The sequence below is a fragment of the Mustela lutreola genome, chromosome X, assembly GCF_030435805.1.
Source record: "Mustela lutreola isolate mMusLut2 chromosome X, mMusLut2.pri, whole genome shotgun sequence".
Lineage (NCBI taxonomy): Eukaryota > Metazoa > Chordata > Mammalia > Carnivora > Mustelidae > Mustela > Mustela lutreola.
The window spans coordinates 102541373-102612187 of NC_081308.1; the positions used below are offsets into that span (position 1 = coordinate 102541373).

The 70815-nt window shown below is 47.8% G+C and overlaps 2 protein-coding genes across 2 annotated transcripts; both read left to right on the forward strand.

Annotated features, from left to right (window-relative positions):
- Positions 1-8088: 8088 nt before the first annotated feature.
- On the forward strand, positions 8089-51268 carry SLC25A43 (solute carrier family 25 member 43). The gene is made up of 5 exons (XM_059156874.1): positions 8089-8708; positions 16475-16716; positions 19416-19588; positions 48161-48295; positions 48968-51268. Exons 1-5 carry the CDS (start codon positions 8434-8436, stop codon positions 49166-49168), a joined length of 1026 nt encoding a protein of 341 aa, XP_059012857.1. The 5' UTR covers positions 8089-8433; the 3' UTR covers positions 49169-51268.
- An 8144-nt stretch (positions 51269-59412) lies between these two features.
- SLC25A5 (solute carrier family 25 member 5) lies at positions 59413-62160 on the forward strand. The gene is made up of 4 exons (XM_059156875.1): positions 59413-59609; positions 60634-61120; positions 61357-61497; positions 61753-62160. The coding sequence occupies exons 1-4, from the start codon at positions 59499-59501 to the stop codon at positions 61908-61910; spliced, it is 897 nt and encodes a 298-aa protein (XP_059012858.1). The 5' UTR covers positions 59413-59498; the 3' UTR covers positions 61911-62160.
- Positions 62161-70815: the final 8655 nt, after the last annotated feature.

Genomic DNA, 70815 nt, shown 5'->3' on the forward strand with positions numbered 1-70815 from the left:
GCTGACACTAGGTCTTCAAATAGGCACTAGAGATGTATTATCACTCTATCACCTGGACCATCTCTTAGAGTTGTAAAAACACCAGCAGCCAGGGAACTAAAAGGATCACGGGACTACCATTAAAAAAAAAAAATGTTGAATTTGGATTACTATGGCCTGGTAATGGGAGCTAATTAAATTCCATTATGTGACAGCATAGTTCCTGAGATAGAGTAAGTATTGGATAAATTTGTGGAACAAATAAATGAGTGATCGAAGGAATGAACAAAAAGACTCACATATTTCAATATGAAACCTTCCTGCTTCAAGCATCATCAAGACTTTTGACGCAGAATGGAAGGATATTTGAGTATCACCTGAAGTTAAATACCATGTGCCAAGGGATAAAAATGTAAAAGCCATGGAAGCCACATTCCATGGCACATTTACTTATTTGTTTTAGATTTATTTATTCATTGGAGAGAGAGCATGAGCAGGAGGGGCACGGGGAGAAGGAGAGAGAATCCCAAGCCAACCCCATGCTGAGCACGGAGCCCGAAGTGGGGCTTGATCTCCCTACCCTGAGACCATGACCTGAGCCAAAACCAAGAGTCAGACACCCAATTAACAGCACCACCCGCGGGGCCCTATTTTTTTTTTAAGTTTATTTATTTAAGTCATCTCTACACCCAACACGGGGCTTGAACCCACAACCCCAAGATCAAGAGTCACATGGTCCACGGACTGAACCAGCCAGGTGCCCCTCTGGTGTTTCTATTTCACTGCAAATGTTAGAGATAGATGCTGACGTCATTCACCCTTGACACACTTGCCCAAACGGCTGCTGAAGACATGGTGGAAATCAAGGCTGGGGAGAAAGCAAGAGGCTCTGTCAGATACCAGTTCACTCGAGAATTACAGACGTGGCTCTCAACGTAAAAGGGCAAATTGCCGATTGTGACAAAGCTGAATATTACTCACTGCAAACTGAGGAATCCACTGATCTTGGGAAGTGAGCTGATCTTCGGCTATTTATTACACCTGACCTAAAACATTTCATGAAGACATTGTGTTAATCTGTGCCAAATTGGACAACCGAGAAAGAGATCCCGCCCCTCTCTTCCGTTTTCCCTTCCTGTGACTAATGCTTGCAGAGAACTACGTGTCAAGCAGCATTCCAGGCACAGGGGAAGAAAAGAAAAGCAGGAGATAGAGATAAATGCTCTACAGAGAATTGAAACAGGGCAATGTGGCAGAGTGAACAGGGCCTCTGTAGGCGGAAACATTTCAGCAGCGCTCCAAGTGACAAGAAGGAACCAGTTCTGCAAACATCTGGGGAAAGAACTGTCCAAGCGCCGAGCAGCAGCTAGCACTGTGGTTCTCAAGAGGAACGGCCTTGCCTTCCAGGGGGCATTCTGAAAATCGGGGGAGGGGATGCCACAATGATTGGGGTACTCTGCTGGCATTTAGTGGGCAGACGCCAGAGATGGTGCACATCTGCAATGCTTTAGAATGTCCTGCGTCCTTTGTGACTTTCACAGACCCAACCAGACCCGTGTGTAGGTGGAAAGCTGTTAATAATTATCGGAGCTGAGAATTTAACTCTGCCTAACTCTTAAGACATTTCTTGCACAGTGTTTCTGTACAAAGAATTTTCCAAGGGGTGCAAGTATCATGTAAAGAGAAAGCAGGTCCGATTTTGTTTCATTCCGAACCTCACCGAGAACTGTTCAACATTTCAAAAACCCACCCTCCCCATGACAAAGCAAATGTTTCAGAAAACACTGTACCTAATGGGAATGCTTCAGAGGAAATTGATGATGGACAAGACGGTTTTTTGTTGTTTTCTTTTTTTAAACTATTATTGATAAAGAAATTTTTTTTAACCTGGAGAAAGAAAAGAGCGGGGAAGCCAACAGTACTGTGGGGAAGGAAAAATTACCTCTGCCCTCTGGCATTCTTCTAGCTGGACTAAGAATCAAATTGACATGAGACAAATTGACGGGAGAAAATCAAATTTAATTTCGTGTGCACAGGGAATCCACACACCCATGAGATTCCCAAGACAGTCAGGCAACATGAGATCATCCTGAACTAAGGGGACGAGGAATGGGGCCTGAGACTTCAAAGGGAGGGGATGCGACTCAGGAAGAACGAAAAAGAGCAAAGGTTTGGTAAACAAATGTTTACCCTCCAGAAACAATGGGACAGAGAGGATTTTGAGCAAACAGGCCTTGCTGAATTCCTTCCTGTCCACCACACCAAGTTCATAGTATAATGTAGGTGTCCAGGGTGATCGCTCCCGTCCAGGGGCAGGCCCCTAATCTAAATTCTTTTAAGCAGTTTTGGGGGAAAGGTCAAAGTGATGAAGTTCCTGAACCTAGGTGGGGTTCGGTGGGGTGAGGTTCGGAGCCGACGGCTAAAGAAAGAATTCTTAAGACGTCTCTGGTGCAAAAAGGTGGTTTATTAGAGCACGGGGACAGGACCCGTGGGCAGGCAGAGATGCGGCTGCCCAGGGCCTATGAGGAGTGGCTGGTTATATACACAGGGGTTGGGTAGGTGAGGACAAAGGGGTGTTCAGAAGGGCTATTGGGGTAAAGAAGACTGTCAGGATATTGAACGCAGGGCAGTCAGGGGTGCCTGTGAAATGTCACACATATTACCAAGGGGAGTGGGTGGAGAGGGGGTGCAAGGCGCCAGCCCCTGCTCCGTTCTCAGCCAGCCTCCTGCTCCCTCATCAAAAGTTTCTTCCAGAATCCTCTGGGCCTTGATTGTTTTTAGCTCAGCATAATCTTCTGGCCAAAGGGACATGTCTTGGGGGCGGTATAACACAAAGGGACACCATCAAAAGGCAATCTCCCTTGGACCTCTGTTCCTAGGTCTCCCTTTTCTAGAGATAACCTGATTAACAGCTTTTCGGAGAGCTCTCCCCAGGCATTATCTCATTTTTGTTTGAAAGAAAGGCAGAAAGTGAGAAAGAAAGAAAGAAAAGGAGAGAAAGAGCGGAAGGGAAGGAGAGAAGCTTCAATAATAAAAGCAGGGAAGATTCAATAATGAAAATTCAGCAGAGTAAATTTAAAGATCAAATTGCTTTATACAACAATTCCTAAACTGGGCAGCATCCCATCTGGCAAATAGTAAGGAGCTCCACTGAGCTGCCGAAACGAAAAGGGTTTTCGGGGCACTTGGGTGGCTCAGTGGGTTAAGCCTCTGCCTTTGGCTCAGGTCATGATCCCAGGGTCCTGGGATCGAGCCCCACATCGGGCTCTCTGCTCTGCGGGGAGCCTGTTTCCTCCTCTCTTTCTCTCTCTGCCTGCTGTGATCTCTGTCTGTCAGATAAATAAATAAATATTTTTTTTAAAAAAAGAAAAAGAAAAGTTTTCAAGGCAGAGGTGAGTAGGGTGGTATTATTAGCAAAGAACGCATTGTTTTAGGCAAGGCAGCCCTCCTAAGGGGAATGGAAGGGTCCATGGGCGGCGGATTACTCCCTAATGCAGCTGACCAGAAAAATTCCAGGCTGTCTGGTTAAAGATCACATTTCTGGAAGAATCGGGGAAGCTGCAGTGAGATTAGGTCCCAGGTTCTGGTGGAGTTTAGCATAAGTGACTCCATTTTTAAGAGAAGGAAGGAACGAAGGGAGGGAGGGAAAGCAGGAGGGAGTGAGGGGAAAACCCCATATAAACGAGAATTTGAGCAGGAAGAAAATGGCCCGCCAAGTCCTACCCACTGATCACTCCACAGCACGTGCAGAGGCACCTAACTCTCTCGAACACACTTCTGTACCATCTGTCTTGGTGTCGACAGCTATTTACTCCTTTTGTAATTTGCAAAATTTCGTAAGGCTTACGAATAAAAGACAAATTATGGGCGCCTGGGTGGCTCAGTAGGTTAAAGCCTCTGCCTTCGGCTCAGGTCATGATCCCAGGGTCCTGGGATCGAGCCCCATGTCGGGCTCTCTGCTCTGCGGGGAGCCTGCTTCCTCCTCTCTCTCTCTCTCTCTCTCTCTCTGCCTGCCTCTCTTGTGATTTCTCTCTCTCTGTCAAATAAATAAAATATTTAAAAAAAGAATAAAAGACAAATTAAAAAAGCAGGAATCCACCAACATTGGTATAATTATAGCAAGATAAACTAAAACCTGAGGAACATCAGCAAGTCGAAGTAAGCCAATGCAATGTTTAAAAAAAATAAAGGAAATGAAAAGAAAAGCAAGCGCAAATTGGAGTGCCCCCCAACTCCAGGACCGCCAGCCAAAATTTAATGAGTTTGCACCTCTCCCAGGAATGTGACTTTTTTAACAATCTGGAAAGTCCTTAACAGCACTAGTAATGTAATCTGCATGATAAACACCCCACCATTCCCTTCCAGCCAAAAGCAGCTGTCCTAGCCTAAATCCTTTCTTTTCTTTTGCTAATAACTTTTTGCCACACACCACCCTCCTGCCCAGAACAACCTTCTCCTTCCATAGAATTCCTCCTATGAGCCTCTCTACTTGCCACAAGGAGTGCAGCCCTATTCCAGAATCGCCTAAAAGAGAGGTGCCTGGTTGGCTCAGTCGGTTAAGCATCGTTGCCTTCAGCTCCGGTCACGATCCCTGATCCCCCCTTTGGGCTCTTGGCTCGGCGGGGAGCCTGTTTCTCCCTCTGCCCCTTCCCCTGCTGGTGCCCTCTCTCTCAAATAAGTCAATGTTTTTTTTTTAAAGAATCACTTAAGAGGGGCACCTGGGTGGCTCAGTGGGTTAAGCGTCTGCCTTCGGCTCAGGTCATGCTCCCAGGGTCCTGAAATCGAGCCCCGCATCGGGCTCTCTGCTCAGCGGGGAGCCTGCTTCCTCCTCCCTTTCTCTCTCTCTCCCACTGCTGGGAGCTGCTTACACTGTCATGTATGTTCTCTCCCCCTCCCCCCCAAAAAAAAAGAAAAGAAAGAAAGCCAATTAGATCTTCAAGATTATTTGGTTGATTTTTTTTTTTAACAGTACAGTGGAGAAAAGATATCACTTAGAAGAGAAAGTGAAGAATGACAGTTGAATTTAAAACTGTTAGCATCGGGGCGCCTGGGTGGCTCAGTGGGTTAAAGCCTCTGCCTTCGGCTCAGGTCATGATCCCAGGGTTCTGGGATCGAGCCCCGCATTGGTCTCTCTGCTTCTCAGGGAGCCTGCTTCCTCCTCTTTCTCTGCCTGCCTCTCTGTCTGCTTGTGATCTCTGTCTGTCGAATAAATAAAATCTTAAAAAAAAAAAAATGTTTAAAACTGTTAGCATCTCCTAAGGCGGGACCAGGGTGACAGGAGGCCTTGTGCCTTCAGTCAGCCAGCCACCTTTCTCCTTCTGTTAAATTACTACTCAGCTTGTTTGTTTTATTAACTGCCTCCTTTTAAAATTTTTATTTTAAAATAATCTCTACACCCAACATGGGGCTCGAACTTACAACCTCCCACCTCCCCGGATCGGGAGTTAGTGCTCTACCAACCAGGAAGTTACCCTCCACATCTTTTTTTAATAAATTAATGTATTTTTTTAAAGATTTTATTTGTTTATTTGACAGAGAGAGAAAGCATGAGAGAAAGAACACGAGCAGGGGGAGTGGGAGAGGGAGAAGCAGGCTTCCTGCTGAGCAGGGAGCCCAATGTGGGGGCTTGATCCCAGGACCCCAAGGTCATGACCTGAGCCCAAGGCAGAGGCTTAACCATCTGAGCCACCCAGGCGCCCCTGCATCCTTTTCTTAAAGTAATCACACATTTATTTTTTTAAGATATTATTTATTTATTTGAGAGAGAGAGCCCGAGTGGGGGGCAGAGGGAGAGGGAGAAGCAGACTCCCCACTGAGCAGGGAGCCTGACATGGAACCTGATGCCAGGACTCTGGGATCACGACCTGAGCAGAAGGCAGACAGTTAACTGACTGAGCCACCCACGAGTCCCTCATACATTTATTTTTAACAGAGTACCCCAGTTTCACATCGTGTGCCTTTTTCAAAGTTGTGGGTCCTTAACCTGCTGTGTTTCTTCACCGACTTTCACCAAGTGTGCAAAAGAAGCAGTTAAACTTAGCCTGAGTCCCTAAGGCATCGTCTAAATACGGGACATGCGCAGGAAGTGATTTATGTTTAAGATCAATATACATGATGTTCTCTATGGTTAGCAAATAAATGAGGCTCTCGCTGAGAATAGGAACACACCTTATTCTGTTGGCACCCTGCTACGAAAAGACAGAAGGCAAGAACTATACACTTCCCTGTTACGCATTTTAACTGTTGAACCTATAGGGAAACAAATATATACATTTTCACGTTAAATCACCAGCTCCTGATTTCTCCTGGCCCACAGCTGTGAAAAGTAAAAATGGTTCTTGCCTCTGGTTCACTGGAACAATCTTATTCATGCGGGACAGAAAAGAATAGCATTGCTAAGGAAAAGCATGTCCAGACCCGGTCCCCAGGATGGGGGCCGTGAACTCCCTCACACAGGCTGCCTTGCAACAAAAGGAAAACATGGGACTTGAGCCAATCTCCATACAAGGGAATGGCTGCATCAACTCTTCCATTCTCAGGGCAAAAGGAGCTTTAGGACCAAGTGCTACCTGAAGGTCCTGTTATTGTCGGCCCCAGGTTCCAGTTCAAGGCCTCTTCAAGTCCACAGTCACAAGCCTCCTTTCTCCAACCTCCCTCAGCTGGGAAGTCCGCTGACAGCAGGACAGAAGTCACCAAGTATGAAAAGTCAGCATTCTCCAATGTTTGAAAGCAGAGCAAGGCATCCGGAGTCAGAACCAGCCCTGTGAATCTGGGCCCTGGGACGCCTTCTAGGGAAGGTTCCTCTGTCGTTCTGTGTGTTAGTCAATTGGAGGAAATAACCAGATAAGCCTCAAAGCAACCACGCGCCTGGGGGGGTCTCGCCCTCACAGACTGCTCACGGTCCCTTTCCCTTGCACTGTTACTATCAAGGTGGTTTTTCAAAAACAGAGACAGGGAGACACTTGGAATTCTGTTTCGCTTAACAAAATTCTTCTTGGACTCTGGCCAAATCTCTCTCAGCCCTTCTTTGCCTCCATTGTCCCCTTAAGCTGAGAGGAGGGCCACTGAGAAGGTCCCTGCTTGAGTTACATTCTGCAGTCACAGGGGATGTGTAGCGCAGCCGCTGGTTGGTGTAAAATCAACCTAGATTTGAATCTGGACTGCCCCTTGCAGCTGTGACCTACGGTCAGCCAAGCTCTCTTGTCTTGCCTTCCTCTTCTGCAAAACAGTATCTAATCATGATCTACGGACAGAGTGCTGGAGGGGCCACGGGCCGGTTTGCCCCTCCCTTAACTGCACAGAAGAATCTACACTGGGGGTCTTTTCCAGAATAAGGGTTATGACCAGTGATCAATTTTATCTGAGTGACACATCTGTCTGGCAGGGCGCACATCTCAGCGCCAGACATCTGCTATGCTTTTCATTGTTCCGGGAAGTGCATTCCTCTGTGAAGTCCCAAACCCCTCCCCACCTGTCCTTTAGTTCGGGATGACCCGGATACCTTGTTCTGCCTGCCTGTCTTTGAAATGTCCACTGTCTGTGTGGATTCCCCGTGTGTATAAAATTCCATTTGATTTTCTCCTGTTCATCTGCCTCCTGTCAATCTGATTCTTCATCAGTCTAGAAGGCCCTGCAAGGGGGCCGGAAATTCTTGCTGGGGCTGACCTGTGTCACTGTTCATTTAATCCTCCCAACAACCCCTAGAAGAAGAAACTATAGATGAAGCAACTGAGGCACAGAGAGGGGTTGGAGTGACCTCCCCCAAGGTCACACAGCTGGTGAGCTGCCAAGATGCCAAGGCACGTTCCAGGGTCCAGACCACCTCTAGAGACTCTCCAACCGAGGGCAGTAGCTGAGGTCATGCCCATTAAGGGCTCTCTTGAGGATTCAGTGAGCTCACGCACGGGAAGCCCAATGCTGGACAAGGGTGATAGGTGCCGCGGCGTGAGAGGTTTCTTTTCCCCTCCTGCCCTGCGCACTTGGCGCGGCTGGGCCGCTTCTTGGGGCAGAACATAAGAGATCCGAGGGAGGAGAGCCCAGGCCAGGGGTGGAATGTGGAAGGAGAGAGGGTGGTAAACAAGAGAGGGGAGGGGGCGGGGGGGGAGCGCGGAAGACGCGGGAAGCCAGAAGCAGAGCCTGCGAGGCTTGGAATTCTCCAGGGCACACAGAACGCCGCCCGCCGCAGAGCCCAGGGGAAGGGCGCGGCCTCGGCCCCGGGGCGGCCTCCCCAGCCCCAGCCCCAACCCCGAGGCCCGCGCGCGGGCGAGCAGCCGGCTTCCCGATCCGGCCGCGGCCCGCCCCACGCCGGGCGGGGCCCCGAGCCGCGCGCCGCGCCGGGCCGGGCCGGGCCGGGCCGTCCGCCGGGAGCCCGCCGGGAGCCGCAGTCCCGAGCCACGCGGTCCCCCGGGGTCGGGGTGGGGAGGGGGGGTGCCGGGCCCTGGCGGCCGGGCCGCGATGGCGACGTGGCGGCGGGACGGCCGGCTGACGGGCGGCCAGCGGCTGCTGTGCGCGGGCGTGGCGGGGGCGCTCAGCCTCAGCCTCACCGCGCCGCTCGAGCTCGCCACCGTGCTGGCCCAGGTCGGCGCCGCGCGGGGCCAGGCCCGGGGGCCGTGGGCCGCGGGGCTCCGGGTGTGGCGCGCCGAGGGGCCCCGGGCCCTGTGGAAGGGGAACGCGGTGGCGTGCCTGCGCCTCTTCCCCTGCAGCGCCGTGCAGCTCGCCGCCTACCGCAAGTAAGAGCCGGGCGCGGCGCGGCGGGGCGGGCCCGGGAGGGGAGGGGGCGCCGCGGGGAGGGGGCGACACCGCCCTGCTTCCCGGGCTCCGCCTCGGGGTGGGGGGCGCCTCGCGGCGAGCCGCGGCCTCCTTCCGGGTCGCGCGGGAGCCCCTCGGGGCAGTCGGGCCAGGACGCGGCACCTGCGCAGGCCCTGGGGTGCACTGCGGGGCCTCCCCGGGCCGCCAGGTGCCGTTTTGCGGAGCGCAGCCCCCGGCGCAGAGAGGCTCCCGGAGTTGGACCGGCGAGGAGGGGGAATGGGGCAAAAACAGATTGGGGGAGGGAAGGAATGAAGACGTGCCAGGAGGGACGGCTTCCTGCCCATTCCCACCCTCCACTAACTTGGAAATGTTGCCTTGGCTGGCTCAGGAGAGAGACCGTTCGGAAGGTGTGTGTGTGCAATTGTGCCTTCGAGAGGAAAGTGCTTGGCGGGAGGGGGCCGGGGGGGGGCAACCCATGGCCACGAAAGGCCACAGATTTCAGCTCCCCTCCCACCAATGAAGCTTGGCCTTTAGGGCCCAACAGAGGTCCCCCAACTTACTGCCTCACCCCACCCTCTGCCCACTGGCCTCATTCTTTGCCCATTTTTCACCTTCCCCCAACAGCAGCTGCTTCTTCCGAAGCTATCTAAACATGCAAATGCAGGTGAGTCTTCAAAGGTCCCTCAGAGCTCAGAGATATTTGCATTTTCACTAAAACAAGCCTAGAAGAATGAAATGGTACTGATGGAGCTTCAGGAAGAGAGGATGTTTCTGACTTGAGGGGAGGGTCCCCGTGTGCCTCGTTCCGTGGGCACAGTGCCAACTCTGAGGACTGGCCTTGGCTTTGAATTAGACAGACAGCTCATGGTCTTCACCACCTAGTTGAACCCTTGGAGGCTCAGTCAGGATTCTCACCATTGGTGCTGGAAGGCTCACCAGGCAGCTGACAAGCTGGATGGAATTTTCCTTCTCACTTGAGTCCTCTTGGCCAGCCCACATTTCACCTAGGCTGGGGAGGAGTTCCCTTCTCTGCCCCTGAGGAGGAAAGGGAGATCCTGAGGCATTTGTCTCCAGACTCTCTTTCCTCCTCAGCAACAGCTGGCTTGATGTCTGTAAACAGTTCTCTCCACAAGATGGTATGGAAATCTGCCTTTGGAATGTAGGCCGAGGATTAGGAGACCCAACTTTACAGGCTGGTTTCAGTATTGTGGCTGGTTGGGTAATCCCCCGCCTGAGAGAAAGATCTTTTCCTCTGTCCGAGATTCTTCTTCTAGTCGGACGAAGAATTCAATGGACGTTGAGACAGGCTCCTGGGAGAAAATCAAACTTCATTTCCTCAGCGTGGGCAATACACACACACACACATACACACACACACACACACACCACACGAGTTTCCCAAGACAGGCAAAAGGAAGTATAGGTGTCCTTCTGAGCAAAGGAGGAGGAGGTAGGGGTCTGGGACTTCAAAGGGAAGGAATGCAAATCACAGCAGGATGAAAGAGAGCAAATGTTTGGTAAGTGTTGGCTGGGCCACTGGGAAACAGGGAACAGAGAGGAATTTGAACCTTCTTTGCTAAACTCCTCCCTACCACCCCTAATTCTTGTCTTATTGATGGCCATCATTGTGTTCCTGGAGCAGGTCTTCTAAAGGCTTTTCAAGCTGTTGCAGGGAAGGTCAGAGTTTCTGCCGGAGTCTTGGGCCTTGATTGTTTTCTGCTCAGGATAATCTCCACCACACTATTGTTGCCCATCATGGGGAGGCCTGCCCTTGGCCCTGACACCGCCTAGTATATATACATCATTCGATTTTGTTAACAGCCTAATTGAGATACCCTTGACCTATAAAAAGTATATATATATTTAAGGGGTAAAATTTGATGTTTGATGTGCATACACATGGTGAAATGATCACAGCAATCAAGCTGATCAGCATAGCCATGACCGCTTAGTTACCCTTGGCTAGGTGTGTGCACATCATTGGATTTTGGTAAGGCCCATCGGGTGGGAAGTATCGTGCCCATTTTCCAGATACAGAATTGGGCTCAGACTGGCCCCACCATTCCTCCCTATAGGGCTGAGAGCCCCATAAGCCGACCTTCTGCCTCCAAATCCATAACTACTACACCCTGCTGCGTTTCTTTCTGTGTTCATTTGGAACTAATACAGCCAGGCCTCCTTAAGTACCTGCTGGGACAAAAGAGGCATGTTCCCGGGGCCCCAGTGCTTACAGAGGAACAGAAGAACGGAAGATTATTGTGTCCATAGCATGTGGCTGAGTGCTACAGAAATCCACGTTTCTGGGATGCCTGGCCGGCTCAATCAGTACAGCATGCAGCTCTTTTTTTTTTTTTTTAAGATTTTATTTATTTATTTGACAGAGAGAGATCACAAGTAGGCAGAGAGGCAGGCGGGGGAGGGGAAGCAGGCTCCCTGCTGAGCAGAGAGCCCGATGCGGGACTCGATCCCAGGACCCTGAGATCACGACCTGAGCCGAAGGCAGCGGCTTAACCCACTGAGCCACCCAGGTGCCCCGCAGCTCTTGATCTTGCAGTTGTGAGTTCGAGCCCCATATTAGGTGTAGAGATTACTTAAAAATGAATTTTTTTTTTTAAAAAAGATTTGATTCATTTATTTGAGAGAGGGAGAGAGAGATCACAAGTGGGGTGAGAGGCAGAGGAGAAGCAGACTCCCCGCTGAGCAGGGAGCCCAATGCCATGCTCAATCCTGGGACTCCGGGATCATGACCAGAACTGAAAGGCAGACGCCCAACCAACTTGAGCCACCAAGGTGCCCCAGAAATGAAATCTTTTAAAGAAAACAGATTCACGCTTCTGATGAGGAGGAGAAGATGTGAGGACCTCACAGAGGAGAAAAACCACCTGGATTTGGTCTGGGGAGAATGCATAGGAGTTTGCTGGGCACAGATGGAGAGAAAGATAGAAAGATTATAGGTAACGTCATGAGCCAAGGCACAGAGGTGGGCAGGCATGCGGCAGGACTAGAACACAGGGTGTGTCTACAGCAGCATTGGGAAGTCCAGCCAGAAAAGCAGGTTGGAATGCGACCTCAGAGGGCCGGGTTAAGGACTTTGGACTTGGTTCAGTGTGGCCAATGTTAGCTGTGGGAGATTTTTGAGGAGGTGGTGGTGGTGGGGAGGTGATGTTTAGAGCAACTCAACAGGAATTACCGTCACTTGGTTGCAGGGTATGATGACTAGAGAGGAGGAAGACCAGGGGTGGCTGGGCCAGTTAGGAACCTGTTGCACTGGTCCATGTGGCAGCTGCGGGCACCTGACACAGACTGGTGGCTGGTGACCGGGAGAGGAAAAAAGAGAGAGTTCCCAGGTCTAAGTTTGCTAATAATGTTTCCTGTGAGATTGTTTTCCTCCTGGAAACTAAAAGGGAGTATTTCAGTGAATGGCAAGGCATAGAAAGCAAAGTGGTTGGCTAATCATGGTGCTAGCCTTCCTACACAGAGAAGATACCGTTAGTCCATCCTTATACTAACTCATCTCTACTCTTTCCTGGCTATAAGTTTGCAGAAACAGGTGGCTGAGGGTAATGGTATACAGCCTAGGATCGGGGGTTTGAACGAAGCGTAAACATGGAGAATGTTCAGGAAATGGAGGGATTAACTGACTTGTCCCCAAAGAGAATTAATGGCAGAGCTGGAACTGGAAACAGGTCTCCTAGCTTTTTAGTCCAGGGCTCTGCCCACCATTGTGATGCTGATACGTCTGCTCCCTTGGATTTATGATCAAAAGTCCACTGGGTAGAGTCTATTAGGAGCTGGGCCCTGGCAATAAATAGTGCGGAACACAGCGGCTGGCTGTCAGATCCATCCACCAGTGGATCTTCCTCCAGCTTTACTGGACAACTGCTTGTCGAGCTGTATAAACGTTGGTTGGTGTCCCTGCAGCTCTGGAATAGTTCGGAACCTGCCCCACTTTCTTACTGTATAACCAGTCCAGGAGCTCATGTTCAGCTGGATGGCAGTTCTAACTCCAGATACCTGGGGTGGGGGTGGGGCGGGGTGTGTGTGATAGCCTGTGGCTGAAAGAAGGGGTTACTGCTGTTCACCAGCTGAGCCAGTGTTTCTGGGAAAAGCTTCTGTGCATGGGGGGGGGGTGGCGGGGAAGAGCAGAAAGGGGAACACTTCTGCCCCAGCCAATCAGACAAGAGCTGAAAGGGCGGGGGCGGGGCAGGATGACATCACTGATGGCCTATTAGGGTCACCTGCCTTGACTCTGCAGTTCCCAGGGGAAGGGTTGATGGTCCTTGTCTCTACCGGATGATAAGAGTCTGAGTAGAAAGGACTTGCTTTGGTTCTTTGGAATTTTGTCTATTTGATAGTAAGACCTGACTTTATAAACCAACCTGCTGTGAGACAGGGTTCCTATTCCTCGTCCATCAGGTTGTTCCGAGAACCCAGGGCTTAGTTCCTCTCCCATTGCCCCTCTCCACCAACTGCTTTCGCAGGACTGTAGAGCTCCATTAGGACCTTTGCTGAGTGCGAGCACAGTTGTCTGGTGCATAGTGCATAGTAGAAGTTCGATAAATGAGTCTGGAAGTGGCCAAGTGGGATAGGGAAGCGGATGAGGCGATGAGAAGGAACGGTGTTTCTTTGGCATTTCAGGCTCCCACCGTCATCTGGATTGTTCCAACTGGCTGCAGACCATCCGGCCGGTCAAGCATGTCCATTTCCTCTGTCTCCCCTGCCCCTCCTCAGGCTCCCCTCCAACTCGACTGGCCCTGGGGGAGAGAAAAGGCAGGAACAAGGAAGTGAGCAGGCAGTGAGACAGGCCAATGGCCCATTGGCGAGGGCCAGCTTGAGTGACCTGCATCTTTCAGAAGTAGCTGCTTAACTCATGACTGGTTTTTTTTTTTTTTTTTAATGACTGTTTCAATTAGTGCAGTTAACAGTAGTCAACAATAGTTTGACAAAATGAAGACTTTCCTAGAGCTTGAAAGAGATGCTTTTATCTTTTTTTTTTTTTTTTAAGATTTTAGTTATTGGAGAGAGGGAGCGTGAACGGGCAGGGGCAGTGGCAGAGGGAGAGGGAGAAGCAGACTCCCTGCTGAGTGGGGAACCTGACGCAGGACTTGATCCAAGGACCCTGGGATCATGACCTGAGCTGAAGGCAGACGCTTAACTGAGCCGCCCAGGTACCCCCTGAAAGGGATGCTTGTGATCATTGAGTGTTTACTCGGGAGCAAAGGGTTGGTCCTAGGACTCCTCAAATGATTTCACCTGAATACCCACGTGTCTTAGTTATCACACAGAGGGCCCCGGCTTGCTGCCAGGTTGAAGGAACAGGACATGCGCCTCTTTATGGGAGACTTGAGAACCAGAGAACCGGGGATGGTCTGAAAAGATACAGCGTGCCTGGGTGGCTCAGTCTTTAAGTTTCTGTCTTTGGCTCAGATCATGAGCCCAGGGTCCTGGGATGGAGCCCCACATCCGGCTCCCTGCTCGGCGGGGAGTCTGCTTCTCCCTCTCCCTCTACCCTTCCCCCCCCAACTTGTGTGTGCTCTCCCACTCTCTCAAATAAATAAAATCTTGAAAAAGATATAATACTTTTTTTAGCCTAGCCCTGTTCATTTTCCTTTTACTCAAACCCCCACTATTCCTCTCCCTCTCCCCTATCCCATTCTCTAGTAGAAAATACTATTTTTCCTGGTTTCCAAGCCCTTCTTGGTTTTGTCCTCATCAGCAAGGAGTAAAATTCCTTTGCCTCCTGGGCAGGGAATGTGTACCATGTAAAAGTGCCCTTTGAACAATTTCTGCCGAGATTGGTCCTGACTGCTTCCAGAAAGAGGGACCGCAACAGTCTTCCTGGCTTGCGTTTGGAAAAGTCCACCCAAAGCCATTTTTGGCCACATTATAACGCTGTAAAGAAGCACAAGGAAGAGTGCCCATGTACCCACCATCCTGAAGTGACAGCATGAAAGACAGCATAAAAGATACTTCAAGTATCTTTTTTTAAAAAAAAACAATTTTTTAAAAGATTTTATTTATTTGACAGATAAGGATCATTAAGTAGGCAGAGAGGCAGGCAGAGAGAGAAGAGGAAGCAGGCTCCCTGCTAAGCAGAGAGCCCGATGCAGGGCTCGATCCCATGACCCTGGGATCATGACCCGAGCCAAAGGCAAAGGCTTTAACCCATTGAGCCACACAGGCGCCCCTCAAGTATCTTTTTTTAATACAAAGAAATAAAAGGTTCCAGAGAAAGAAGTCCCGTTCATTCCGATTCCCTTACCCCCTCCACCTTCCCGGGGGCCTATTTAATACTTCTCTATTTTTTTTAAGATTTTATTTATTTATTTGAGAAAGCACAAGAGCAGAGTGAGAGACCGAAGGAGAAGCAGACTCCCCACTGAGCAGGGAACCCGCTGAGGGGCTCGATCCCAGGACCCTGGGACCATGATCTGAGCCAAAGGTAGACACTTCACCAACTGAGCCACCCAGGCGTCCCTGTTGACACTTTTTAAAATATGTAGCTATGGGGCACCTGGGTGGCTCAGTGGGTTGAGCCTCTGCCTTCGGCATCTTCCCTTATCCATATTTTTTTTTTAAGATTTTATTTATTTGACAGAAATTACAAGTAGACAGAGAGGCAGTCAGAGAGAGGAGGAAGCAGGCTCCCTGCTGAGCAGAGAGCCCAATGTGGGGCTCTATCCCAAGACCCTGAGATCAGGACCTGAGCTGAAGGCAGAGGCTTTAACCCACTGAGCCACCCAGGCGCCCCAACCAGTCCATATTTTTAAAGATGTTATTTATTTATTTGAGAGAGAGAAAGAGCACAAGCAGGGGGAGGGGCAGAGCAAGGAGGAGAGGGAGAAGCAGAGTCTCTGCTGAGCAGGGACTCCTACACAGGCTCAGTGGGACCCTGGGATCATGACCTGAACCGAAATCCAATGCTTAACTGACTGAGCCACCCAGGCATCCAAACCAAGATAATTTTTTTTTAACTCAATTATTGGGGCGGGGTGGGGGGGGCGATGGGTGGCGCTCAGTTGGTTGAGCGTCTGCCTTCAGCTCGGGTCATGTTCCTAGAGTCCTGGGATCGAGCCCCACATTGGGCTCCCTACTCCATGGGGAGTCTCCTCCCTCTGACCTCTCCCATCTCGTGCTCTCTCTCATACTCTCTCTCTATCAAATAAATAAATAAAATCTTAAAAAATAAAAATAAATAAACTCAATTACTGGGAGGGAAGGGAGGGACATGACCCCTGGCTGGCTCAGTCGGTAGAGCATGAGACTCTTGGTCTCGGGTCGTGAGTTCAAGCCCCACGTTGGACATAGAGGTTTTAAAACAAACAAAAAGAAACCTTAGTTACTGAGGATGCTTAAAGTCATCATTTCATGCACTTTCATTTCTTTTAAATTCAAGAGAACCAAAGGAGCACATTCTAGTTCAGTATTTACCAAGTACTCCTATTCATTTATACCCCACCGGCAAGCCAGGATTGACAGTTACACAGATAAAGGGGAAAATGCTCAAAATGAAGTGGGAAGAACTTAAGGTAGACATAAAGAACAAAGTCATCTCGTTATAGCTCACAAAATTCTATTAAGATAGTAGAATTGAATGTGCTATTCGTGAATCCTAATACATTGATATAGTAACTTTCACTTTGTAAAACATTTCCAAATGCTGGGAGATATTGTAAGAAGTGGTATAGAACACTCAGGCACAATCCAGAGCTGATTCTCTTGGGTTTTTCCTCCTTTTTTCTCCTAGGTTTGTCATACTCTTCACGGATGACCTGGGCCATATTTCCCAGTGGAGCTCCATCATGGCTGGGAGTCTTGCAGGCATGGTTTCCACCATTGTGACGTACCCTACAGACCTCATCAAAACCCGGTTGATTGTGCAGAACTTGCTGGAACCATCTTACAGAGGGATCCTCCATGCTTTTTCTACTGTTTATCAACAGGAAGGGTTCCTAGCCCTGTATCGAGGGGTTTCCCTTACTGTTCTAGGTAAGATGGAACTTTTCACCTTGTCCAAGGAAAGGTTGTGTTCTTTGGTATAGATGAATATTGTATATCTTTGTTTGTAACCAGTTAAATGCAGTTTTTCAAGGGCAAGGTCCTATGGATTCAAGCCATGTGGAGCCAGTTAGCTTCATTCTATTCCTTAGCCACACACCCTCTACCCCGCTCCTAACTTTGGCCAGTCACATCCCAGGGAGGAGAGGAAGGGAGTGTGAAGGTGGCTCAGCCCAAACTGATAGGAAGATAATCCCACACACCCCATCTGACTGCGGGAAAGAGACTCGGCCTGCATACAGACATATGTGAGCACAACCAGGTAGCAAGCATACCTTCCGTGGTCTCTGGAACCTTTGCCAAGACCACATGTGCACGAGTCGCCGGAGTTCCCCAATTGCCAAACCCGGCAGACTCTCACCTGATATCGGACCTTTGTTGCAGCATCTAATGCGACTGACCACCCCTTCTCCTGGAAGCCTGACTTCCAGCTAGCTCCCCACGTGTCACTGTCATCTCGGGGCTCCTTCCTTGGCTTTCTTTTCACCCTCCATCCCCACCCCAGGTGGCCTCAGCTAAGCTCGTGGCTTAACCAAGCATCAGGATACTCTAAGGACTCCCGGCCTCTGTAACAACAGTGACTACCATTTACTGGTGCTCTCTTTGTGCCCCACACCGTGCTGAACGCCTGGCGTACAGTTTCTCACTGAAGCCTCAGCTTACAGACAAGGAAGTAGATGCTCAGGGACTGAGGACTGAGAGACTTCCCCGAGATCCCATAGGTAGGAAGCGGAAGAACCTAGCGATGTAACCCCAGAGCCCTCTGTCTTAACCACTGACTGCTACCAATTCCCAGTGGCAGGACGAGTACCTGCTATTGGACACCTTCACCTGCTGCTCCCGGGGCACATCCAGCTCGAGACTAAACCCGGCGTCCTCGTTAGACTCACACCTGCTCCTCCTGGGTTCCCTAAAGAATGCGACCACCTGCCTTTCACCCAGTGGGCCAAGCCGGAAGAAACCTAGAACTGCTTCAGCTCCTCTCCTCTCTCCGCTGTGGCTTCCGGCTTCCGGCACCAAGTACTGTCAGTTTGACCTCTGCACTCTTCATCTGTCGCCCTCCTCCTTCCCCACCTCCCTCTGCCCTCGTCCTCATGCTTCCCACAGACACTTACAAGAGGTTTCTACAGGATCCCAGTCCCAGGCACTGCTGCCAGGGCCTGGTGACCTTCTGAAACCAAAGGCGGTCATTTCACCACCCTCATTCCTCCGTCCTCTGTTCCAGCCCTCCCTGATTCCTGAGATACAGGGAAAGGCCCAGATTCCTTATGACACACCATTTGATCCTTCATACCTGGCCCCGGTTGGCCCGGTCCCACTCACCTCCTGCCGACCCTCCACCAGCACTCGTGCCCCAGCCATCCAGAAACACTTGCAATTTCCTGGAAACACCACTCCCTTTGCACCTGCTGTTCCCTCTGCCTGGACTGCCTGTCCACTCTCCCAATGTCTGGTGAACTCCTGCTCAATCCTCAAGACCCAGTGGGCAATTTTTCTCTTCTGTGAAGTCCTTCCTGATGCTCTAGGTAAAATTAATCCCTCTGGTCCTTGTGTGCTTAAAGCACTTGGTACCGCCACCCCACCCTGGCCAGTTAGCACACACATCAGCTGTCTGTCTCCTCCAGGAATCAGCCTATGCCTCTTTGTATTCCCAGCATCCAGCATAGGGCCGAGCACATCACATAAACTCCACAAATGTTTTCTGAATGAAGGAAAACAGGGGGGTGGGTACTTCATTTGCAAAGTGTTTATTAAATAGATAACTGCCTTTTCCTCAAGATAAAATTAGCTGATGCTAGCCTCTCTTTTAAATCTTATTTCGACAGACAAATGAAGCTCCTCTGTAAACTTAAGATAGCTCCCAAAGTTTCTGGAAGTTTCTTGAAAACTGCACTACCTACTTGACATCTTTTCCTGGACCCTGATATGGCCACATCATACCCCAAAGCAAGGTCAAGTGCCTTCGCTCCCCAGGCAGGCTGTCTCCTCCTCAGCCAGAGGCCAGTCCCTCCTAGCCTTGGAAACCTGGTGAAGTGCCACTCCCTGTTTCCTCTATGAGAGTGATCTCCCCCTGCCCAAGATTTTATTTTTTTAAAAAAATTTCTGACACTACACTCAGAAATGTTACAGGAATCTTGTAACTCAGAAAAGTTACAAGAATCAAAAACACCCGTACGCCCACCATCCGGATGCTCCAATCAACACATGGCTTTATCATGTACATGTTCATCCCTCTGGCCATTCATTGGTCCATCTTACGTATTTCTGGATGACTTCCACGTAATTTGCCGACATCAGTGCCCTCCACCCCTCCACCGTTCAACACGTGTCTCCCGAACTAGAGTTCAATACTTGTTTGCAGTTCTTTGTAAAGTAAAATTTGCATACAGCAAAGTGTGCCAACCTTGAATGAACTGTTTGATGCATTTTGACAGATAACACACCCCCTATTGAAAGGGAGCACATTATTGTCACCGAAGAAAAATTGCTTCGGGCAGTTCTGGCTGGAGTGCTTTTAATGAGCTGGAGCCAGTCCTGTTTACTTGCCTGGGATTCCCCACAGGCATTTGTGCTCTCTAGCCAGCGGCACTGGAGACAGCAGCAGCCTCTTCCTGGCCTTCTTTTTGCAGGTGCTCTGCCCTTCTCTGCTGGCTCCCTTCTGGTTTACATGAACCTGGAGAAACTCTGGAATGGACCCCGAGATCGGTTCTCACCCCTCCAGAACTTCGTCAATGTCTGCCTGGCCGCTGCCGTAACCCAGACGCTCTCCTTTCCTTTCGACACAGTGAAGAGAAAGATGCAGGTAGGGAGTTATTTGGGGGAGCAGGGGACATCAGGTAGGAGGGATGCCTTGCTGTGCTTGGGGGCGGTAGCAGCTGCAAAGTACAGTGACCCTGGATGATGCCAGGTTTCCAGGGAGCTCGTGAAAGCTCACACAAATGCGATGCAAACCACCCCCAACACACACACACACACACACACACACTCACACTCCATTGGCATTTCTGCTTCTAAACCCGAGGCTGCTGGCTCGAGCCCAGGCGGCCTCCCTGTTCCCATACTCTGCTTTTTTTAGGTCTTTGATGAAGCCTCCAGATGAAGCCCACTTTTCTTTCCTCTCTTCCTTAAAGCTGCCTCAGTGAAAGAGACTCTAACTCTCTAACTTGTCTCTCTGCTGGCTCGGTTACCCCCGGCTTCTCCTTGCAGCTTTCTTGGCTAGATTTGGGCCTCCCCTTCCTCAGCACTGAACAGTCTGAAAGGGCTGATCCCAACCTATAAAGAAAAACTGCTTTCAGAACAATGAACACATCACAAGGACCCCCCAACTCTTCTGCCCTCTCCCCATCCATCTCACTTCATCTCTCCAGGTTGTATTTGGTCCAAACAAACGATGGTCACATTATTGTAATTATAATGTAGATGTAAGTTTAGCGCCTGCTTAGTGCACATCTATTCACAAAAACCATTATTCCCAATTTTTTAAGATTTTATTTACTTGAGAGAGAGAGATACCGTGAGACAGCATGATGGGCGGGAAGGGGCAGAGGGAGAGGGAGAAGCAGGCTCCCCACTGAGCAGAGTCCTATGTGGGGCTCCATCCCAGGACCCTGGGATCATGACCTGAGCACCACAAAGGCAGGAGCTTAATGCACTGAGCAACCCAGGCGCCCCCATTATTCCTAATGTTAAAAGTAATGTGCTTACCCTTAAAATGGTCAGTTTTATGTTACGAATGTTTTACCACAATCACTTCTGGGCCTTTTGGCTAATATCAAGTGCAGTATGAATGTTTTACCACAATAAAAAGAAGTAATGCACATAGATTATAGAAAATTTGGGACACACAGAAAGGTATAAAAAAGAAAATAATTGGGGCGTCTGGGTGGCTCAGTGAGTTAAGCCTCGGCCTTTGGCTTAGGTCATGATCTCAGGGTCCTGGGATCGAGCCCCACATCGGGCTCTCTGCTCAGCGGGGAGCCTGCTTCCTACTCTCTGCCTGCCTCTCTGCCTACTTGTGATCTCTGTCTGTCAAGTAAATAAATAAAAAATCTTTTAAAAAATTACTTATAAACCCAACACCTACGCACAATGATTAATAGTTTCTCTGCATGTTTGTATGTGTGAACAGGTACACATGTTTGTGCATGAATGTGAGATACATGTCTATGGAAGGGTTTGTTGTTTTCAAAATTGTGTTCCCACCGTATATAAATTAGTATCCTATTTATTTCCATTATTGCCCCCAGGCTATCAAATATTGAGAATACCTTTTTAGATTTTCACGTAATAGTCCGCAGTATGGATCTCCCATGGGTATTTAAAAAAAAAAAAAAAAACAATGATTTCTTCTCACAAACTGCTGCTGCCTTGAATTTTAACACGGGTTAGGGTTAGCAGGGCCGTGCCCCATTTGAATGTCTGTAGGGGAGGTTGCTTCATTGTCTCTGCCAGCTTCTAGTTGCCCTAAGCATTCCTCGGTTTGTGGCTGCGTAACATCCATCTCTGCCTCCACTGTGCCGTAAATAACAATTTTTCAGTTTTTAAATATTTAGGCTATTTCTAATTCATCAGTATGATAACATAGCAGTGAAAACCCTTGTATATTTTTTTTCACATCTGTGATGGCACCCTTCAGCTCTATTCCTACAAATGGACTTAGAGGTCACAAGATAAAGAGAGTTCTGGGACACCTGGATGACTCAGTCACTTAAGCATCTTTTTTTTTTTTTAAGATTTTATTTATTTATTTGAGAGAGAGTGTGTGTGAGAGAGCACAAGAGCGGGGAAGGTCACAGGGAGAAGCAGCCCATTGCAGCCCAGTCTCAATCTGGGACTACAGGATCATGACCTGAGCCAAAGGCAGCCCCTTAACCGACTAAGCCATCCAGGCTCCCCGAAGCATCTGACTCTTGATCCCAGCTCAGGTCTTCATCTCAGGGTATGAGTTCGCCCTGCATGGAACCCACTTAAAATAAATTTTAAAAAAGATAAATATAATTCTGAGGCTCTCAATGAACTGTGCACCCCAGAAAGGCTGTAAGTTTACACTTGCACCATCTGTGAGGGAGTGATTCATCTCCTCAGCAATCATCAGCAATTGATTAATATCACTTTTCAATTTTTTTTAACCACAACATTCTACTATAAACTGGAGTAAGATACCCTAGAAGTGAGTATTTGGGAGTAAACTTGATCATCTCTTCCCTGGTATGGAAAACTTCTTGAAATAGATACTCATAGCTTCAACAACAAGCTTTAAAATAAATGCAAAGTCATGATGGTTATAAAAAAAATCCTGGGGCATCTGGGTGGCTCAGTCATTAAGCGTCTGCCTTCAGCTCAGGTCATAATCCCAGGGTCCTGGGATCGAGCCCCGAATTGGGCTCCCTGCTTGGCAGGGAGCCTGCTTCTCCTTCTCCCACTCCCCCTACTTCTGTTCCCTCTCTCACTGTGTCCCTCTCTGTCAAATAAATAAATAAAATCTTTTTTTTTTAAATCCCAAAGAGCTAATTACATGGTTTTCATAAAATATGATCAGCATCCAATTATGAATAACATCATAAATATCATCCAAAGGGTGATAGGAAGTGAATTCTTAGGGTGGTGGCCAAGTGTGATTTTACAGGCATTAATAAATATAATAATACCTTGTCCACCCTACTTTAAAAAAAAAAAAAGTAACTCAGGTGCCTGGGTGGCTCAGTCAGTTAAGTGGCTGCCTTCAGCTCAGGTCATGATCCCAGGGTCCTGGGATCAAGTCCCAAATCAGGTTCCCTGCTCAACAGAGAGCCTGCTTTTCCCTCTCCCTCTGCCTGCCGCTCTGCCTACTTGTGATCTCTCTCTGTCAAATAAATAAATAAGATCTTTTAAAAAATAAAAAATAAAAGGAACTCATTAGATAGAACCACAGGCTGCATTTTCAATGAGAACATGCAGTGCTTCCTTTGGCCATTAGATGTCGCTGCAGTAAATGGAGCGTTTTAGAGCGCTCCGGGTATTAGCCCTGCCGCCAGTGATATCCCTGCCGCTAGTGATCTCTGTCCAGCTAACAAGCTCCTAATCCCTTCTCCAAATACACCTTCAGTTTGGAGGACGAGTAGCCTGGAAACAACAAAATAACCCAAATTCTGCTGTGGGGTTTTTTCCCTGCAAAGCCACGATGCAGCTTCTCCTAGAGAGCTTCAGTAGAATCTCCCCATATAACGCAAGGTTTAACAGCAGAATTTATAACGAGGGAACTGTGTAGGGCAGCCAAGCTGCTCCGAACTGAGCACACTTTATGGTAATATTTGCATTCCCCTGGCTTTCCTCCTTGCACTGCCCTTCAGGAAGCAAACCAGCGTCGGATGTCTGTTAGATAACCAGCTGGACAGGGAATTTTTCCCAGCTCTCGCACCAACTGGCCACTTTGTCTGAATGTCTCATTCTCCTCATATGCTTTTGTCCACACACACACACACACACACACACAATCAATCTGCCCGTTTAGTGCTGCATCGGGTTGGAACTCTCTTGAACATTAATGACAATAATCAGAAGTCTTCCTGAACCAGCTGAGCCCTTCCTTCACCATGCTTCCACTCATTTTATTCCTTTCTCTTTTTCTTGCACTGGCTCCTGACTGGCATGCTAGAGAATGGGGAGGTAAATAAATTATGTATGTGCGTGTTTTGAGGCAACAGTTTTGGGTGGGAAATGGGGGATAGGTCAGCCCTGCACAAACGGAATGAGGTGCCCCTCCCCCAACCCGGTGTGCTTTTCATCCTGCCTGAAAATCGCCTTCACTGCACTTCGGGGCCTCGTGGCTCAAGCTCTTTTGGGTATGACCTGACCTGTTCATACTCATTATCTCCCACGCCTGGCCGGGAGCGTGGGCCTGAAATGGCTGGCAGCACTTACTGTATTCAGAGAAAAGTGGGAAAGGTAAAACGTTGATGGAGCTTAATTGGTCTGATTAATCTGCGGGCCCTGACTAAGGACCAGGGCGTCCTGAGCAAAGGGTTCTCTAGACAGGCATACGTGGAAGAGCGAGGGAGAAAAGCGGCCCTGAAACTCCAGGGAGCAGCCGAGAACATGGGAGCCTTGGAGCCCCCGGTGGGCCCTCAGACGATCGATCGTGTGGGAGGCACGAGGCACAAGCCTGGTCCCCTCTCCCCACCCCCCGCAACTCTGTCCCTCTCCCCTACAGCCCATGTTAGGTGCCTCCGTTTCATCAAATATAAAACCAAGTGTCCTCCTGTTGCTCGCTACCCCAGAGGACTTTGACCCCATCAAGGCTCACAAGGCGAGCAGGATTAGGCCAGGTCAGCATTGCAACTGAAAGTACATAAACTGAAGGACAAAGGTAGTATCCAAGTGGCACAGCTGACCGAGCAGAACACACACGGTCCCCGAGCGAAGAGAGGCCCCAGCCCTGTTCAAACAGAGATGCTGAACCTGCCCGAGATGCTTAACACCTCGGGCTGCCCGCACCAAACTGGGCGCCCTCGTGGTTTCTCACGGTCAAGTCCCTGTCCTCAGCCCCAACCCACGCTTCTCAAGACCGGCTGCACAGTGCCGTTTTGGCGAGCGCCTCCACGCTGTCAACTCTGACTTAATGTGTGTCAAACTGAACTCTTCTTCCCCCAAAACTTGCTGCCCAGCGTTTTCCTTTTCAGTGCCATCACCCCAGCACCAAGTCACACAGGCTGGAAGTCCAGAAGTTGTCTTTGACTCTTTGTCTTGCCCCTCCCGCAGGTATCATCGAGCCCAGTTGGTTCCTGGTGCCTAGTCCTCCCACACTGGTCTTTCTATTTGGCTTTGTCCCTGCCCTAATCTAGGACCTTGTCAACTCCTCTCATTGTTCTCCAGGTTTAATTCTAAAAATGACCATAAGCATGGAGCGCTAAAGAAATACGTCCATTATCTTATTATCATCTTACTGACACCTTAAAACAGCCCTATAAGGCAGGTACCATTTCTTTTTTTTTTTAAGATTTTATTTATTTATTTGACAGAGAGAGATCACAAGCAGGCAGAGAGGCAGGCAGAGAGAGAGAGAGAGAAGGAAACAGGCTCCCTGCTGAGCAGAGAGCCCGATGTGGGGCTTGATCCCAGGACCCTGGGATCATGACCCAAGCCAAAGGCAGGGGCTTAACCCACTGAGCCACCCAGGCGCCCCGGCAGGAACCATTTCTATCAGGCCCATTTTGCAGATGAGAAAACAGAGGCACTGAAAAGGTGTGTAGCCTGCCCAAGTCCACCCGCCCCGTAACTGAGCCGAGATTTAAGACCAGGTAGCTTGTCTCCAAGGCCGGCACTCACTTCAGTCCCTCCAGCCCCGGCCCGTGGCTCCTGCCAGACCAGGTCTCTTAAGATCTTCCTGTGTTCTGTCCTTCCTTATTGCCCCAAGAGAGTAAAAGCTGAGGCCGAGCCCCTTGGCCTCTCATGTGGCCCTTTACCCACTTTGCCACTTTCATTGCACAGGGGTCCTGTATTAGGAGTTGCAAAGTCAAATGCCAACAAGAACTTGGCAGTAACATGAAGAAAAAATGAAAAAAAAAAAAAAAGCGGGGAAATCCACATGACATGCACTCACCCACCAAAGACAGATTTCAAAGGCGTTCTCAGTCATCACAGGCTTTCAGCTTGCAAAGCATTCTGGAGAGCTAACTTGTTCTGTGCTGGCAAAATGTGATTAGCATCTAAATACCGGTAGCCGGTGGTGGGGGGGGGGTAAAGCCGGCCAGTGGAGGCCAAGACCAGCGCCTCTTCTTCAAGGGTTTTATGCCGTTTTGAAACGTGGACCCAGTTTTTCTAGGGAGATGAAAATCCCAATTTTTCTGTAAAATCTCCCAATTTCTCAAGTGTTGGCAAATACAAATTGTCGAATCGCACGTGGGCTAACTAAAACACACCTTTTTATAAACTCTTCTCTATTCAAGCCTCCAGTTCTGCCAAAGGGATCTTGGTCCCCTCCCCCCAGCGCCCTAAAGAATAAACGAGTGTATTTCACATTCCTGTCACCTCCGCCTGGAGCATCTGTCTTCATCTTAAAGGCTCCCCTGAGATTTGCTTCAGTGGTGCCTGGCTCTTCTGGCAGAGGGTAGTGCATATCTGTTGGTTTTGTTTTGTAAATGAATCGGCTTTTTCCCCACCTCCAAACAACTTTCCTGTCTTGATGGATGAAGGCAGGTGTCTTGCCCTTGCAGAACCACAGTGGGGGTATTCCAGGAGGAGCATTCCAGGGCATTCCACTGGGGGGCTGGAGAAGCCCAGTTAACTCACAGTGTGCTCTAACAACTGTGGATGCTTGGTTTTCACAGCCCCCCCCACCCCGCCCAGGGTATAGTTATTTTGTTCCAAGAGTTTTGTGGGTGAGTAATCCCTCTTACATTATGCCCGTTGGTCTACAAGCCTTTCCCCAAGTGCCCCACCTTCTCCCTTGTCCACACCATTGTCTCACCCCGTCAGCGCCGCCCGCTTCTGAACACCTGTAGCTCACTCACACTGTGGTTCTCTCCTGGCTCATGTCCCATGCTTCCTTCTGTCACAGTCCTCGGTGCCATGATTCCCTCGACGCTGCAAGCTCTTCGCCTTTGGGAAGCGTGGCTTACCCCTTTGTATATCCCCACAGCACGCTGGCTCGTGGAGCAGGCACTTGATACTCGTTAAAAAATGAATGAAGTTCAAGGCTGCTTAGGAGAGCTCACTGTCTCTGAGCACAGAAATGAACCTTAGCTGCCTCGGGTTGAGCTCCAAGTCAGGAGCTCGTTCCTAGCCATGCTGGAGGTGAGAAGAGCTTTCCCCTTTCGCCAGCCCGCTGCCCTAGGTAAACCTCTCTCATCCTCGCTCTGACACCACGCGATCTTCAGTCGCCTACCTTAGCAGTAAGGCTTTGCGTCCCGCAGCCCAAACAGCTGTGCGCATTTCAACATGGGCAGATAGGCGCAAAGGACAAAGGAAAACCATTCTGACACCGTTCTGATGTCCAGCCCCTCTTCACGGCAACTTCCCGCTGCCTTGTACGGTGCCTGGAAGTGCGCGACACATCACAGCCTCGTACGAGGAATTTGTATTTGTTTGTTTGTTGATTTCAGCAAAGGGGACCCGAGGTAAATGAATGGGGTCTAAATCTGTGCTCTCTTGCAATGGGGATGCTTTCGTCACGAGTAAGGGTGGGGACAAAATATGTCTGGCGGAGGGAATGAAAGGAAAGCCTTCCTTTGGATTGAGAAATTATAAGGACCTCAGAGTAACTACCATTTACTGGTCATTTAATATGCACAAGGCAGTTTATGATCCCATTTCATCCTCTGTTGACCCTGTGGAATAAGTGCCGGTATGATTCCTATCTTCTAGATGAGGAAATGAGGCACAGAGAGTGTTAGTTACCTGCCCAGCAGCCCCACAGCCAGCAAGCAGTAGAGCTGGGATTGAACACCTGTCTCTCCTTCCTCCAGCCCATGCTTTACCCTCCGGGAAGGAAGACCAGAGGCTTGCTCCTAGATGCTAGGTAATCTGTTCATTCCTTGCCCTGGGCACAGGAGTAGAGGAATAGAGAGAAGGAGACCTGACTTTGGCAATTGGGAGCTCACAGGCTCAGTGCAAGAGTGGTTGGGAAAAAAAAACAAAACCAACAGTGATGTGCAAGCTCAGAAATAGACAGGCAAGAGCCTGGCTTTGGTCAGGAAATGGTTAACTCAAGTTGAGGGGGGGCAGTCTTCAGAAAACCAGAGCTGCCCAGGGCCCACTTTTAGTCCCTGGCAACCTGACAATGGAAGGCTTGAAGCCAGCAGATGGGAATTTGGAGCGTGGATCATTCCGCAGCGTGGCCTTCTGGCTGGCCACAAAGTGACCATGGCCGTTGGGAGGCAGTGGCTCTCTGAGCCCCTGAGGGTGCAGGCACAAAGTCCTGGGAGGGGGAAGTAAATTGCCATCACACCTCCTAGGAAGTGCTAACAGGTTTCAGGTTTTCTGCCTAGCTCAACATTTCTTGGTTGACATAGCATCTATTCTCAGGAGGGACAGAGCTCCATTTCCCCAGCCAAGCTGCCTCACCTGGCCCCAAGTACAAACACTGGCGTTCTAACCCCTCGGGGGCGCGGGAGAGGATGGGGATGTTACCTCTGCCTCGTTGCCTTGTCAACTCCTTGCTGTCTCCTTGCTTAATTTGGGGTCTGGCCCCTCTGGGCACTACCCTCTGTCTCAATCAGGTAGTTGGCGGGTGGGACATCCCTTAGGCGAGGCGGCTCTGTCTGAGCATTTTTGTTCGGCTGTGGGGAAAGGAGACCTCTCCCCCTTGTTTTTCCCAAAAGGTGGAGAGCGCCCTAAATACTTGAGAGACCGCAGTTGTTGATCATGGAAACAAGACTGTCCCCAGAGCACTGGCAAGGAGGGAGGCGTCTGCCTAACAACACTCTTGTAAAATTACTCTGCCCTTCTCTCCTGACCTGAGCTGGCTTACTCCTTTCACAAGATCTAGTCTGGGAAGCAGAGTGGCCTCCCCGGGCTAAGCAGACTTCTCCGAGCTCCAGCGAAACAGTAAGAGCAGCCGTAATGGGAGATGACCCCCCACACACACACCCATCCCCTCTCCGCAGTGGTTGGGAGGGAGGAGGTAGGGGAAAGGGAAAGGAGGGTCCCACAAAAGGCCTCCTGTCAGCCAGGAGAGATGGCAGCTCCTGCTGAGGGGACCCCCCCATCCCCACCCCCGCCAAGCTGGCCTCAAGCCAACTCAGAAACATAGGCAGCCGCAGTCTTCCCCCTCCTTTCCCCCATGGAGCTGTTGCCTCTTTGGTTCTGACAGCTGGGCTCCTCTGAAAGCTCCAGCGGGCAGACCGGCTCAGCGGTCAAGGGCGTGGGCTACAGATGTTGGCCCTGGCCCTCCTCCTCCCCCCCCCCCCGCCACGACCCCAGGTGAGCTGCCTGGCCTCTCAGGGCCTCATCCTCCTAGTCTGAAAACCATGGGGACAAGCGTCGCACCTGATTCATACACGGGAGAGAGCGCCAGAGTGGGTTCACGCGGATACAGAGCTGAGCACATGACCCACACTTGATAAGGCCGAGGTGCTAGCTTTATTGTTGCCGAAGCATCTCTTCAGAATCTGATGAGCACCATAAAAGCCAGCCCAGGTGTGCTTCTGTCTCTCTGATTGCTGGAAACACACAAAGGGGCTAGCCAGCCTCACAAAACCTCAAAGGACCCTCGAACTCTCTAGATGGAGCTGAGGATAGCGGGAGAGTTCATTACTCATCCGTGCGGCATGCTGGGCAGGCAGGCATTTACCTGGAGGCCCCATGTGCAAGCGCCGCGCAGAGCTCTGTGTTCCCAGCCTCCCGAAAACGCTCTTGCAGTCTCTTCCCTCAGCCATCAACTGCTTCCCCCTCCACCAGGGTGACACTAGTGGGCTCTTCGGGGCCACTACTGCTGCCATGACCTCAGCCTGGGTAGCTCCACTCGCCTCCCAGCCCTTCCTCCAGTCTGGCCCAGCTGCGCCCCACCCCCCACCCCCCACCCGGCACACGCACACCCCACCTGGCTCTCTCTCCCCACTCACCCCAAGCATAGCTCTAACCTGCTTACCTCCCCACGTTACTGCTACCAGGGTCTTTCTGGGCAGTGAGTTGGTCCTCTGGTCTGCTGAGAGGGGAGGCACATGCGGCCGCGGGAGTGGAGTAGCCGGCTGACAGGTGGCCCATGCTGGGGACTGTCACCCACACCCGCCTGTGCAGACACCCCCACCACGGAGCCAGGGGCGCTTCCCAGCTATGCGAGGACAACTCCTGGGGGTCTGGCTCTGCCAAGAGAAACTTGGGCCACGTTGGTTCCCAGGACAGAAACGTCCTTTTACGGGGCGCCTGGGGGGCTCAGTTGGTTACCAGTCTGCCTTTGGCTCAGGTCATGATCTCAGGGTCTTGAGATCGAGTCCCACGACAAGCTCTCTGCTCAGCAGGGAGTCTGCTTCTCCCTCTGCCTGCTGTTCCCCCAACTTGTGCTCTCTCTCTGACAAAATCAAAGGAAGGAAGGTCCTTTTACTGCAATATGATTGGCCTGTTGTTGTTTGATTATTGGGGATGGGCCAAAAGACTAAAGCTTCCCGCACAACTGCCTTCAGCATATACACCCTCAGACAGTGTGGGACGTGGACAGCTTGGTCCTCAGGCTGTGTCTGACACGTCCATGGAGGATAAAAGTTGTTTCCAATAACAAACAAGAGGTTCTGGGAGCGCCTGTTTGCTCCAGCTGGAAGACACCCCCCCTTTTCTTTCTTCTTGCCTCGCCTTTTAAACGCTCTTTTTTAAACCAAGACTTGATTTTTTTACCAGTTTTAGGTTCAGAGCAAAAGTGAGAGAAAGGTATGGAGATTTCCCACACACCCCCTGCCCCACCACATACACAGTCTCCCCATTATCAACACCCCGCCCAAGCATAGGGTTACATCTGTCACAACTGATGAGTGCACACCAACACATCGTCATCCCCCCAAGCCCACGCTTTACCTGGGGGCTCACTCACGGGGTCAGACACTCTGCGTTTAGACAAATGTATAATGATGTATACCCACCATTCTAGTGTACAGAGAATTTCTCTGCCTACTCATTGACCGCCCCCAAGCCCCTTAAAGCACTGATCTTTTTGTTGTCTCCATAGTTTTGCCTTTTCCAGAATATTATATAGTTGGAATCATATGGTATTATATAGACTTTTTTCTGTTTGTTTAAGTAGACTCTACCCCAGTGTGGGACTCGAACTCCCTGTGTGGGACTCAAACTCAAGATCCTGAGATCAAGAGTCGCATCCACTCCCAACCAAGGTAGCCAGGCGCCCCCTAAGTATCCAGACTTTCCAGATGTGCTTCTTCTACATAGGAAGATGCATTTAAGGTTCCTCCATGTCTTCTCATGGCTCAATGCCTTATTTCTTTTTCATGCTAAATAATATTTCATTGTCAGGATGTGGCTTATGTCTGCATTCCCATACTGACAAAGGACCTCTTGTTGCTTCCAAGCATTAGCAATTATGAACGAAGCTTCTTTAAAAGTCCATGCGCAGGCTTTTGTGTGGACTTAAGTTTTCAACTCCTTTAGGCAAATCCCAAGATCGGACTTAGTCAGTGCGGCCACTAAGCAATGTGTAAGGATATGTTCAGTTTTATACGAAACCACCAAACTGTCTTCCAAAGTGGCTGTAGCATTTGGCATTGCCACCAGGGGTGAATGAAAGTTCTGATTGATCCACATGTCAGCAGTGCTCGGCGGCGTCAGCGTCCTGGATTTTGGCCATTCTAATAGGTGTGTAGTAGTATCTCATCGCCCCTTTAACTTGTGTCTCTGTGATGACAGAGTATAAGGAGCATCTTTTCCTATGCTCATTTACCACCCGTAGATCTTCTCTGGTGAGGTGTCCAGACCTTAGGCCCATTTTTTAATCGGGTTGTTTGTTTTCTTATTGTTGAGTTTTAAGAGGTCCTTGTATATTTCAGATAATGGTCCTTTATCAGATGCGTCTTCTGCAGATATGTTCTCCCAGTTTGTGGCTCGTCTTCACATTCTCTTTTAAAATTAAATTATTCTACCTTCTGCATAGGTCACATGGGCATATGGTAAAAAATCCATAAGGTGCAAAGAGTGTACGTTGGAAAGGAAGGTTTCCCGGACCTTTGTCCCCTGGCCTCTCAGTTCTCTGCAGACAGCACTTCCCAGTATCTTGGCTGAATCTTTCAAAAGATGGCCTATGCAAAGACAGACATACACACGCATGCACATTCGTGTTCTGTTTTTAGATCATCAGTGACATAGATTCTTCCAGGCCATTTTTTTTCACCTCCCAATGTATCTTGGAGATGGCACTGTATCAGTCAGCTGGCGATGCCACATATTTTTAAATGGTGACACAGTGTTCCATGGTACCATGAGCTCTTTCTTTAACCAGCCCCCTCCCCTGTTGGTGGACATTCAGATTAATTCCAGTTTTCTGCCATTACTAACAGTGCCACAACATAAATACTTATAACACACACATTGTTTCCCACATGAACAAATGTTTCTGTAGAATAAATTCCTAGAATATGATTGCTTTGGTCAAAGGGCATATGAGTTTTACGTCTTGAGAAACACCGTCACCTTATGTCAGGGCTCATGGGAAGAACAAAAAACCTAAAATCCGGGGCACCTGGGTGGCTCAGTGGGTTAAAGCCTCTGCCTTCGGCTCGGGTCATGATCCCAGGGTCCTGGGATCGAGTCCCACATCGGGCTCTCTGCTCTGCAGGGAGCCTGCTTCCCTTCCTTTCTCTCTGCCTTCCTCTCTGCCTACTTGTGATCTCTGTCTGTCAAATAAATAAATAAAATATTTAAAAAAAAATCTTTCCATCTGAAATACAGTGTTTAAAAAAAAAACAAAACAAAACCTAAAATCCTTCCTCTTTCAGAATGCCTCTTTGGACTTTCTCAGAAAAATAATCAAGTTCTTTGTTTTGAAATATTTACCTTTCATTTTCATGCACTGCAGATCTGTTTCCTCTTCCCTTCAATATCTATTAAGCACATGCTGAGTACCAGGCGTGTTGGTGGGCTTTCGGATAAAGCCACAAACATGACAGACCCGATCATCGCCCTCCTGGGATTTCTGGTCCTGGAGGCAGGGTTGGGGGAATACACGTGGCAGAAACAGTTATGCACTAAATCATGATAAACTGTGTCACGTGCCATGATGGGGAAGCACAGGGGGGCCAAAAGTGCTTATCGGACTCCTGACTTAGTCTCGGGGGGACTCTGAGAAGCTGTCCCTGAGGAAGGGGTATGTATTCTCTTTTTTTAAATACTTTATTTATCTGAGAGAGAGAGCACAAGAGGAGCAAGGAGGGGCAGAAGGAGAGGGAGAAGCAGACTTTCCGCTGAGCAGGGAGCCTGATGTGGGACTCGATCCCAGGACCCCAGGATCATGACCTGAGCCAAAGGCAGATGCTTAACCAACTGAGCCAGCCAGGCATCCAGCAGTGTGCATTCTGATCACTAAGAGAGACTTAGGCAGGCAGAGGAAGGGCCAGGCTGGAAGTCCTAGAGGCAGGAAGGACCTTGGAGGACCAGCAACATGGATCAGAGGTGCAAGAAAGGCCTTCAGGGCATCTGGTTCCACTCTTCTCACTTGACATGTGAGAAAACCAAGGTTCAAAGAACTTCGGGAGCTGAGCAAGGTCATCCAGAGAGGGGCAGAGCCAGACCGAAGAGCTGGCTTCTCTGGATCTTTCCAGACGGTGCCATGGCTGCATGCTCATCCTGGACTAGATCGGCGAGGAGGTCAGTTGCTCGGGCTTGTGTGGAGGGAAGATGTAAGCTCAGGTCCTTGTGACCAGCAGCCTGACATGTTTTGTTTCTCTTTACTAGTAAGATACAGTTTGGGCAAGTCTCATGTGCCCGTCTAGTGGGTTGGTTTGGTCTTCGACACCCTCATCTCTTCTCCAAGTTCAGATAGTCAATAACAGTGACATTCATCATGATGGTCGCTTTTGTAGCACTTGCTGTACGTCGAATGCTGTTCCAGGCACTTTACATGTATTTCATTTAATCTGGACAACAATAAGGTCAATATTCTGATTATCCCCATTTCACAGATGAGGAAACTGGGGCTCAGAATGGTCAAGGTGTGGGCTCCAGGTCACAGCGCTGGCGAGCACCCCGTGTGCTGTCCGTGTTAGCAGTGGGCTGATGGAGCCAGGTCTGCACACCAGAAAGCACAGGCTCTGGGGCTGGGTCCCCATCATTGATGGTTTCGAAAAGCTTCCCGTTTGAAAAGCCTCATAGGCAGCTGAGGGTTGAGAAGCTCCGATCATTAGCATTCCTTCTTCCTGTGGGGGTAGCTTCATCTGGGCAGCAATCCCAGAATACCATACACCAGTGGCTTGAACAACACACTGCTCACGGTTCTGGAGGCTGGGAAAGTCCAAGATAAAGGTGCCAGCGGACTGCATGTCTGGTGAAAACCCCTTTCCTGGCCTGCGGACAGCCACCTTCTTGTCGTGGCTTCACACGGTGGGGGTGAGAGGGATCATTTCTCTGGTGTCCCCCCTCATAAGGGCACCAACCCCATTCATGAAGCCTCCATCCTCACGACCAGTAATAATACCCCATAATGAATGCTGGGGGCCCGTAAACATTGTCCATAGCGGGGGAAAGCCAGGAATCCGTGCTTGCCTTTATAGTCATTTAGTCTGACACCAACAGAGGCATTTATTCAAAAAACACCATGAGTTCCAGAGCACCTGGCTGGCTCAGTCGGTGAAGTGCGTGACTCTTGATCTCAGGGTTGTGGGTTCAAGCCCCACATTGGGTGTAGGGACTGCTTAGAACATTTTTTTTTCTATCTTTTAAAAAAGTACCAGGAGTTCTGATCTTAGCCTAGAGAATTCATTCAGGGTCCATGCTGTGGTAGCCACATTCAGTGCTGATTGTCGTTGGCAAGTGTGTCCCGGGCAACAGAAGACAGTGGAGCTCAGTGGAATAGAGCTTGATTCTGAGTCTGAGAGACCCAAGTTCAAGTTGATGCTTTGCTCATGTTCTGTGATTTTGGGAGAGTCATCCTTTCACAGACTCCATTTTGTCATCTATAAAATAGGGCTGCGAGGATCCTACTACCTATTTCACGAGGCTTTTGTGAGGATATGAGATGGTAGGTGTCACGTGCTCAGTATAATGCCTGACCCTGAGCTCTCGGGAAACATTACTCATTTTTTTGCTTCATTACCATCTATGTGGCTTATTTGAGACTGATTACAAGTAAACAGCTGTATTTGGGAAAAGCTACTGGTGACACTGAGGGGAATTTGATTTGACGTTTGACAAGTGCCTAATATGTGAGATGAAGGGTGTTAGACCCTGAAGAGGTAGGACAGAAGGAAGGCCTAGTGCCTGATCCCACAGGCCAGTGGGCCACCAGCCCAGATTTGTACTCATATAACTCACACTAGGTCGACTGTACCAGAGCAGAGGTCCAAACAAATAGCAAAGAGAGCACAAGACAGGGAAAGAACCTCGACTCAAACAAAGAAGCTACAAAATAATTAACAAGGCAATGAAGGAAATGGGAACACTGATCAGATACATGATATTGAGGCATTGTAATTTTTTAGGTGCAGTAATGGTGTGATTATATATATTTATATATTAGAGGAGAAGCCATTATATTTTAGAGAAACACAATTAAATATCTACAGATGAACTGAAATGATGTCTCATGGGGTAGAGATGAAAAGAGATTGGCCATGAGTTGCTGATTGTTGAAGCTGGGTGAGGGAACTTGGTGTTCATTTCACCCTTTCTGTATACGTTTGAAATGTTCTACAATAAAAAGCTGTTTGTTTGTTTTTTAAGTAAACTCTAGGCCCAGTGTGGGGCTTAAACTACGATCTCTGAAATCAACAGTCACATCCTCCACTGACAGAGCCAGTCAAGCACCCCTACAATGAAGTTTTGTTTTTTTTTTTTTTAAATGAGAGGTAAGGGGGCCATGGGGGTGGATCAGTTGGCTGAGTGTCTGACTCTTGATTTCGGCTCAGGCCATAATCTCGGGGTCGTGAGATTGAGCCCCTTGTCTGGCTCCACACTGGGCATGGAGCCTGCTTGGGATTCTTTCTCTCCCTCTCTCTCTGCCCCCTGACCCTGCTTGTGCATGCACAAGCATTCTCTCTCTCTCTCTGTCTCTGTCTGTCTGTCTCTCTCTCTCTCTCTCTCTCTCTCTCTATATATATATATATAAAACTATTAAACATTTTAAAAATTAAAGATTTTCTCTCTTCTCCCTCTATCCCTCCCCACCTCTCAAAAAGAGAGTCAGGGGGCACCTGGCTGGCTCAGTCAGGGGAGCGTGCAACTCTTGATCTCGGGGTTGTGAGTTCAAGCCCCATGCTGGGTGTAGAGTTTACTTAAATAAATAAATAAGTAAACAAACAAATATTAAAAAATCATTTTTTTTAAAGATTTTATTTATTTATTTGACAGAGAGAGATTACATGTAGGCAGAGAGGCAGGCAGAGAGAGAGAGGAGGAAGCAGGCTCCCTGCTGAGCAGAGAGCCCGATGTGGGACTTGATCCCAGAACTCTGGGATCATGACCTGAGCTGAAGGCAGCGGCTTAACCCACTGAGCCACCCAGGCGCCCCTAAAAAATCATTTTTAAAAAAGAGAGAGAGAAGGAGGGCAAAAGAGAGGAAGAAACAGCAGGGAAACAGGTAGTTCCCATCAAAATCCAAAAAAGTTTCAAGATGAGGTGGCAACTGACCCGACCCTGGGTAACTAGGATTTTGCACAGCTGAAAAAGTCGTTCAGGAAATAACAAGTGTGATTGGATGTAGGTCTCCTGGGGTGAGGGGAGCTGTTAGTCATGGTTCTCTAGAAAACCAGAGCCCATAGCATATGTATATATGTAGAAAGAGAAAGAGATTTCTCTTAAGGAATTGCCACACACAACTGTGCACAGTTCAAGTCCAGAAGCTGACTACTGGCAGAATTCCCTCTTCCTGGGGGGACCCAGTCTTTTTTCTCTTTAGGCCCTCAACGAATTAGGTGAGGCCCACCCATGTTATGAAAGGTAATTTGCTTAAACTCTAGTGACTTTTTTTTTTAAGGTTTTATGTACTTATTTGACACAGAGAGAGAGACACAGCGAGAGAGGGAACACAAGCAGGGGAAGTGGGAGAGCGAGAAGCAGGCTTCCCACCAGGCAAGGAGCCCTACGTGGTGCTCAATCCCAGGACCCCAGGATCATGACCTGAGCCGAAGGCAGATGCTTAATGACTGAGCCAGCCAGGCGCCCCTAAACTCTAGTGACTTAAATGTTAACTCATCTGACCAACAGACACATGAAAAGATGCTCCTTTTCACTTATCATCAGGGAAATGCAAATCAAAACTATAATGAGGGGTGCCTGGCTGGCTCAGTGGGTAGAGCATGCAACTCTTAATCTGACGGTTGTAAGTTTGAGCCCCACATTGGGGATAAAGATAACTTAAAAATAGAATCTTAAAAAAAAAAAAAAAACTACAATGTGGGACGCCTGGGTGGCTCAGTCGTTTAAGCCTCTGCCTTCGGTTCAGGTCATGATCCTGGGGTCCTGGGATCGAGCCCCACATCGGGCTCTCTGCTCAGCAGGGAGCCTGCTTCCCCACTCCCTCTGCCTGCTGCTCCAACTGCTTGTGCTCTCTCTCCATCTCTCTAATAAATAAAATCTTTTTAAAAATTAAAAAAAAGGGGTGCCTGGGTGGCTCAGTGGGTTAAGTCGCTGCCTTCGGCTCGGGTCATGATCTCAGGGTCCTGGGATCGAGCCCCGCATCAGGCTTTCTGCTCAGCAGGGAGCCTGCTTCCCTCTCTCTCTCTGCCTGCCTCTCTGTCTACTTGTGATCTCTCTGTGTCAAATAAACAAGTAAAATCTTTTAAAAATAAATAAATAAATAAAAATTTTTTGATTAAAAAAATTTTTAAAAACTACAATGAGATATCACCTCGCGACTTTCAGAATGGCTAAAATCAACAACACAGGAAACAACAGGTGTTGGCAAGGACGTGGAGAAAGGGAAGCCTCCTGCACTGTGGGTGGGAATGCAAACTGAGGCAGCCACTGTGGAAGACAGTATGGAGGTGCCTCAAAAAGCTAAAAATAGAATTACTCTACAATCCAGCAATTGCATTACTGAGTATTTACCCTAAAAATACAAAACACTAATTCAAAGGACTACATGCACACCTGTGTTTATTGCAGCATAATTTACAGTAGCCAAACTACAGAAGCTGCCCAAGTGTCCGTTGATGAATGAGTGGATAAAGAAGAGGTGGTATAGATTTACAGTGGAATATTATTCCACCATCAAAAAGAATGAACTCGGGGGGCACCTGGGTGGCTCAGTGGGTTAAAGCCTCTGCCTTCAGCTCAGGTCATGATCCCAGGGTCCTGAGATCAAGCCCCGCATCGGGCTCTCTGCTCAGCGGGGAGCCTGCTTCTCCCTCTCTCTCTCTGCCTGCCTCTCTGCCTACTTGTGATCTCTGTCTGTCAAATAAATAAATAAATAAAATCTTTAAAAAAATGAACTCTTGCCATTTGCAATAACGTGGATGGAGCTAGAGAGTATGATGCTAAGCAAAATAACTCAAAGAAAGACAAATACCATATGATTTCACTCATACATGGAACTTAAGTAAGAAAACAAACAAGCAAAGAGAAAAAAGAGAGTCAAAGCAAGAAACAGCATCTTAATTCTAGGGAACAATCTGATGGTTGCCAGAGGGGAGGAGGGGGGAGGAGGAGGAGGAGGGGGGTGGGAGGGGGCACAGGTGATGGGGATGAAGGAGGGAACTTGGATGAGCACTGAGTAATGCAGAGAAGTGTTGAATCACTATATTGTACACCTGAGACTAATATTACACTGTATGTTAACTATACTGGAATTAAAATAAGAACTTAAAGTAAAAAAAATATTAAAAATGTTAATCTCATCTTTAAAATGCCTTTACAGCAACAGCTAGACTGGTGCTTGACCAAATATCTGGGTACCACAGTCTAGCCAACTTGACACATGAAACAAACCATCACTGGCCGATAGTGGAAAATAATACTGGGAAGACCGATGGGCACCAAACTAGAGAGAGTTTTGAATTTTCTTAGGTTTTCTCTTTGGAAAACTTCTCTTAGAAAACTGGGAGTTGGTAAAGGTTTCTTAGCAAAGCCGTGACAGCAACTGGTGAGTTTGGAACAGCAGCCGGCTGCTGTTTGGAGGGTGGGCTGGAGAGGGCAGAGACTGGAGGTGTGCGGATGGGTAAGGCAATCGTGTCGATTTCTTTGAAGAGGTTTGCAGGGACAGGTTGTGTAGGGCTTATAACCTTCCAGTGGTGTGCTCGAGCCAGCTCCTGTGGGCTTAGGAGAGCTGATTGTTAAGTTGCAGGCAATCCAGGAGCTGGCAGGCCTCACAGATGGTAGCTTGAAATCAACCATGTGGCAGTACTGACATCACTGAAATTGGCAAATGTGACCACTCCGGGCTTTTTCCTCCCCAGAGAATCAGTTGTTAAATATTTACCACTACATTACCATCACAGCTTACAGGTAACAGTAAGAAAGGCAGATTTTATTCTAAGTGTTCTATAAAGCCATTAAAGTATTTTAAGCAGATGAGTAAAAAGATCTGATTTTTTTTTTTTTTAACTTCTCCGGCAACTTCTTTAAAAAAGAGAATGGACTATAAAGCGGCCAGGTGAGGAGTCTCAAACCCTCTCTGTCCCAAGGAGACCAAAAGGTAGCTGAATAATGGTCCATGTTGACAATGATGGTGGCTTGGCAGTGAAGGTAGAGTGAAGCAAAAACATCTGGAAGATGGCTGAGGTCCTAAGGTTGAACATAACTGGCCCTTGATTCATCACAAGTTGATTATAATTGCTCTGTTAACTCATGTCATTTGCTTAGTGTCTTTTTGTTCTAGTTGTGGGGCGTAGGCACAGCATTACAAAATGATTACCTTGACCCATAACTCAAGGTTTTTTGTAGTTTTACTGGAAACTAGCAGAAGGTAAATCAATCATATGATCTCATAACAGAATAAGAAAGTTTATTTCCTGCATGAATATAATCTCTTTTCAATATGTCAGTCTTACAGTAGCAGGAAGAACTTCAAGTCTTATGATTAGACAGATTCTTTCTAAGGGGAAAGGAAGCTTTTAACATCTGTTTGGCAATGGTTCTTCATTGGCGAGGTAAGAAGGAAAAGAAGCCAGGTTTCAACAGTGTCCGGGTAAACATTTTAAAGTAAGACATTCACCAAAGACCCCTGGCCATTTTGTCTCCTGAAACCCCAGGTTGGGAGACTCAGCTTGTCCATTTCATGTTTTATTTTTCATACTCTGATCTGTACTTGATTGTTACTATACCCCAAAGGGAAGGGCTAACCCAGAGGTTCACCCTTCACCTTGACATAGGACTGTATATGATTGAAGCATAGAATGTTGATCCTTCAACAGGGCGCCTGGCTGCCTCAGTTGGTAGAGCCGTGTGATCTTGATCTCAAGGTTGGAAGTTCAAGCCCCACATTGTGTGTAGAGATGACTTAAAAATAAAATCTTTAGGGGTGACTGGGATGCCTTTAGGGGTGCCAGGATGCCTTCCTTTCGGCTCAGGTCATCATCTCAGCGTCCTGGGACGGGGGCTCCCTGCTCAGCGGGGAGTCTGCTGCTCCCTCTGCCCCTTCCCGCTTGTACGCTTTCTCTCTCCCTCTCTCAAATAAAATCTAAAAAATAAATAAATAAAATCTTTCAAAAAGAAGAATGTTGATCCTTCGAGCTGGATTAAATGATGAAAGATACAACGATCTTTCATATAAAATGAAGAACTGTGGAACTTTATTAATTTGCCTGGCACTAAAATTATTATAACAACCCAAGGTTCGGTAAGAAAAGGAATGATATAAACAGCAGAAGGCATTATCCTCCCCATTTTTGAAATGAGGACATGGAAGTTCAGAGAAGTTAAGGAACTTGCTTTCTATCACAGAGCTAGTGAGTGGAAGAGATGAGGTTGGTTCAAATCCAGGTGTGTGTTATGGTAAAACCCATGCACATGACCTTGTGCTCCACACAGGCTTTCACAAATTGCTCAGCTAGATGAGAACATAGGACCAGGAAAGTCTCTCTACTCCGCTGCCCGTCATTAATCCGGTTTCAGTCACATATAATAAAATGGAATATCCTCCCAAGACTTCATAAGCTAGGCTTCACTAATTTAAATTAGACACATACATACATGTTGGAATTACTGACATTTTTCTGTATTGTTTATCAGATGCCCTTATGGTGAGGGTTCACAGGAGAGGCTAGAGTCTGACAAGGAAGAGGACGACTGTCCTTTTGTCAGCAACAGGTGGCAGGATGGGGTGTCCTGCGAGGACACAAGCTAGGTAGGTATCAGGTGCAGCATATATTGTCATTTTATGTCTTTGAACCTAGAGGCCAAGGTCAGGGAGTCACTGGGATGCAGGGTCCCGGAGGGCAGAGCACCTGGCTTTTGTCCCTCTTGGTCACTCTTCCTCTCAAGATCTTGGGTTTCTATCTGTAAATAAAGTCACTGGATTGGAATATCTTTTTTAAAGGATTTTTTAATAAAGATTTTATTTTTTTGACAGAGAGAGAGATCACAAGTAGGCAGAGAGGCAGGCAGAGAGCGGGGGCGGTGGGGGAAGCAGGCTCTCTGCCGAGCAGAGAGCCCAATGTGGAGCTCGATCCCAGGACCCTGAGATCATGACCTGAGCTGAAGGCAGAGGCTTAACCCACTGAGCCACCCAGGTGCCCCAAGGATTTTATTTTTAAGTAACCTCTACCCCCAGCACGGGACTCGAGAACACAGAAAGGGGATGGATAGGAGAAGTACAGTATTTAGAAGATCAAATTGGTTGCTGTACTTGACGACTGATTGGCTAGGGCAGTAAGAGTGAGCGAATGAAGGAATCGTGGGTTCCTGGCTTGGGGCAGCAGGTTGAACGATGTTGCCATTTACCGAGCTAAATTCAGAAGAGGGGCGCGTGGGTGGCTCGGTCCATTAAGTGTCTGACTCTTGATCTCAGCTCAGGGATTGATCTCACAAACTTGAGTTCAAGTCCCACATTGTGCTCCAGGCTGGGTGTGGAGCAAGCTGTATTGCTAGCTAGAAATACAGAAGAAAAAATCAAGAGTCTTGTGCTCCACCAACTGAGCCAGTCGGCTGCACCCATTGGACCGGAATATCTTAAGGTCCCTCTCAGATCTGAGTCTGTGGTTGGGGATTCAGGGTTGTCGGGGCCTGGAGTCATGAGACCCAGGACCAGAATGAGAGCAAGAAAGGGCCAGGCTTCATAGAGACAACAAAAATCTATAGTCCACAAGGCCTGACCTTCCCGGTAGTGCATTTCAGTGATTAACATTGAGTTTTCGTGCTACTTCTCTGGTTGCGATGTGTTCATACATTCTACAGAGTTTTATGGATGCTGGAAAGAAGAAAAGCTGAGTAAGACATGGTCCCAGCTACCAGGGATCACAGTCTCCTGAGGGAAAGAACATGAAACAACTAATCAGATGAAACAGAATAAAATGTGTTATTGCCGAGCCAGATGACTTTGATCGAATCACGTAGCCGGTCCCCCAGCCTCAGTCTCCTCACCTGGACCAGGCATACAAGCAGTCAATAAACATCTAAGTATACGAGAAGCAGTAGCAACATTATTGTGGCTATCCTGTACTCAGATGCCATCACTTCTTGGTCAGATAGAACTATATACACACTGTTGTTGCAAAGAGAGAAGAAATCATGCAAAGTTTGATCCTCATTTTCTGAAAAGAGTCTATACCATATCATTTAGGTTTTGACCCAGTTTTTATAATTCATGCACAGCATTATGTCAGAATGCTTTTAAAATTCCAGACCACTCCTGTACTGAGCATTTCAGGCATTTATTCAGCAAACCATTTGCTGAGCAGATCCGGAAGTGAACAAGACCAGTCCTTACAGAGCGCACAGCCCCTTGGGAGAAATAGACATGTGAGTCAGGTCTGGTTACATTACGGTGCGAAAGGGGCCTCCTGCAAAGGGATGTCCATATTCACTGTCTCCAGTCTTTCTCTTCTCATCTCCCTTGAATCATTTCAGTCAGACTTTCGCCCCCACCATTCAACAGAAACTTCTCTTCCTAAGAGAAGCTGTGAACTCCCTGTCTCTAAATGTAATGGTCGGGACTCAGTTCTCATCTTCCTTGGCCATCAGGAGCTCACCACTTCCTGTGACACACTCACTGCCCAGCACTTGGCTTCGTGGCCAGTGCTCCTCTTTGCCTTGACTTCTAAATGTTGGGGTATCCTTGGGCTCGAGCCCTAAGTGATCTCATCTAGTCTCCTGGGTTTCAATACCATCTCAGTGTTGAGGATTGTCAAATTAGATCCCCAGCCCTAACCCTCTCTCCTGGGCTACAGACTTGCATAGCCAACTTCCCATTGCCATTGAGATGTCAAAGGGGTGTCACACACTTGAACTCCGGATGTCTCCTCCACCCACCCTCCAAAAAACCCCCTACTTCTCCTGTGGTTTTTCCCATTTGGTTAGCAGCACTTCCGTCTACCAGTTGCTCAGGCCAGAAACGTTAGAGTCATTGACCCCCACGACTAGCGTCCCAGTCCAAGCTACCATGCTTTCTTGCCTCACTTCCTCCTCATAATCTCCTAACCAGTCTCCCTCAGTCCTTCTACCCTTTCCTCCAGCCTTCAGTCTTCACACAGCAGCCAGAGTGGTCCTATTAAAACATAAACTAGGCTCCTTCACTCTTCTATTGAGAACCCAGCAGCATCTCCCATTCTCACTCAGTAATTCAAGTCAAAATACAGCGGCCTACCAGCCTTACAGGGTCCAGTCATGCGTGGTCTACTTTCCTGATGCCTTGTCCGGTCACTCTCTCTTTTGCTCATCCCATTCCCACCATACTGGCCTCCTTATTGTCTAACAGCCCAGGCCTGCTTCTGCCCCAGGGCCCTTACAGGTAACAGCACCATTCACTTCCTTCAGATCTTCACTCAAAGGCCATCTTCTTGGTGAGTCTTCAGGGACCACCCTACTAAAAACTTCAGCACCCTCCAGGGACTCCCTGTATCTTGGCCCTGCCTTGATTTTCTTCAGACCAGTCACTGCCTTTTAGTATTTGGTATAAGTATTTATTTCTTTTGCCTGTCCCTTCCCCACAACTAGAATTTCAGCTCTGTGGGAACAAGGGCTTTTTGTCTGTTTGGTTCACTGCTGTATCCTCAGGGCCTGGCATATACTAGGTACTCAGTAAACATTTGCATGAATGAAAAGTCTTCAGAGGGGATAATGGGAGGTAACAGAAGTAGAGAAATATTGCTATGGAGTGCAGGGGGTGAACAGTGCTTTCAATGCTAGGAAAATTGTCATTTAGGGCCTTGTGTATCATTCTAAGGATCTTGGATTTCATCCTATAGGTGGTAGAAAGTCTGTGAAGGAGTCAGTGGTCCATGCTGAAATGTTGGAGATGCATTCTAAATGCACTGGGAAGGACAGGAGTGGGTCACGGAGACCAGTAAGAGACTGTTGCAGTGATCCGTGCTTGAGGTGGTGGTAGCCTGAACCAAGAGAGAAGCAGTTGAGAACACAGAAAGGGGATGGATCAGAGAAGTGCAGTATTTAGAAGATCAAATTGGTTGCTGTACTTGATGACTGATTGGCTAGGGCAGTAAGAGTGAGCGAATGAAGGAATCCCGGGTTCCTGGCTTAGGGCAGCAGGTTGAATGATGTTGCCATTTACCGAGCTAAATTCAGAAGAGGGGCGCGTGGGTGGCTCGGTCCATTAAGTGTCTGACTCTTGATCTCGGCTTAGGGATTGATCTCACAGACGTGAGTTCAAGTCCCACATTGTGCTCCAGGCTGGGTGTGGAGCAAGCTGTATTGCTAGCTAGAAATACAGAAGAAAGAATAAATTTGATATGGTCAAGGTGAAAGGGAACACTCAGTTCTAGGTGTGTCAAGTTTTGAGAACCTGTGTGCTCTCTGGGTGGAGATACTTGGTAGCACGTGGATGCTTGATTCTGGGGGGTCAGGGCCAAAGAGAAAGATTTAGAAGTCATCTACCTGTAGATGGTGTTTAAAGCCATGCAATGGTAGAATTTCCTAGAGAAGTTGTATAAATTGAGGAGGGCAAAAAGTCGCTGGTTATCAGTGCCAAACACTGCCCCCAAAAATCCAATAAGAAAAATATCCCCCCCCAAAAAAGCCCATCTACTGGATTTGCCAGGTAGGAGGCCCTGAGTGGATATATTTCATTTATTCAAATATTTCTTAAATATCCACTACCTATTGAGGATACTGAAGATAACAGTTGTGAGCCAAACAGACAAAAAAAAAAAAAAAAAAAAATGCCCTCTCCCACAGAGCTACAGTTCTAGTTGGGAGGAGTAGACAAATAAGAAAAGAGATAAGTGAATTATACCAAGTCATAAAAGGCTGTGAGTGCTCTGAAAATAAAAGAAATTTTTAAAAATTTTAAAAAAGAAAGTTGGGAATCCAAGGCAGGCCTGGCCAGAGTCAGCAAGCAAAGTAACAGACACAGATCCAGACTGTGATGGGGAGAGCAGTGATGGGGAGAGAGGAAGTGGAGTCAGCCCGAGTCCAGTCAGGTTCCAGCCTCTTTCAGTAAGTGCAAGCAAAAAGGGAAGCGGGTGTCCACTAACAGATAAGTGGATAAGCACACAGTGGTACATCCACACAATGGAATAGTACTCGGCAATAAACAGGAAGAAACTATTGACGAACACAATAACATGATGAATCTTGGAAGCATCACACCAAGTGAAAGAAGCCAGTCTTGGGGGCACCTGGGTGGCTCAGTTGTTAAGCCTCTGCCTTCGGCTCAGGTCATGGTCCCAGCGTCCTGGGATAGAGCCCCACATTGGGCTCCCTGCTCAATGAGGAGCTTGCTTCTCCCTCTCCCTCTGCCCCTGCTTGTGTTCCCTCTCTCACTATCTCTCTCTCTCTCTCTCTCTCTCTCTGTCAAATAAATAAATAAGTCTTAGAAAGAAAAAAAGAAAGAAGCTAGTCTCAGGTTCCCGGCTGGCTCAGTTGGGAGAGTGTGCAACTCTTGATCTCAGGGTCATGAGTTCAAGCCCCCCATGGGGTGTAGAAATTACTTGAATAAATAAAACTTGTAAAAAATATTTTCAGAAGCCAGTCTCAAAAGGTTTTGTGCTGTTGGCTTCCATCTGTATGACATTTTCAAAAGGCAAAACTGTAGGGACAGAGAGAAGACCAGTGGCTGCCCAGGGCTGGGAATGGAGAACACCTGGGCTGCAAAGGGGCAGCTCATGAGAATGGTGGTGGCAGAAGGAGCAGATCTGTGTCCTGATTGTGGTGGTGGTCAGACAAATGAATACATCTGTCAAAACTCCTAGTTCTTGACCCCGAAACCTGTTAATTTTACTGTATATTAATGTGGGAATAAGAGGCTGGACTATATCTGAAGGGCAAAGTCAAGATCAACACAAGAAGTTGTTTTGAAGACGCAAGAGGGACTTGAGTTTATTCATTTGCTAAAGAGGAAAGTCAGGTCTCTTGGGAAGGGTGCCCAGGAGGAGTTCAAAGGTATGAGATTCAGAGCACTGGTTGGAAGAAAAGATGTTTATGTGAAGAAGCAAAAGTGGAGGCCCTGTACAGTCTGTTTTCTCTATGAACCAGGAGAACAGGTGATGTACCTAGAATTGAGGACCAGATGCAGGGTGCCAGGCGTCAAGGGCTGTGGGAAGGTTTGGCACCGCCGCCTTGAGGAACAGCAAGGATGCTTTGAAGACTCGGTTCACAGTACAAAGGCCCAGCAGAGGCTGGCAACCTCGAAGCTTTGGTGGTACCGATCTGCCCCTTTGCAGATTCATCTTCAGTGGCTTGGGGCAGAGAAGGGATGTGTGGGTGTGAAGAGCTGAAGGACAAGGAGCACAAAAACCTGGGCAGGGATTAGAAAAGGAAGCCACTGAAGCCAGCAGGGAACTGTGGCCTGGGGGAGACAGGAGGGGGCAAGTGCCCAGGGCCTTAATGATCTAACAGCGATAGGAACCAGCGTGGGGGGGTGCCGGTGGGTAAGGACACTGTGGTGCCAGGGGTTCAGAAGTTTAGCATTTCAGAGGTGGGCATGGAGGACTAGTAACATTAGGTAAGGGGCTATGTTGCTATTTAGCATACTTTATTTTTTTTTAAGATTTTATTTATTTGAGAGAGGGAACGTGCACAAGGAGGGGGAAGGGCAGAGGGAGAGGAAGAAGCAGGCTCCCTGCTGAGCCGGGAGCCTGATGCAGGGCTCGATTTCAGGACCCGGGGGATCATGACCTGAGCCGAAGGCAGATGCTTAATGACTGAGCCACCCAGGTGCCCCTATTTAGCATACTTTCTATGTAATAGTAATAGCAATGCTAGCTCATACCTACTGACCCCTACCATGTGCCTGCCACGGCTGATTGCTTTACATGCATATCTCATTAATTCTCACAGCAGCCCCAGGACGCAAGTACTGTGAGTAAGGAAACTGAGGCTCAGGAGGGTTAGGTAAGGGCCCAGGGTCCCATGGTGCATACATGAAGCAGCCAGAGCTAAACTCTGACTTATCTGACTCTAGAGGTTTTGCTTTCCGGACTGTTAGACTACACTGCCTCTCCCACATGCAAGAAGGTGTTGCTGTTGTTGCTGTTTCTTTAAGTAATTGCTACACCCAACCTGGGGCTCGAACTCACGACCCTGAGATTAAGATTCTGACTGAGCCAGCCAGGCGCCCCTCCCACGTGGAAAGTTCTGATTCCACTTCCCTAGAATGCTGTGCTAGTCTCAAGCAGACGTTTCAGAAACAAACCAAAGTATATGGGAGGCTTTGTGTGACCCTGACGCCATTCCTCAAAGCCAGCTCTGAGGGGCTGTCCCCCTCCCCCTGGACAACAGATGTCAGCTTTATATAGAGATGGGCTACTGAAAAGTGCTTTCATCTGATCCCAAAACTGGTTTCTACCAAAGGACAAAAATGTTCCTTTCAGAGCTGGAGCGTGTTGATGATTGGTCAGGATAGTTATGTGAGTCATGATGAAGTCCGTGAAATGGCCGAAGTTGTGGGTGGCCAAAGAGGCGTAAAAGTAAGGGTCACTGAGGTTGAGGTCCAGAAACTGGGTGTGGGATGGGTTGTCTTATAGATGCCCGTTCCCTAAGTCGTCGGTGGCTCTGGAAGAGGGAGAGCCACCAGGCGGCGAGGTCTCAGATGAACAGAGAAGACTTTCAGGAGGTCAAGAGATGAGAGCGGCGACAAGGAGTGTGGTCAGGGATGGGAGCCCCAGCCGGGACCTTGGGGCATGACAGGGAAGTAATTGGGGTCTGGGGACAGTAAGAGGGAGCTAGAAGAAGGCTGCCATCACTCTGCTCATCACCCTGTGACATCCAGGATGTGGGAAAATGAGCAGCCCGTGCGTGACAGCTTCATGGAAGGGCCATCAGCTAAGACAAGGAGACCAGGGGAGGGACTTAACCTTAACCTTAAAAAAGGTTAAGGGCACAGGAGAACGTTTATCATGTCCAGAGGGCATAGGTGGGGAAGCGACATTCCTAAATGGGTGCTTCCTTCCGAGCAAAATAAGCCCCCAATTGGGTGATCCCCAAATAGGGTGACACCCCCATTGTCCTGACTTGGCTGTGCATTACTCTTCATTGTGAGCCCATTGAGCAAGGGCCCTGTGGCAGCCATTCTTGGTGGGCATCTCTGCTGGATGCATAGCAACCAGTGCCCAGGCTTGAGACCTGGGCTTCCCCGACTAGAACATTTCTTTCCTGGTGATGCAATCACCACATCCCCGTCTTCTGTATTTCCTGCCAGGCTCAGAGTCCACACCTTCCCCACCATGGAGGAGTAGATGTGCGTTTCTCAGGAGCGGCGGACTGCTTCCGGCAGATAGTCAAAGCCCAGGGGGTCCTGGCGCTCTGGAATGGACTGACGGCCAACTTGCTGAAGGTGAGAGGGACCATCAGTCCCTCGCTTCCCTGCCTCTTCCACTTCTAGCCCTTTCCCCTGCCGCTCCCCTGCAGGCTGCCTGGGGACACTCCCCGCCCCCCTCGCCATCTAGCACTGACAGTCGCACAAGACCCGTGAGCGCAGGCTGGTGGCCACCCCTAAGAGAGAGGGACCCCTGTGCAGTGGTGGGGCACCAGACACCCGATCCCAGAGGAGCTGAGTATCTAGTGTAGCGGCTCCTGACATGGGGGTTCGTGGACCTCTAAGGGGAACATAATCTCCCAGCCTAACATTGTACGCAAAAAACATGTAGGTATAGGCATGTATGCATCTCTCTGGGGGAGGATGCATAGTTTTCATCATATTCCCAAGGAATTTCATGCCCCTCCCCAAAAAAGGTTAAGAACCCTGGGCTAATCTTGCACAAATGTCAGCTTGTCCTCGGCATATTAATCCGGGCCATGCTTCTGCAGTGTATTCCCTTTAACCGCTACTGTTCCTCTTCCCTGACCCAAACCGTGCCAGCCTTCATTCTGCCATCTTCCCCGATTCCAAAAAGAATGATGTTGTGTTGTTCCCAGCCTTTACCTCAGTTTACCCCAGTCCAGGTTGACTGCAGATATACTGACCTTATTTAAGATTTTAACATGATCTTCATTTCTTTTTAAACAGATAGTTCCGTATTTTGGAGTTATGTTTGGCACCTTTGAGTTCTGCAAGAGGATCTGTCTTTACCAAAATGGTTACATTGTGTCTCCTCTGAGTTATAAATTAACCCCTGGGGTGGATCAGAGTTTGAAGCCCCAGGAATTGCGGGAATTTAAAAAGTTCTTCAAAACCGGACAGCTTAAGTCTAAAAAACCAACTCTCTAAAACTGACCGGAACAAGAAGTGTACTGACCGAAGGCGTGTTACAATCATAAAAACCTCATAACTGTGCGTGCGCAGAGTGACCAGAGGAAACTCCCGTCTACCACTCTTGGAAATGGGAAAATTTCACCACATACCAGCTCCAAGCTCCAAACGCACGTCCTGGTGCCATGGGAAAGCTTCCCAGCACAACCACTGCATGGTGGCACTCCACCAGATAGCTCCACAAAACCCAGCATTAGCAAAACGTGCGATTTACACTCTGTAAACAGGCAACTTACACAACACCAAAGAAAGGCAATGGCCATGATCTCCAAGTGAAACGTCGTTGAAGCGACTGAGCAAATAGCACATCAGGAGCTCAGCCACACAGTCGCAGCTTGCACTGACCCACACTGGCCTCGCGCTGCTCCATTCCACCCAAGTCTTCCCAGCACACTTGTTCTGAAACTCCTAATGTTTGCTGACTTCTGAGTGTGCACACTATAGTGTAAATTATGCCTTATTGGAAACTAAATTAAAGGGGCACCTGGGTGGTGCAGTCAGTTAAGTGACAGCCCTCAGCTCAGGTCATGATCTCAGGGTCCTGGGATGGAGCCCCGCGTAGGAGCAGGGAGCCTGCTTCTCCCTCTCCCTCTGTGTGTGCTCTCCCTCTCTCAAATAAATAAATAAATCTTTTTTTTAAAAAGAAACTAAATTAAAACCTTTAACATTTACAAGTCCTCACTCTCTCACAGTGGAACCATCCTTCTTTAAATCTGAAGATGCTGTAAATTTGAGATGCTTTAAACCTGAAGCATCTCAAGCTTACAAATTTCAGGAATCTTTTTTCAAGGCAGTTGTTACTGTGACCACTTAATTAATGACCCCAAAAGACCTCCTTCCAATTGAAGTCATGTACAGTTGACGTGGCCTGAATTCTCTGCCTTTCTAACTTGCTTTGCAAGCCTACCCTGAAAATAAATTATTTAGTCAACTTAAGTTATTCTCACAAGATGTCCCAGTTGCCTAGAAAAGGATCAAATAGAACATCTGACATGCATATCCAAAAGAGAAATGGAACTGAACAAAAACACTTCAGGCTGATCATCTCTACTCTTTTAAAAAATCGAATTTTGGATTGTTCCACCTTGAGAACTCCTGTCAAATTTACACAACCTCTTTTCAAATAGTGCCTACCTATGCATTAAAACACAGTAATAGTAAATCATTAATTTACACACACACACACACACACACACACACACACACACACACAGGTTTTCAGGATGCTCCACGTATTTTTCCCTGTTAAATTTGTTTTCCAAAGAAAAAGGTTGTTTGGTCATTTGTTACTAAGGTGAGTTCTAGCAAAGGAATAGCAGTTAATACACACAGGAAGGTCTCATCTGCAGCCCAAGCTGTTACAGTGGGGAGGGTGGCAAATTCTTTACCCACCGCTAATAGTCCTGTTTATGAACTCTTCATTTTCCTTGAGGTGAACAATGTTTTTTAAAGTTCTGAAATCTGTATATATATATATATATTTTTTTTTAAACTAGATCTAAACTCCTAGCCTCAGGTTACTTACATCATGTTAATATCTCTGTGTATTCTTCCACCCATGTTATGAGATGGCTAGCCACACTCTTGCTACTGTAACACACAGGAATGTTTTCTGAGCTATAGTTTTGGCTTTTTCAATAAAGTTAAGTGAGGAAAAGGAATGCCTCATTTTTCTTTTTTTGTCCTTTTTTTTTTAAAGGTTTTATTTATTTATTTGATAGACAGAGATCACGGATAGGCAGAGGCAGGCAGAGAGAGAGAGAAAGGGAAGCAGGCTCCCTGCTGAGCAGAGCGCCCAATGCAGGCTCGATTCCAAGACCCTGGGATCATTACCTGAGCCAAAGGCAGAGGCTTAACCCACTGAGCCACCCAGGCACCCCTCATTTTTCTAATTTTAGGACAGCTCTTAAAACTCTGGGGTTTTGGGGGGTGAAGGGGGCTCCTGGCTGGCTCAGTTGGAAGAGTGTGCAACTCTTAATCTTAGGGTCATGAGTTTGAGGCCCATGTTGGGTGTAGAGATGACATAAATAAATAAATAAATAAATTGCTTTTAAAAAACCTCTAGTCTTGTTCCAAAAATAAACTTCCAGCTTATTTTCATTTTCTCAGGGGGTGTGAAGGGAGCCTTCTTCTTTTCTGCTTTTGCGGCTGACAGTGTACACCAAGCTGGACTAAGTACTTGAGGAGGAGGATTAAGAAGTGTGATGCAGGGACACCTGGGTGGCTCAGTGGGTTAAAGCCTCTGCCTTCAGCTCAGGTCTTGATCCCAGGGTCCTGGGATCGAGCCCCACATCAGGCTCTCTCTCTGCTCGGGAGGGAGCCTGCTTCCCTTCCTCTCTCTCTGCCTACTTCTCTGCCTACTTGTGATCTCTGTCTGTCAAATAAATAAATAAAATCTTAAAAAAAAAAAAAAGAAGTGTGATGCAACATTACCCAGGAGAAGCGCAGTCTTAATGACAGAACATCCCTACATATAAGAAATGAGTCTGATTACAAAGCAAATACAAGCAAAGACACGATAATGCAGTAGCAACTGTCTATAACACTAACAAGGGGCTCCCTACCGAATCAGTGATTACAGGGATCATCAAAGGGGCGCCTGGGTGGCTCAGTCGGTTGAGCGTCCAACTCTTGATCTCAGGTCAGGTCTTGATCTCAGGGTCGTGGGTTCAAGCCCCACGCTGGGATCCACAATGGGTGTGGAGCCTACTTAAAATATAAAGAAAAAAAAAGAAAGGAATCATCATAAGCGAAAAGAGCTAGTGATGAGTCTTGAGCTAAGTTTTAAATGAAAAGAAGGGATATGAGTTCCTTGCCCTCGTAGAGCTTATATTCTAGAAGGATGACAGTTAATAAGGTAACCTGTGAGTCAGGTAATTATAAATTGTAATGTTATGAGAGAAACAAACAGGGCAGTTTATCAGAGGATTATGTGGGAGTGAGGGAAATATTTTAAGTCAGGGAGTCAGGGAAAGCTGCTCTGAGAGGTGACATCAGAGATGACACCTGAAAGATGACAATGAGCCAACTGTGCAAAGAGCTGGGGAGAAGAGCATTCCAGCAGAGGGAACAGACCGTGCAAAAGGGCTAAGAGTAGTGGGAAAAGACTGGTAGTGTGGCGCGCGAGGGAGAGTGTGTGTGAGATGAGGCTGCACAGAGGGCCAGATCATATGTGGCTGTCGAGACCATAATAATTAGTTAGATTTGGGGGCACCTGGGTGACTCAGTGGGTTAAGCATCTGCCTTTGGCTCAGGTCATGATCCCGTGGTCCTGGGATAGAGCTCTGCCTTGGACTCTCTGCTCAGTGGGGAGCCTGCTTCTCCCTCTCCCGCTGCCCCTCTCCCCACCACTCATGCTCCCTCTCATTATCTCTTATGCGCACGCTCTCTCTTTCTCTCTCTCAAATAAATAAATAAATAAAATCATTTTTGTTTTCCAAAAAAGTTAGACCTTATTCTAAATGCAGTCAGGAGGCATTGAAGGTTTTTTATGTACAAAAGCAATATAATCTGATTTTCACTTTAAAAATATCCCTCTGGTTGCTGTGTGGATAATAGATCAGAAGGAAGAAAGGCTGTGAATGGGAAGACCAGGTAGAAGAGACTTACAAAGTCCAAGTAAGAAATGATGCCTTCAGGGTCCGTGGGTGGCTCAATCGGTTAAGCATCTGCCTTTGGCTCAGGTCACAATCTCAGGGTCCTGAGATCAATTCCTGCACCAGGCTCCCTGCTCAGGGAGGAGCCTGCTTCTCTCTCTGCCTCTGCCCCTCCCCACAATTTGTATTCTCACTTGCTCTGCTCTCTCTCTCTCTCAAATAAATAATCTTAAGGGGAAAAAAAAAACCTGGATGTGAGCAAGACTGTTCCAGAAGCTGAAGTAATAACAAGAGACTAGATATAAGAAGATTGGCCAACAGATGATAAGCACTGTTTTCTCCTCAGTGACCTCACAGCAAACACCAGCCTTCCATACCACAAATGCAAGCCAGGTCAAAAAACCAACAGTGCTTTTTCTGGGTACCTCTTAGACACTCAAATCCTGCTTAAATGGTCTCTGGTCTAGTTACCAGATTACAGGTAGGGTCCTCGCCTGGGACTGAGAACTGGCTTACTGCCCTACTTAAGCAAGGTTGGAGTGATTTGCCCATTAAAACTCAGAATAGGTCAGGCACCTCGGTGGCTCAGTGGGTTAAAGCCTCTGCCTTCAGCTCAGGTCATGATCCCAGGGTCCTGGGATCGGGGCCACATCAGGCTCTCTGCTCAATGGGGAGCCTGCTTCCTCCTCTCTCTCTGCCTGCCTCTCTGCCTACTTGTGATCTGTCAAATAAATAAATAAAAATCTTAAAAAAAAAAACTCAGAGTAGGTCAACCTAAGTTAGTATTTTTCTTCATACTATTTTAATCTTTTATTTATTTATTTTTTAAGTGCGCTCTATGCCCATTGTGGGGCTTGAACTCCCAAACCAGAGATCAAGAATCACATGCTCTTCAGACTGAGTCAGCCAGGCGCCTCAGTGTTTATTTAGTATTAATAAAATCTAACGTGTACGGAACACTCACTATGTACCAGACTGTTTATGCATACATTATCTCGTTTAATTGTCCCTAAAAGGCAGGCAGGGACAAGGGGGCCCGCCCCAAAAGGAAACCACCTTTCCAAGGATTTTACACCACCCTGGAAGAAGCCTGCCACCCTTTCCCACGTGATAGGCAGGTGACAAAAACCTGATTGGGTGACAGGTGCATGAGAGTTAATCAGATTAAAACAGCCCATCTGCAAGCCCCCCCCACTCCCCCCACACCACACACAAAAAAACCCAGACTTAGAAACTCTGGTGGCAATCCTCTCAGGTCCCCTTCCTCTTCGGGAGCTTTGTACTCTATCACTCAATAAACTTGGCTTTGCTGCCCACCACTCTTCATCTGGTCTACCTCTTCATTCTTCCAAGTGGTGTGAGCAAGAACTGTAGGCACCAAAGGAAACGAAATCCTGGAACACTTGGAATCATAGGTACTATTATCACTACCATTTTACACTGGAAGAAATGACGTTTGGAGGGTTTAAGCAATTTACCCAAGGCCTGACAGCAAGTGGTAGAGCCAGGATTTGAACTCCCACAGTGTGTCTCCAGAGCCCACCCTCTTGACCACTGGGCTAAATTACCTCTCTCTTCCTATTTGGCCCCAGATTCCCAAATTCAGATGCTCAAAGCCATTCAAATTTATAGAGATACAAAGAATACATGAGAGGCACAGATTGCTTCATAAGAATAAGAATAAGATACACAGAATCTTAGAATTGGAAGGGTACAGAACTCTTCCCCGTCAATGCAATTATCTCCTCTACAGTGTCCCTAACGAGTGGTCCTTCTGCCTCAGCTCTTAACATCTCCAGCAATGAGAAGTTCCCCCACATCATAAAGCAACCCATTCACCTTTAAGTAGCCCGTATTTTAGAAAGTCTTTTCTTGTTCAGCTGAAGTCTACCTTCATGATACCAGCAGGTGCTGACTATTCACATAGAATGTCTAATTGTATTCTGGTAATCCTTCAATTATGAACACAGTTGTTTGTTTGTTTTTTTAGTTTATTTAAGTATTTAAGTAATCTCTACACCCAACTTGGGGCTCAAACTCACGATGCCAAGATCAAGAGTTGCATGCTTCTCCCACTGAGCCAGCCTTGTGCCCCACGAACACAGTTACGATGTCCCTCCTTGACCCAAAGCTCTTTCCCAGTATCTCTCATTCAAATATTCAGCCATTTCTCATACAACACGATTTACAGGCACTTCAACTTTCCTCATGCCTCCTTTGAATATGTTCTAGTTTGTTGATGTCCTGTGAAACACGGCATCCAGAAGTGAGCATAAATCTCTCTGGGCTGACCAGCAGAGGCCTTGATCTGCTCACCACCATCCTCTTGGCCCAACTCAAGACTCATCAGCAATTTCTGGCATTGCCAACTCACGGACAAGGAAGACCCCCAGTTATTTATCATACACGCTACCATTAAGCTCTAAAGCCTCATCCTTAACTGTCCTGCAATAAATAAAACATTAGAACCCTTTATTGTGGTCCATCCCATTTTATAAGCCTGGGTTTATTCTAGACTTTAGCCCTTCTGACTCAGTTCCTAGAGGTTTGTGATAGTCTTTGGTCTTTGTCCTTGGAAGTCCAGCCTTCCTGTCATCTACATATGTACTTTTAAAATCTGAGCTCTTCAGAGAATAATGTGTAAGGACACTTACATTTACCTCTCCTTTTGTAGTTTCTTATTTGAATTTTTCTAAATTGTACAGGTTTGAATTTTATCTTTGGAATCTCTTGCCCTCTTCAGCTATCTTTCTCTTTTGGTATTTGGCCAGGCCATCTATTTATCTTTTCTACAATCTTTTTGAAGTCTACCCTCTCCCCCCCGCCCCCCCCCCACACTAGTTAACCTCTCTGGCCATGCCCAGCATTCTACTTAACAGACCCACACAGCATGGTCAGTTTCCCCAAGATTCTTGTCACTTTCACTTTGCTAACCAGATCTTCCTTATTTATTGTCAGGATTAAGCCCAGTTTAGCAATTGACCTCGCTGATCCTTTAGTCTTCTGAGAACTGTAATTATCACCAAGAGAGTTATGAATGTATCCAATGTGTTGCTATCAGAATAATGAGACTTACAGCAAGGATTCAGATGGTCTATGCTTCTGATCACGATCTCTAGCCTATGTGACTGTGTTATGAAGTATTATTCACAGCTGTTATCTAACCAGGCAGTTCCTTGTATACTTCCATGACCACAATCACTTTCATTTCTCCCTTTCATTTTCACTGAATGCTTGTCCCCCTCCAGTCAAAGAATAACTGATTATACCTTCTTGGTATATTGTTACTACCCTGCTGTCCTCCATGGTATCTCCCGGAACCAGGTTTCCCCTTCCTTTTCCAGACAGAAGTCCTACTCTACCAAGTTTGCATGACACCCATAAAATTGAGTTTTCTTGCTTGTATTAACATTTTACATTCACTTTATTACCTATATTCTGGGTGTGTTGGTACATAGATAACTGAGGCCCAAGTATCATTTCTGACCTTCTTCCTAGTTTTTTCTTGAGAATTACTAGGCCCTACCTTAGCTTTAGTCCCTCTTTCTTAATTATATCTGCAGTCTAAAAAGCTTCAGAAACATAATAGTTACTAACACAGAGCCCCCACTAATGCTTCACTGGAGGAATTCGCTTTCAATGAATTGACCAGCCATATATCACCACCAACATCATCATTATTATCATTAATATTAATCTCTATTTTTCCTGGACTCTTGCTCCTGGTTTCTTCTTCTTTTTTTTTCTCCTTTTTAATTTTTTTTTAACTTTCAGATATAAAAATTTTGCATACACACACAAAGTATAAAGAATTCCTAGGGGTGCCTGGGTGGCTCAGTCAGTTAAGAGGCTGCCTTTAGTCATGATCCTGGAGTCCTGGGATCGAGCCCCACAGTGGGCTCCCTGCTCAGCTGGGAGTATGCTTCTCCCTCTGCCTCTGCTGCTCCCTCTCTCTCTGTCAAATAAAACCTTTTTTTTTTTTTAAAGGAATTTCTAGATTTCCTTCACTCAGCTTCTCCAAATGTTAACATCTTACACAACCGTTGTAACTAAGACCAGTATTGGTGGACTACCAGTAACTAATCTACAGATACTCAAATTTCAGCAATAGTACCATCAATGTCCTTTTTCTGGTCCAGGATCCAATCCAGGATCATACGTTGTATTAAGATGTCATTCTCGGATGCCTGAGTGGCTCAGTTGGTTAGGCTGCTACCTTCCGCTCAGGTCATGATCCTGGGGTCCTGGGATTGAGTCCTGCATCGGGCTCCTTGCTTAGCTGGGAGCCTGCTTCCTCCTTTCTCTCTGCCTGCCTCTCTCCCTGCTTGTGTGTACTCTCTCTCTCCGACAAATAAATAAAAATCTTAAAAAAAAAAAAGATGTCATTTTCCTTAGTCTCCTTTAATTTGTGACAGTTCCTCAGTCCTTCTTTGTCTTTTATGACCTTGACACTTTTGAAAACATCTGTCTGACTCCTTGAAACATACCTGCTCATAAACAACTAAGAAAGCTCCCGCCCATGGTGGATTTAGCAAAATAGCAAAAGCATGGCATGAAGTTGCTTTGAAATAACCATCTTGTATTTCATCTTTAATAAAACTACACTTAGGCACCCAAAGACTGAGAAGGGACAAATTCTATGTAATTATTTGAGCATCTTTTTCCAGTGAGATAGAAATCTGACACAACAGTACATGTGAAAGTGCTTGAGACAGCAAAAGATTTTTGGAATAGAAAGTAGTAGGGACATCATGCTCAAAGGGAGTAGCAGATGTGGCCAGTGAAAGACAGATAAAGGGGTACCTAAGTGGCAGGCAAGGGGTATCATAGAGTAATTAACACTTCAATAAAAATGCATTAACCAGAATGTCAAAAGTTCAAACTGCAAAGGTTTTCAATTCTACTTTGAAATGCATTCTACAAACCACCTCCGTCTAAATAAAATGCTCTGCAGATTTTTATTTTTGTTGTTAATTCTCTCACCAGCAAAGGCAAGGGGAGGGACTATCACTTTCGGAGAATATACATCACTGAAACTCTCCAGCAAAGTCATTTCTGTATCCAGCTGCATCACCGTTATATTCAACTAATGAGAAATGGAGCAGCTTCCCATGAACATCAGGTAAGGGTTTTACCCAGGATCAACAAAGCTGGATTCCAAACTGCTCTTCTCTGAACCATCTCCGTGTGTGCTCATCACTTCAGACTGCTGGAGTTCCTAGGAAGACGTCCAAATTGCAAAGTATAACTAAATGAAGGACCTCACGAACCCTAGAATTGGGCCCTTCAATAGTTAGATCTGCAGAAGGTGGGAGAGGGCAAGAAAGGAAGGTGAAGGATGCGCTTCCTGTCTGTGTCTTCACTGTGCTGGGCAACCTCAGGTTGGGCGGCAGTTGCAACTTGCAATGGTATCATTTTTATAAATATTATTGTTACTACTTAGACATATGATATGGGATTATACTCTCTGCTTCTGTTCCGAACCTAAGAGAGTACACTCGAGCCATCAAGTAGGTTTAAGGACTTGTCTGGCAAATGCTTACCCACTGCAGGGATTAAGGGGCTCAGTAAGCACTTGTCCATTGACACAAAGCCTGTCAATCAAATTCTATTGATTCCTCTAAAAGCTCTGGAGTTCAGGAATCTACTCAGTCCAAGAGCACTTTACTTTCCATCCAAGGAGCTAAATGCCAACCTAGTTCACATAGCCTCTTAACCTTCCCAGTACAACCTCTTTATTTGACTTCTGGCTAAAATAATATCCCCACCCCCAGCAGAGTCCTTTGGACTCTCCTCTGCCAACTCCGGGGAAGATCTTTGTTAAATCGTTTTTGCAAACCAAGAGTCTGAGGCACGCTGATAGTGCCCCAACCCTGCTATTCCCCCCAGTTTCCCCTGGTTTCCCCAGGGCAGCTCCAGAGCAGTGCCAGGTCTGGGGTGAAAAGAATGAGGCTCCCGCCCTAGCACAAAACTTAAGGGGCACCAAAGAGCTCAGTAGTCACAACAAATGATTTTTAGTGCACCATTTTTGAAAAGTCAAAAGTAAGGCCAAAATCCATGAAGAACAAATTATCACCATTTAAAATAAAGACAGAATCGCAACCCGCACTTGCAGGACCCTGCCTCACATGCCTCACCCTAATCCCAACCCTAGGGCTCCATTTCAATTTTATTTACAGAAACCGGCGACCGGCCGTCGTTTGCCCACAGTATTTTTTTTTTTTTTTAACATTGCATTAACTTATTATTTTAGTTACCGAGATTTTTTTTTTTTTTTTTTTTTTTGCGTCCCCTTCAATACTGCAGAGGTTTCTATGCAGGCACACCCGTGACCTCACCCGCCCTCCCCACTCGAAGGCCCCTCCCAGAGTCCAGCGGCCGAAGCCCAGGTATAGCCCGGGGCCGCTAGGTCCTCAGGCCTGGGCAGGTGCCTGGGGCGAGCCGCGCCGCGCGGGAGGGCGGCCCCGGGGCCCGACTCCGCGGCTCCGCCCCCCGCGTGCCGAGCCACTCAGCCACCCCGCGGGCCCGCGCGCCGGGGCTCGGTGCCCGCCCAGGCCCGCCCCCGACGCCGGCCGCCGGGGCGCCGGCTCGCCCTATATAAATCGGCCATTTGTTTCGCTCCGCCCCAGAGTCCCGGAGTCCCAGCCGGTTCCTACCGCGGTCCCGCAGTCGCCCGTCTCATTCCTTTCAACATGACAGATGCTGCTGTGTCCTTCGCCAAGGACTTCCTGGCGGGTGGAGTGGCCGCGGCCATCTCCAAGACGGCGGTAGCGCCCATCGAGCGGGTCAAGCTGCTGCTGCAGGTACCTCCGGGGATTGGGGGGGGGGGGTGTCGAACCAGGAAGTGGGGGAGGGGGCGCGCAGAAAGCCTGGCCCCGGGGCCGGAGGGGAGGGGGTTAATTCTTCAGTCCCGTCGGGGGAAGCGGCCCGATACGGGCAGGGGTGGCCGCAGAGGCAGACCAAAGGGCCAGCTCGGGGGAGGTGCTTTGGTGACCTGAAGTTCTGGAGCTAGGAAGGGGTCGGGGCGGAGGGAGGCGAGGCGGGCCTGGGCCTTGGCATCCCGGGGGGTGGGGGGGTAGCGGCGAGCTCGGAGTGGGCAGCCTAGCAGCGGCCACCTCCCGGGGGCCTGGAGGTCAAGGGCGAAGCCTGGAAGCCGGCACTGGAGGGAGGGACACCTGGCCGTGCCGAAGGCCTCAAGGTCGCGGCAAGGAGATAACATAACAGCACGGCGGAGGCCATGCGGCACGTCGGGGGGCCGCGCCGCCGGCGGACGCGCTCTCACCTCTCTGGGCCGGAAGCCGGCGCCGGGAAGCGCGTGTGCCAGCTGCGTCCGCCCCCGCGCAGCCGCCGCCGCGTCCCGGCCGCCTCGCGGCGCACTCCCCCACTCCGGCCCTAGAGGGCGCCCCCGGACAGGCGCAGGACTGGGGGCCTGTGGGTCACCTCTGGGAGAGGAGCAGGGGCGGAATGGAACCCCGAGGCGGAGGCCATGGTCACTGAGGTGACCGCGCCCTAGGCGGGACAGGCCCAGATGCCTCTGAACCTGTGTCTGAGGTAATGACCTTTCTCCCTGGTCTAAAGGTCACGGGTCCGACCCAGGGTGCCCCCCCACCCAAAGGGGTGGAGGCTTCCTGCCTTCTAAGGTTGCAGAGCACTCCTTCCACGGGGACTGGCCTCCAAGGGTCGGGAGGGTCCATCCTGTATGATCTAGAAGACTGGCTGTGGGGAGTAGTTAATCTGAAAGCCCAGCTAGTGATACGGAGGATAACATTTCTGTCTTCCTTCTCCGTGGTTGTAACTCTCCCTGTGGGCCCTCCTCTTGTCTATCAGGTGCAGCATGCCAGCAAGCAAATCACTGCGGATAAGCAATACAAGGGCATTATAGACTGCGTGGTTCGTATCCCCAAGGAGCAGGGAGTCCTGTCCTTCTGGCGTGGTAACCTGGCCAATGTCATCAGATACTTCCCCACCCAGGCTCTCAACTTTGCCTTCAAAGATAAATACAAGCAGATCTTCCTGGGTGGTGTGGACAAAAGAACCCAGTTTTGGCGCTACTTTGCCGGGAATCTGGCATCGGGTGGTGCAGCTGGGGCCACGTCCTTGTGCTTTGTGTATCCTCTTGATTTTGCCCGTACCCGCCTAGCAGCCGATGTGGGCAAAGCCGGAGCTGAAAGGGAATTCAAAGGCCTCGGTGACTGCCTGGTTAAGATCTACAAATCTGATGGCATTAGGGGCCTGTACCAAGGCTTCAATGTGTCTGTGCAGGGTATTATCATCTACCGAGCCGCCTACTTCGGTATCTATGACACCGCCAAGGGTAAGTTTGCTCTCTCTACTTTGAAGCTGTGTTCCTTTCATCAGAAAGGTGGTTAATGCCAGCCGGATTTTCCAGAGCCAGAGATTTACTGTAATTGCTAGAGGAAGCCGTGGTCATCCAGGGCAAACTCTGCGCAGGGATGAGATTTGTGGGGGGAAGGGGGAGTCGGGGGTGTAGGAAACAACAGACCCCTAAAACTCTGCTTTCTAGTAAAAGCGTCTCTTCCCTGTTCTCAGGAATGCTTCCAGATCCCAAGAATACTCACATCTTCATCAGCTGGATGATCGCACAGTCTGTCACAGCGGTTGCCGGGTTGACTTCCTATCCATTTGACACTGTTCGCCGCAGAATGATGATGCAGTCTGGGCGCAAAGGGAGTAAGTTCCGTTGGAGCAAATGATAAAAAGACGCGCGCAAGCTGGGGACAAGCTGGGGCCACAAGCTAGCGGTGCCTGGCTTTAAAAATGAAGTCTGTTCCTGATGGTGGGATGGGGTTGATGGTGTCTGCCTTTGAGCGGGTTCCTGGAACTGCCCTTGGCACTCTTGGAGGCGGGGCTCTGGTTTGGTCCGTAAGTCTGGGAAGGACTCTCATCAGCCTTTGGTCATCGACTCCGTGTCTTTATTCTTTGCAGCTGACATCATGTACACAGGCACAGTGGATTGCTGGAGGAAGATCGCGCGCGATGAAGGCGCCAAAGCGTTTTTCAAGGGGGCGTGGTCCAATGTTCTCCGCGGCATGGGTGGTGCTTTCGTGCTCGTCTTGTATGATGAAATCAAGAAGTTCACATAAGTTATTTCCAAGCCTTCTCCCCCTCCCCCCCGCCCCGGAACAGGCATGTTGTATGATAGAACATATCCTAAGCATTCTTGACAGACTGTTGGCTGTCTCTTTATCGATGGCAACTTTCACTGGTTAAACGGGAAGCAATAATACCTGAGCAGTTTTCTCTTAAAGCCATTTCCACGATGATGGGACTCAATTATATTTTTTATTTCAGTCACTCCTGATAAATTTGAAGAAATAAAAAATATCTGAAATACGTTTTTGTCCTTGACTTGATTTGCGTACGTGGTGAGGGCTACATTCGAGTAGATGTTTGTTACATGTCCTTTAAACACTGCAGTAGCTCCTGAGAGGGAAAGCTTTCTTTCCAAACCAGTCTCTAGCCCTTCACTTCTCAGACAATACCTTGGTCCTATGACCCAACGATATTCCCAATATAACAGCAGAATTCAGGCCCAGTGTATCCAGAACCACAGGTCTGTTGACTGGGGAAGGTCCTAACTGAATGAGCTTTCTCCTAAAAGGACCATGTACCCACCTTTCCTGGTCCTGTGCTTACTAATCAAGAAATATAAACAATTGTGCACTTTAAAATGGTAATTGTATGAATCTCATCTAATATAAACAGGAGAAACCCTTCAAATGCAAGGTAGTAAGTGAATATTCACCCAGTTGCCTTCTGTCCTCCATCTTGACCCAGCCCAAGCCGTTTTATCTAATCCCATTCAAAGCAGGATTAGGGCTGGCCCGGGTACACGGGGCTGAGATGGCAGTGCGGGTCACAATTATGGGAGGGAGTAGAACAACTGCCACCTCAACACTGATTTCAAAAAAAAGGAAATGTGGCATCTGCTGCCTTCTGTCAAACATGCTAATAATAAGCCAGGTCCTTGGAGGACACTTGTTTCTTTTGGATAAGCCCTTAAGCAGGATCCAAATGAGAAATGGTTAAGGGGTGCCTGGGTAGCTCAGTCATTTAAGTGTCTGCCTTCAGCTTGGGTCATGTCATGATCCTGGAGTCCAGGGATAAAGGCCCACATCCAGCTCCCTGCTCAACGGGGAGTCTGCTGCTCCCTCTGCCCTTCCCCCTGCACCCCTGCTCATGCTCACTCGCGTGCTCTCTCTCAAATGAATAAAATCTTTAAAAAAAAAAAATTGTTTCTGTAGCTCCTGGCTAGGCCTCAGAAATTCAGTGGATTTTGCCTGCAACCCAAGATTTGCATGAAGAATAAAGTGCCATGGCTGTCATATGGCAACCCTGAAAGTAGAAAGTGATGGGTGACCCATGCACGTGGGCAAAACCCATTCCTGAGCAACAGCACACGCCCCGGCAAGGTGAAGTGCAGCTCACGGCCAGGGACTGCATGGGGAGGTGTAGTGCCTGGTGGACCTTAGAGGTGCTTGTGGCATGCCCCCTGGCCAAGCACCAGGATCTCAGCATGGCTTGGTTCAGAATACTCTACAATGTATACCTCTATCAAAGCCTCAAGTCGTACATCTGAAATCTACACCATTTTTATATGTTAAAGATACCTCAAAGTTCTTTTGGGTTTTGTTTTGTTTTTGTAAAAAGAGTGAGTTTATTAGAGCACACAAGCAGGGGGAGAACACAGAGGGAGAGGCAGAAGCACACTTTGCTGCCGAGTAGGGAGCCCAATGCCGGACTCGATCCCAGAACCCCGAGATCATGACCTGAGCTGAAGGCAGATGTTTAAATGACTGAGTCGTCCAGGTGCCCCAATATCTCAGAGTTTTTGGAGAGCTGAAAACTCTGTTTTCATATATCCATATGAAAAATTCATATATTTCATAATTCATATATTCATACATATATTCAGAGAAGCTAGTCTCGTGCTGTTTGGTTGGGCAGTTAGGGAAGTTACTTGATTGCCCGAAGCCTTGGTTTTTTTCACCTATAAAATGAGGATAATAATGCCTGCCTCAGAAGGTTGTTGCAGGGGCACCTGGCTGGCTCAGTTGATCGAGCATGTGACTCTTGATCTCCGAGCTCTGAGTTCAAGCCTAACCTTGGGTGCAGAGAGCTTACAGATGTGCGTGCATACATACACACACTAAAATAAAAAACTAAAGAGAGAGAAGTACTTCAATTTGGATCCTGGCTCTTGTTTACTTAGCTGTATGACCTTGGGCAAGTCCCTTAGTCTCCCAAGTCTCAGTCTCCTCATTCATAAAATGGGCATATAACAGCGCTAACCCTATCTCCTAGGGGTGTTGTGAGTGAGGGTCAAGTAACATAAAGCATCAGAACGAGCATGACATCTGGCATCTAGGAAGTAAGCACTCCAATGTGAATTTTTCATAATTACACTCCATTTTGTTCAATGCAGATTTGCCTAAGCAGAGCACTATTAAGAATGAAATCAGCCGGGGCACCTGGGTGGCTCAGTGGGTAAAGCCTCTGCCTTCAGCTCAGGTCATGATCTCGGGTCATGATCTCGGGGGCCAGTGTGGGCCTGCATCGGGCTCACTGCTCAGCAGGGAGCCTGCTTCCTCCACTCTCTCTGCATACTTGTGATCTCTGTCTGTCAAATAAATAAAATAAAATCTTTTTAAAAAATGAATTCAGCCAACAGACACACAAAAAGATGCTCGACATCACTCATCATCAGGGATATGCAAATTAAAACCGCAATGAGCTATCACCTCACATCTGTTAGAATGGCTAGCATCAAAAAGACAAGAGGATGGGGCGCCTGGGTGGCTCAGAGGGTTAAGCCTCTGCCTTGGGGTTGGGTCATGGTCTCGGGGTCCTGGGATTGAGCCGCTCGTTGGGCTTTCTGCTCAGCAGGGAGCCTGCTTCCCCCCTTCTCTCTCTGCCTGCCTCTCTGCCTACTTGTGATCTCTCTCTCTCTGGGTCAAATAAATGAATGGAATCTTTAAAAAAAAAAAAAAAGACAAGAGAAAACAAGCATTGGTGAGGACGTGGAGAAAAGGGAAGCCTCGTGTGCTGTTGGTAGGAATGTAATGGTGCAGCCCTGTTGGAAGTTTCTCAAAAACTTCAAAATGGAAATACCAGTAGGATCCAGTAATTCCACTGCTGGCCATTTACCCAAAGAATGGGAAAACAGCAATTCAAAAACATATATGCCCTCCTACTCATTGCAGCATTATGTACAATAGTCAAGATATGGAAGTAACCAAAGGGCCTGCTGATAGATGAATGGATAAAGATGTAGTGTGTACATGTAATGGAATAGTACTCAGCCATAAAAAAAGAATGAGATCTTGCTATTTGCGACAACACGGATGGACCCGGAGGGTATTATGCTAAAATGAGAGAAGTCAAAGAAAGCCAAATACCATATGATTTCGTTTGCATGTAGAATGTGAAAAACAAAACCAAAAAGGCCAACGGACACACACACACACACACACACACAGTCAAATACAGAGAACTGGTGGTTGCCAGAGGGGAGTCAAGTGTGGGGATGGGCAAAATAGGCTAAAAGAATTAAGAGAGACTAACTTCTGGTTATAAAATAAATAAGTCATTCCCTATGAAACACATAGGGAATAAAGTTAATAATATCATAATGTTACAATATAATATCCAGTCTGGTGACATAATGGACCCATTATAGCGTGCAGAATTCATATAAAATAAACTTCAGCTTAGGTCTTTTTCAGCTATGGATTTGATCCTGGAAGGGGGAAAGGGGCTCTGTGCTTAGGGTCGCGAACGACAATACAAGGGAACCCCAACCCCCTTTATGGCTATTACGATAGATATGTATGTACTCACTGATCCGGTAGCTATTAAAATAAACCTGGGACCGGGCATTAATGACCCGAAAGCAAGAAGTGGTGTGTGGTACAATTGGGTGGCTGACAAGGATGAGGGGTTTTTGTTGTTGTTCTTTCTATTCTTGTTATTCAATGATTTTTGAAATTTAATTTAAAGACAAAGTGGTTTTAATCTCTCCAAGCTGTGCAGGATAGTGCTATAGAATTCATTATGTCCATTATGTTCATGCGAACATGGATGGTACACAATCTTAGCAACACCCTAATTTATGCCGTTGTTTTGTCACTATCCAGTGCATAACAGAATCCGTGAAGCCTGATTTCAGGTGAGAGTACAGGTCAGCTTGCGCACAGCCTCGCTTTCCATTCCCGGGGCCTCTTCACTCAGTCACCGGAGGCGGTGTGCAGCGGGCGCTCTGGACCGCGGGAGAAAGAAATCAAGGGTGTCTCCCCACAGGGGCAGTTTTCGTGGATGGTAAGTCATTTAAGCCATTATTTTTGTATTAAAAGAGATGCAGATATGTTAGCGAGTCTCTTGCACAAATTGAATGCGTTTTAAAAACATAAGCTGTGACAAGAGTTCTTGCGTACCAAGGACCCGGGGCTGGCACTGTCCCCAGACCCCTGGGGGAACCTATTCATCCACCTCTGTCATTATAGAGACTTCGGTAGAAATTTTGTTAAAAGTACTGCTGTACCGGGTAACAGATTTTCAAGTGTCAGTATTACTGGGATGAATTTCATTTCTCCTGCGAAGTTCGCGCGTATAGTATTTCTCATTTGCGGGTTTTTTTTTTTTAAGATTTTTAACACCATTAACATCTGTACACGGTAATCAAAACCAAATAGTGAAGGAGAGCTACAAGACCAAAAGCAAATCTGTCTTCCCTCTCCTGCCCTCCGTGCCCCTCCTCAAAAGTAACCATTATGAACAGCTTCTGGTAAATCTCTCCCCACCAAAATTGACACATGTGGTTAATAGCGGCTGATTTGCTTTTATCAGAATCATATTCTGACTGCTTGGCTTCAAAATGGCATGATTCTTTCAGACTAGCGTCAGACAGTGGGGGTCTACCAGGACTCCCAGATGCTGTCAGAGCCAGAGGCGTCGGGGAAGGGGTAGCTTCTGGACTCGGAGCAAGGATTGATTTCTAAGGGTGACCCTTTATTATTGAAAACCCCAAACCAGTACTTTCCTTTCGGGTTTTACTTTTTTATCTGTGGTTGCTGAGCAACCTGGGGGCAAGATGTGTCTCACATCAGAGCTTTGGTTTGTCCTGTAAAGTCCCCCTCCAGTTTTTGATGTCCTCGGGCTCCATCATTTTCACATAAAGCCAAATCAGTGAAAAGACTATGATTAGGTGATTTAATCCTTCCAGAGAACATTTTAAATATCGAACACAGTTGTAAGTAAATAGTGCCTGACTCAGACTGTGTGGGTAGGTTGGCGTTGGCAAGTGAAATTACAAATGTAAAGATTTACATTAATTTTGGGACCAAGAAGCTGAGCAACAAAATAACAGCTCAGAGTTTGGGTCAAAGGCGAGCTGATTTACCTCCAGATGATTAATATCTGTCTTTTCAAAGCCTGATCTTATTATGTATAATGTGCACTTCGGTATGCGGGTGGAGATTCATTTGAACAACAAATACTGGGATGTGGCGATATCTGGGCACAAAAAAAAATGCCTTGTGTTCCACTTAAAATGTTTGGAGGAGCTTTCCCATCATTTCAGCCATTATTTGCTTGATGTGCAGATGAACAAGTTCAGATGCATGGTGCTCTTCTTAGCCAAAGGCTTAACAGAGCCTTTGGTATCCTGGCAACAAATATAAACAATGTTCAAGTGGCAGATTGAATGGTTGTTTTTACTGGACCCTCTTCAGAGACAAAAACTGAGTTAAATTAAAAGAGTCTATGAATCCATGCCTTTTCCATGACTGTCAATGAGGGGGACAGGGGAAGAGAGGTCTGTTTTTGATGGTGAACATTCATTCTGGGATTTCATTTCCTTGGGCAACTTCTGCAAGGCAGGCAGGAAATGGAGCACTCTTCGAGATTTAAGAGAATGTGCCAAACACGATCGCTGGACCCCTTTCACCGACTCGAACATTTTCACTCCCAAATTGAAGATGGTCGTGGCTGGAAAGCCATAACCAGAGAGCAAAGTCTGTATTTTGCTGTTGACAGGTGGATTCCGCAGGGCCTCATGTTGGGGAGCGAAAAGGGAAAGCCTACCATAAAAAGGATATTCCAGTGCCCTGCTCGGCCGGGAGCGGAGCCATCTCCTGGACAGGTGGCTGGCCAAGCTAATAACTTCTGGGCTTCAGAGCCACTCTTCCCCCAGAAGGCACCAGGGCAACGTGTTGATTTGGTTGTGTGGTCTCGTGGAATGTTCAAAAGTAAGATACGCTTGTGTTGTTGTTGTTGTTGTTGTTTTTTAAAGAAGGTTCCAAAATTATATAAGCTAATGTCCCCACAAAACAAGTACTGACTCCTGCTGGTGGAAGGAATTCCCAGTCAGCCCTGTAAGGTGGGGCAGAGGCCTTACCCAAGTCTGGGACTTCCTTACCACCCAATCAACCCTGCTGTTCCCCATTTTCCCACTCGGGACTTACTTGTGGGTCTCTTGAGCTAGAGGTCTCGTTTTCAAACACCCAACTTTCTCGTGTGACAACTCTCTAACTCAGCTACTTTGCACCCCAGTTTCCCCAGCTGGCATAGTGGGTACCCCTAGTCCCTACCTCATAGGAATAGATTAAAAGGGTTAATATGTGTAAAGGGCTTAGAACAATACTTTACATTTTTTTCATTTTATTCCTGGGTTCCATCCCTGCCCTCCAGATTTTCTAAAATAGTCTCAAGAAAATGCCACACGTGCTATAAAAAGGGAATGGCACACACACACACGCAGAGAAAATCATAAAGAAAGAAAAGGACACTTCTGAACTGGACCAAATAGGAACATTGCTTATAGGAAAATTCTGAGCTCTAACTCAGAGCACTCATTTCACAACAATGATTATAAAACACAGCAAAGGTAAAAGAAAAATTCCCTCCTGCCTCACACCCAGACCCCACTCACTGCTGGCCCATTGGGCATGGTGTGACCATAAGAGCTGCCTTTGCTTGTATAGTATTTCGCGGAATCCATGGGGTCCCAGCCTGATTTCCCAACTCTATGACTTCACTCCCCAGGGAAAAAAGGCACAGAAAAGAGGAAACATACCAAGGTCTTTGAAAGCAAGAGGTCTCTTTCCACTTTTGCCATTAAGCTCGCTGCTCAGGAGTGCTTTTATTATAAAACTTGAGACTTGAGATGGATTTATTCTAGAAGGGAAGGTCACGGGGTAAAGGCAGGTGTGTGAGCCACTCAACAAAAGCATGTCATTTGCCAATTAGGAGAGAAAGCTGAAAGTCAGCCAACTGACATCGTCTTTCCATTTCAGCCCCATGTTTCTCTGTATCTTGGGTCATCATGTGTTAGTGCTTTGGTCTGTCCACCAGGAAGATTGGAAAACAACTTTCCTTGTTGTGGCCCTTGTCAGAATCTCTAGAGCCAGACAGATTGGATGAAGTGAAGCCTGTTTCTTGCAATTAAAATAGTTGATACAACCAGGTACTGGGGAGTTTTCAGAAACTACAGAATCAGGGTAGGATCATGGCTGTGTTAACCTCTTCTGGGCCCGATGTCATGCTAAGCACTTCACAAGGACATGGATTAACTCTCCCGATCCTCTCAGGCCTGAGAGATAGGAATTCTAATTACTTCCATTTCACAGCTGACAAAACTGAGGCTTGCAGAAGCAAGATAATGCACGTACTCTGAGCTGTCTCACTTGCCAGGGGTTTCGAAGAGCATGACAAGGTGAACCTGTCCAACTTTTTATTGCGGGTCATGAAACATATTAAAATATGAAAGCCCGCTAGTTTCAATAGCAAAAGACAGAATCCACATGACAAATATTGAAGAGAAATTTTAATAAACAAAGCATGGTTTACAGAATCCATTTTTAGAGGACAGGTTGTTTTCTCTCCTTATTTTTATTATTTTTTTAAGATTTTATTTATTTTTTTGAGAGAGAGAGTGCATGAATGCGGGGAGAAGAGCAGAGGGAGAAGAAGAAGCAGGCTCCCCACTAAGCAGGGAGCCTGATGTGGGGCTTGATCCCAGGATCCTGAGATCCTGACCTGAGCCAAAGGCAGATGTTTAACCAACTGAGCCACCCAGGCACCCCTATTTTTCTTTTTAGCCAATTTAAGAATTATTGCTGTAAAAAATCACGAGAACCTAAAGCTCTCGAGTTAAATTTTATTTTATTCAAGTTTCCTTAACTTTTCCAGGACAGACCTTCCTTCTAAATGAAGGCTCTTGGCAGAGAATGCAGAGCTCCTGTAAGGTTGCACGCCTGGAGGCTGGGCATATGGGGCCCTAGGGTAGGCTTAGCCCAAACCGAATACCACAAGCACATGGCCAGATGGTGTTGGGCTCCCTTTCGCTTCTCACCAGGGTTGGGTCTCAGAAAAATGCAGAGACCTGACTGGGCCTTGGTCTGTTTTACCTACCTGGAGAGATATTGCTACTACTCTTTTCGGCGCATGCTCTGCAGTCCCAAACCAAACCACTTGTCATTTTCTAGTCACTCTGCCCATCCACTTTCAGGTTTCCAGGCTTTGTTATATTCTTACTATCCCGCCCCCCTGCCTCTTGGCCAGGACACAGTCCTTCAAGACTCAGCTGAAAACACATGTCTTCTTCCCCGGGGCTTCCTTCCCCAGACTCCACCGCCTAGGCTCTCGACCATCTTCTTTGAACTGCTAAAGTAGTCTATTTCTCTCAGCTCCATGAGCACGGTGATTTTTGTCTGTTTCATTCATGGCTGTATCTCCTGTGCCTAGAACAGTGCCTGGCATGTAGTAGGTATTCAAGAAATAAGAATTGAGCAATTGAATTACAATGTTTATTTCATGCTTTGGTAGCCACGTGCGTCCTTGTCTGTTTCCATTTGGGGTTCTGTCTTGCGCCTCTTTATGTTCCTAACACTGAGCACAGAACCTAAGTCAAAGCGAATGTCCACTGGAGAGAGAAATGAGTGAACGAAGGAAGGAGGGAAGGAAGGAATGACACGTGGAATTTGTTCCTTT

Coding starts and splice junctions, on each gene's coding strand:
- SLC25A5 (XM_059156875.1), top strand. CDS start 59,499: ATGACAGATGCTGCTGTGTCCTTCGCCAAGGACTTCCTGGCGGGTGGA. Junction 61,121..61,356: donor TATCTATGACACCGCCAAGG/GTAAGTTTGCTC, acceptor CCCTGTTCTCAG/GAATGCTTCCAGATCCCAAG. Junction 61,498..61,752: donor GCAGTCTGGGCGCAAAGGGA/GTAAGTTCCGTT, acceptor TATTCTTTGCAG/CTGACATCATGTACACAGGC.
- SLC25A43 (XM_059156874.1), top strand. CDS start 8,434: ATGGCGACGTGGCGGCGGGACGGCCGGCTGACGGGCGGCCAGCGGCTG. Junction 19,589..48,160: donor CAGTGAAGAGAAAGATGCAG/GTAGGGAGTTAT, acceptor ATTTCCTGCCAG/GCTCAGAGTCCACACCTTCC. Junction 48,296..48,967: donor TGACGGCCAACTTGCTGAAG/GTGAGAGGGACC, acceptor CTTTTTAAACAG/ATAGTTCCGTATTTTGGAGT.